The following is a 64,386-nucleotide window of genomic DNA, read 5'->3' as shown; positions in this document are numbered from 1 at the left end:
TGTGGCCTGTGATGTATTCCCGTTAAATATCTATTCCTCATTCCTACTGTGTACATGGTCGTGATGAATGATATGATGAGATGAGTAGTAGTAGTGGTAGAATGGTTTGCTAGCGCTTCAGCTATCAAGCTATTTCGCGCCGGAGTTCAAAATGTGACATTGCCATAAGGCGGAAGGTCTCAATTATTCAAAATCTCAAATTATTCATCACCCACAAGGGGCGGAAGGTCTCAATTGTCCAGCCCGCTGAAGCTGGCTCGAAAGAAGCAGCGTTAGCATCTCAAAGAGACGAAGTGACAAGGAGGGACATGGTGAAAAGCAACAGAAACTAGGACACTCGAACAAGAGGTCGCTTACACGGGACGTCGGCCGCCTGCACGAGAGAGACAGAGAAGGGAAATGTAAGGTATCCTGCCTACATAATAACTTAACCCCACAACTGAGACCTGCAGTCAGACACCGCGAGCTCAGCGGTGGGGCGCTCAGGAACAATCCCCCTAGGAACGCGAGATCCCATAGGACTTCGGACAAGCACAGACACGCGTCAGAAGTCCCCCCTGATGGGTATGATGATATGAGAGGAATGGGAATATATTCATGTGTGGAATGCGTAATTAATGAATGTGCTTATTAAGGAAAACTTGTGTGGAAATCAGTAATTGTAGGCCTTAAACTTGCAAGAGCCAAGCCAGTTCCGATGATAGTCAATACTTCTAGAGCAATGTAACATACTGGCATAGACCGTAGACGATGTAACGCCCCCAGCGTTTGGACGCTGGCCCAGCACCGCTCGGGCCCCTGCAGTTTCCTGGTATGGTTCATGGGAGAGCAGGGTGGCCCATTGGTTACAATTAAGAGTATCAAGATTTGAGCAGAGTTGCGAGTTTGCTCCCAGCTGCCAATGACAGCTCCGGTCGAAATTGGCAAGGTGGCCGGGTGATTGAGAAAAGAAAGATTGGAGTAGCGAGTTGTGGGTTCTAAACCCCAGCAATTAATTCTGCGATATCCAGAATCAGTGTCGCCAGAGACTCTGCATCATCGCGCTCAGCTGCGTTGGTCGCTTACGGACTTTCTTAACTATTACTAGGTCCAATAACTCCCCTCATAAATAAGATCCGGGTCTGAAATTTGGAATGCCATCTTGGCTAATTATTTTAAATTCGTAGACATTAAGATAAATTATGTAAAATTTTTATTTCCACTGTTATCAGGGAGGATGAAATTTTGCACCCCGGTGTTCGTAAATTGTGTGACTTCTCCAGCATTTTCTCGATATACGTCATATTAACTATTTTTTCTTCATTTATCGATACCCCAAACATTTCCGAATTATTATTATAGTGTTGGATATAAGCACTTGAAGCCGAAAGGTAGGTGAAACTTCCGTAGATTAAAGCACGACCAGAACTTTGCTTGTCATGCTCTCCTGCAGGCAATAAATATTCTCTTCAGGGTAAACATGCACTCTTCTTTCCCTGCCCACTGGTTTGGTTAATAAATTAATCATTGAATTAAATGAGCTGGAATTATATAGCATTTTAAATTGGGGTGGCCCTGTGGTTAAAGTTCAGAGTACCAAGATTGGAGCAGAGAGGCGCGGGTTCGATCCCAGCTCTGTGCGCCAGTTTCTGGTCAGAATCGGCAAGGAGGCCGGGCGGTTAAGCATAGCAGAATTGTAGCAGTGAGTTGCGAGTTCGAGACCGCAAAATGCTGTGAATGTTCTGCGATGTTAAGAATCGGCGACAGGCCTACGGCCTAATAACGCTGAAACCGCTATTATTATTATTATACGTACATGATCTGTGCAGTAATTAGAACATTCATGTAAATGTGTAAATTTTTATCAGAAGTTCATCAAATACGGTTAAGACATGCATTCAAATTGATATTCTATTTCTGCAGATATTTTTTGAAGTCTAAAAATTAGCGTGTAACAACACATTGCACATTGCTTAATAATCTGTAGTATTAATATCAAACTGAATATTAATATCAGCCCGCTGAATTATTATCATACTGAATTACTGATCTAAATTATTATTACTGTGATTGTAAAAATTATGATTTATATGATAATACAAGAGGCAAAAATAAATACTTAATTTTAAAGCAAATAACAGGAGCGAAAACCATAATGATGCGGAGTTCCGTGGTACGGATTACCATTGTAAAAAAAATTTGCAGCTATATTTGCGCAACTGCTACATTAGCATTACATGAGACTGCACGTTCAAATAAAGTTTGTATCCTAAATTGTTGAAGTCAAAACATGCCCAGTAGTTTCTGTGGGAACCGCAAGCACATAAATCTCTCTCTCGGCGCTGTCAAGTGCCCCTTCATAGCAGTGCCTTCTCTCCTTCCCGGACCGTGGGTGGCCAGCGGTCGGCCAGAGCTTGTTAGCTGCGGCCGCCCGCTGGCAATTCACCGGCCACCTAAAGCCGCCCCTTGCCTAAAACAATATCCTTGAGGTCTGGGGTGTGTTAGCCACAAATATGTGGCTGAAGTGTAGCACAGACACGCGTCAGAAGTCCCCCCTGATGGGTATGATGATATGAGAGGAATGGGAATATATTCATGTGTGGAATGCGTAATTAATGAATGTGCTTATTAAGGAAAACTTGTGTGGAAATCAGTAATTGTAGGCCTTAAACTTGCAAGAGCCAAGCCAGTTCCGATGATAGTCAATACTTCTAGAGCAATGTAACATACTGGCATAGACCGTAGACGATGTAACGCCCCCAGCGTTTGGACGCTGGCCCAGCACCGCTCGGGCCCCTGCAGTTTCCTGGTATGGTTCATGGGAGAGCAGGGTGGCCCATTGGTTACAATTCAGAGTATCAAGGTTTGAGCAGAGTTGCGAGTTTGCTCCCTGCTGCCAATGACAGCTCTGGTCGAAATTGGCAAGATGGCCGGGTGATTGAGAACAGAAAGATTAGAGTAGCGAGTTGCGGGTTCTAAACCCCAGCAATTAATTCAGCGATATCCAGAACCAGTGTCGCCAGATTCAGCCTTCTTAACGCTGTTACCACTATTAATACGCTTTCAAGGTTGAACAAACGCCCAGCGCCTACTGCCCCAAATATGGAGATCCCTTCAAGTACACGCAGAATCTATTCGCCTACCCTTCCACACCCACGACCATCAGAGTCTTCACTGAGAGACGATGCCGGGCTGGCCTCCTTGGTCACTCTCTGCCTTAGCCCAGCCCCTCTCCCCCCCCCCCATTAGATCTGGGTACGCTCTGACCTCAGATCAAGTTCTTCAGATCGGTCATTCACGCGGTTTAAAAACCTTTTAATAACGTAAAAAAACGGCACTCCAATCCATTGCGCGTAACGTGTGGCGTAAGAAACGACATGATTGTGTGGCCAAATGAAATAGAAAGGCTTACCGCTTTTATGTACATGTATTTTTATGACGTATTGTAATGTACTAATAGTTTTAAGGCTCTTAATGCAAATGACTTTACCCTTACTTGAAGAATTCTAAAAATTAATTATGAATTAGATTACTCTTGATACTTAACAGGTGTTTTTTAAGAGATTTCAATCGCTACGATTCACGAATTTATTGAACAAAATTTTGTTTGAAACGCTTATCTAAATTTTCAGCTACTAGCTCCGTTTTACTATAAATTTGGTAAATTTTAATCATATATGAAGCCGATATATAAGTTTGGACATTTAAATTGCCTGCGTTATAGGAACGAATTTTCAACAGTCACGTATAAATTAATTTCTATCTAGAGAGATGCATTTTCATGCAATCGGGCAGACACACTTAAAAGAAAATTGTAGGATACTACATATTAAGGTATTAAGGGGAGCGTCTGGATGGTGAAAAAACTTTTTTGTTTACAGACAGATCGTTTTGAAACTTGGTACACATATGCAAAACAGAATTCGAAGACTTTTTTGTTCGTGTGTATTTTTCAAAAAATGAAAGAAAACGTGAAATTCTTAGAAAACGTCCAAAAATGGGGTACCGTAGAAAACTATCTCCTCCTAGGATTTCGAAGCTACAACATCGAGACGCATTTCATTCGATGCGTAAGGACCATATCTATCGATTCGTCGTAGCTTTTTTTCGAATTTTTGTGGATGTGGGATTATTTTTCCAAAAATTTTCGCTTTTTTGCAATTTCCTCCCCCTTTTTTCAAAATATTTCCAAAACTATAACGAAATTCGAAAAAAACTACGATGAATCGGTGGATATTTTAATAACGAATCGAATGGTATATCTCCCATTGCTGTAGATTTAAAACTCTAGGAGGAGATAGGTTTTGCCGTGACAAAAAGTTAACTTCTCAGGACAGCGCGACAAAGTCCCGCGCGTATAAGAAAAGCCACTTAATGTAGCAAGGCTACGAAACTAAGCGTTACTGGAGCANAATTCTATTCTTCCGCAATTGTTTGACTTCGGAAACAACGGAATTTACCGGTGACGACTAAAAGCAGTTGCTAGTTAAGAGCAAAATGACGGCCTTTTGGAGAGTTGCTGGGCTCAAGTAAGTTTATGAAATATGTGACATAAGTTCAGTTGTTCTAGTAATTTTCAAATATATTTCGAAATAATTAACATTTACACTGAAGTTTTCAAATACCAACTGTCATGTGTTTACAATTACATTTTAAACTTGCCCTCGGCCCCTCATTAATAAACTGATGGTAGTGGAAGAAATTAGATGTAGCTAGGTACATTATTTATTTTTCAGTACATATGCAATCACACATAATTACATGTGCGTGGTCACTGCCCACTGGTAACATGGCATAATATTGGTAATAAATGCACAGCAAATTCCCGGCTATGAATTGGCTTTTCTGCCTTTTCATGGCCTGTTAGGTACTGTCACTCTGTCAGTGTTAGAATTTATGGTTCAAAAACTGAACTTGAGCAAAGAAATCAAGTTATGGCTTTAAAAATCTAATTGTGTCTGAGACTGTTTAAATTTTATCACTAGCCGTAGGCCCGTAGCCCACACTCAGGATCATAGTGGATAAGTGGAAGTCTATGAAGAGAGGTACTTATGTCGGTCCACCGCCGTGCGGCGGTCCGCGGTCTTAACCCTTCGCAAGGCCCCATGCCCTTGGCCCTTTGTCTCGTCTCGTCTCGTCTCGGATTGAAAAAAATACCAAACGCAGGAGTCTATTGCGGTCATGTCAAAGTGGTCAGACTGCATTAACACATGCTCAACTTACAATAAAGACAAATTTTATCTTTGCCATTTGACTGTTTTAGGGTAAAATTAGAGATTTGGGGTAACACGTGCATGGACTTTGTAAATAAATTGTGCCTTGTAAATGGCTTTTCATGGCCAAGATATGGAATTCATGGCTCGGTGAAATGGAATCACAGCTGGAAGAAATGGAATCATGGCTGGCAAATCCATAAAACCATGGCTCAAAAAATTCAGTTGCGGCTTGCCAAGTAGATATAGGGTAACGTGGTATATTCCGACATCGTGGGTAATTCCGTCACCTCTCTAGTTTTTCCTTTAAGTATACTTGTATTTGCTGATTTCAAGTGGTAAATAAATTAATAGATGATTAAGTTGAGAAATGGATTTAGACACATGAAAACTAATTCTGTCACAACTTGAATTGGACACACACAGATCGTTCCAAGCTTAAAGCTATGTACAAAAATTAAAATTTGCTTAATTAAAAGCTTAATAGTTGTTAATTAAAAGCATAATCAAGTAGTGTTCAATATTCATTAGTGTTCTAATTCAAAGCCGTGTTGTATTCCAATACAGCTCACACAGCGAACGGAATTTTAACACATGGATGACGGCATTACGTATCAGTAGAATTTGAAGCGCGGACGGAATACGCCTCACCACATGCCAAATATAGCCACACACAGTGACGGAATATAGGGATTTGGTAGGTTTGCATTCTAAAGGCTTTTAAATAAATATGGCAACATTTTGTGACGTTTTATTGTTGCTGACGCGTAGTGCGGTGTTTTGAGAGTCACATAAAGCAAACAGAACTTGAGTAACGCATACGGTTATTTTTTTATAGTTTTTCATTTCTCGATGCATCCTTAATGTGACGGAATATACCGTGTTTACCCTATTCCATGCCTGGTCTAGCCTCTGTATTGATGATTTGATGGGGCTAAAAGATATTTTGCAAGCATGGGAACTTTGTGAATCAAACTATAGAAATGGACAGAATCCACCAGACAAAAATGTACATATATAAGGCCAATTTTATCCTTTCTTAATCTTTTAGCAGGCAAGTTACCTACATTACCAAACATGATCACATGCAAATTAAATGTAGACACTAGACATTCAGCTCTAAAACCTGCCATGCCCAGGAATTGAAATAGCTATGAGCCTATGAGTATTTAAATGGAAGTTTTGACTTGGACAACAATTAATGTTCTTTCTACATTTTTAAATATAAAAATGCAGAAAGTATAATATTTAATATAATGTACCATAAACTGAGGTAACTTTGACCACTTTTTTTTCAAAATGTAATTTTTTTTACTAGATAAGTTAAACTTAAATTGAAACGTGCAAAATACAGGTCTATACTCTAGCTTTACTCATCATAAATTGCTGGCTTCTGCCTCTCATAGTTTTGATGTAATTTAAAAAAAAAGTGATGGTCTTTGTTACCCCAGCTCTGGGGGTTTCTTTGACCGGGTGGTAAAATCAATTTTATTTTTTGGTAAAATAACTCCAAATAACTCCATGCATTGTAGTAGAACTCTTCTAGTTACATATGCAAAAGAAAAATTTTAGGAAAGTGTCATAGTTTGCAAATGGGGGGCGCCGCCCCATAATGAGGGAAATGTGACTACCTAATGGCAGCCCTGATGGGGTAATATTGACTGGCTTGGAAATTAAGTTAAAATTACCATATATAAGACTCTGTAGAGTCTGAAACATAAAGAAAAAACATAAATAGGCTGTCAAACATAAAATATGTTATATATGGTAATTTTATATTAACTTCCAAGCCGGTCTATGTTACCCCGTCAGGGCTGACATTAGGTGGTCTAAGTTACCCCATTTGGGGGCGGCGCCCCCCATTTGCAAACTATGACACTTTCCTAAAATTTGTCTTTTGCATATGTAACTAGAAGAGTTCTACTACAATGCATCAAAACCTGGAGTTATTTTACCAAAAAATAAAAAAATTGGAGAGGGTACTCCGACAGGCTTTAAATAATAGCTCTTTTTTGTGGGTCACATTTTTAATTTTTTAACCTATTAGATATGCAAACTTTTTAAATCTTCCTATTGTGTTTCGTAGCCTCAGTATTAGTCCTTTAATGCCCATTGACAAAATTTTTCTATGTCAAATAGTTTTTGAGTTTTGGGGGTTTTTGTTAAAAAAACCAAAAGTGGTCAAAGTTACCCCAGGAGTCAAAGTTACCCCAGTTTACGGTATTTAATATTTTAATTAATTAATTCCATATAAATTATATTCAATAATTTAATAATTAAAATTATAATATATAATTTTAATTAATTAATTTAATATAAATTTAATTTTTTGAAGTAGCCTGAGAAAATTATACCAAATTACTATTTGATAATTTTCAATTTCACTTTTATTAATTGGAATTGGGTTTGAGTGCATACTGACCTCTGGTCAAAAACTTCAGGTTGGTCATTCATGTGGCATAAAAACTCTTTTACTAGCATCAAAAAATTGAAAGTTAGTGTCACACTTGACAGTGACAGTTAATAAAACATTTAATTTATAGCATTGCACAACAATCCTACAGTTTAAAACATTCTCTCATCCATGTCAACGTCCTAAAAGAACATGGAAATAATGTACTAAAACATTCAGCATGGTCACTTTTGCCTTACCACCTCCCCCTCCCTTCTCTCAACCCTCCACTCCTCAAGACCCCTCTTGTATCATCCTCCTCCTTTCCCTCAACCTCCACATGTTCTTCAAATATCTCTTCACACTCTCAAACATAGCTACAGTTGTTCCCCAGGGTGCAGAAGGTGGAAGCAGCGTCGCCAATATATGGATTTTTAAGCCCAAAGCGTTGCCAACCGTTTTCAAGATGCGTCGTCGGGTAATTTTTAATGAAAAGCCATTTACACTGAGTAATGAAAAATTATTTACAAGCCACAAACTTATTTACAAGGTTGCATGCACGTGATACGCCAACTAACTAATTTTACCCTAAAAACGACTAGTCCAATTGTACAGCGAGTGTCAACTGAACATGTGATGATGCAGCCTGACCGCTCTAATGTGACCGCAACTACATTTTGTTTACATTTTTTTGGTGGGAACTCATCGCAACCGATTTCCGGGCAAGCTTTACTGCATCCTGATCCATCCAACGTACCGGAAACCTTATTTTTCTCTAAATAGTTGGCTGAAGACTGACAAATATATTAAATGCAAGAATTTCAATCTAAATGTGTCGGCAAGATCTTCTGAAGGCTTGAATTTTGCTACTGAAGCATTGCCAAAGATCTTGCAATAATCATCCACTCTCTGCACAGTGGGTTGTTCCATCAGAGAGACCAAAAATCATTGTCATCCACTCTTTGCTTGTTCTCTCTTACCCCACTTTGTTAATTGCACCTCCCTTATTCAGAATCACCTCCATCATAGACTGATGCTCTCTCTCATACGCCTCACATTCCATCAACAAGTGCTCCACGTTTCCTTCTCATCCCCATTTTACATTAAACATTTGTCTTCCCTCCTCTCACTCCACCTGTATGTACAGTATTGTGCAAATTAGTTCGGACTGTGGTTGAAATAACACGATTATTTGCCACATTGAAGTTTTATTTAAAAAATCATAACAATGGTCGCCCCCAATGGGGGAACTCTGACCACCTAATGGCAGCCGTGACGGGGTAACATTGACCGGCTTGGAAATTAAGTTAAGATTACCATTAACCGTCAACCGGGGCTACTCGGGACACTTTTGAACATTTTTCATTCATAACTTCTTACCATGAAACATTTCATAAACAAATTTAGGCTCATTTTATAGCTCTTTGCAAGGGCTATCGAATGGCATCTTAAAAAAAAATCCATATGCTATTCGTAAGGTGCCAGAAGCAAAAAAAGAGTGTCCCAAGTAGCCCGGTCGTGTGGGGCTACTTGGGACACTGGGAATTAAACTTCATTTTAAAATATTTGAAGCATGCAGAGCGTACTCGTCAATTACTAACAGTACTCTGAAGTCCTCCTCTTTCATTGTAGATGATGTAGAGGTAGAATAAATCACATTTTCAGCGATTTTTACTTGTTTTTCATTTATTGATATTACCATAAACATTAATTACTGTCAATTGGGGTGACTTCAGCCCCATTTTTGATTTTGTTTTGCAAACAAAAACGGGGTCATAAATGCCAGGGTCGTAAACAAGGTCATAAATGCCAGAGTGACTTTGGCCATCGTTTATGATCCTGCTTTTGTTTGCAAAACAAAATAAAAAACGCAGCCCAAGTCACCCCAGTTGACGGTACCATATTATTGATTATTGATGCAATATTACTGTATTATTGATGTGATATTACCATATCCATGAACATGCCATTGAGCATTTACAACAACCTTGTCCACTGCAAGCTTCATATCAGCAGCCTTATAGCATTTTTTCTGTATCTGTAATTTTTTCACCATTTTTTCAGGAATTTTTCAAAGCTAGTAAATGTAGTATTTTTCAACTTCCTTTATACTACATAGATAGGAAAAATGTTGATGTTTACGCCACTAAATTTAGTTTTGCAATATTCCAATTAGTTTTGCTACTATAACAGTTTTACGCCATGTCGGATGACTGTCCTGAGTAGCCCCGCCAGTCCCAAGTAGCCCTGGTTGACGGTACCATAGGTACCTATATAACATATTTTATGTTTGATACACCTATTAATGTTTTTTCTTTGTTTCAGACTCTACAGAGTCTTATATATGGTAATTTTAACTTAATTTCCAAGCCCATCAATGTTACCCCATCACAGCTGCCATTAGGTGGTCACATTTTGCCCATTTGGGGGCAGCACCCCAATTTGCAAACTATGACACTTTCCTAAAATTTGTCATTTGCATATGTAACTAGAAGAGTTCTACTACAATGCACCAAAACCTGAAGTTATTTGGAGTTATTTTACCAAAACCCAGTCAAAGGAACCCCAAAGTGGGGGGTAACATAGACCATCACTTTTTTTGAAATTACATCAAAACTATGAGAGGCAGTAGCCAGCAATTTATGGTGATTGAAGCTAGAGTATAGACCTGTATTTTGCATGTTTCAATTGAAGTTTAACTTGTCTAGTAAAATAATGGCATTTTGAAAAAAAAGTGGTCAAAGTTGCCCCATTTTACGGTAATTAATAGGAGATATGACCTACTTTTGCTTATAAGCATTTGAAGACAATTTGGCATGGATTTCACCAAATTTGAACACATTTTAGTCACTTGCTCATCACAATACCAGGTCCTAATTACAGCACAAATTAGCTTGGCCATTGTCAAAGTCTTCTTTCAGTAGTCTTTGTTTGATTATAGCTCACAAGTTTTCAATGGGATTGATGTCTGGAGAATTTCCAGGCCAGTGTAAAATCTCCAGTCCACTTTCTTCAAAGAATATGCTCATATTACATGAAGTATGGCGTGGTGTGTGATCCTGCTGAAAAATGCAATCTCCATCAGGAAAGTCCCTTGTCATACTAGGAAGCGAATGACTCTACAAAATAGCCTTGTATGTATCACTATTTATCATTCCCTCTACGTTAATGAGCCGTCCAATGCCTTTAGCACTAAAACTACCCCAAAACATCTTAGGCGGATGTTTGATGGCATTTTTCAGCAGGATCACGTACCATGCCAAACTTCATGTAAAATGCATACATTCTTTGAAGAAAGTGGACTGGAGATTTTATACTGGCCTGGAAATTCTCCAGACATCAATCCCATTGAAAACTTACATACTATAATCAAACGAAGACTCCTGAAAGAAGACTGTTCAACAATGGCAAAGCTAATTAGCGCTGTGATTTGCACCTGAAATTATGACAAGCAAGTGACTAAAATGTGTTCAAATTTGGTCAAATCAATGCCAACTTGTGCTCAAATGCTTGTAAAAGCAAAAGGTCATATCTCCTATTAATTATGTCATATTTTGTATCATTGGCATATTTTTTTAATAAAACTTCAATGGGGCAAATGATTGTGATATTTCAACCATTGTCCAAACTAATTTGCACAATACTGTACATCCATTCACACCTAGCACCCCTGCCCTAAAACAAAACAGGAGGTCCCAATCTTTACTACCATCATTCATGCATTCATATTTTGGCATTGCTTTCATCTGATACAGTTTTAGAGTGTTCTTTCCCTCCATTCTTGCCTCCACACCTTAGCCCACAGTCTTTCACTCACCTATTTATTTTTCTTTTCTACTCTTTGTCCTCCCATTTTATCTCAACTGCACCCCGTACTGTCACCGCTCATTCATCCTATGGCCCAGCGGGCCCTTGACGCACCCATGCTTTGTGCATACCACACTTGTGTCCATTTAGCGTAACATTCGTAAACTTGGGTATGACATCCACTTGTGTCCATTTAGCGTGCAATGGGTACGACATCTACTTACCCATTTGCTCACCTTTATGTTCCACATTTACATTTTTCATGCCAACATTCATTGTCCATTTGCTCCAGTCTCACTTTATACCTCAAAACTGATCTCATTCTTCTCTCCTTAAAGATACTCCATCCCATGTCCCCCTCAGAACCGCCACTGCAGTCCACCCGGGGGCCCCTAGTGCTAATCTCGCCGCTCTATTCTGTACCTTTTCTAGCTTATCTAGCTCACCATCACTATATGCTATCACATGCAATCGATATGTAATACTTTTATCTGATGATGAATTCCAAAAATTTTGCTGTAGTCGTCGCTTTTCATAGAATTTTCATCTGCAAGTTACTCTGACATCATGCAAAATTTTTTAACACCCAGATGAGTAAATTTCTCTTACAATTCTCTATGCTTTCTAGTAGTATCTCCAGATATTAAAATTTCTGCATATTTCTATGCTTGCCTGTGAAAGGACAGGTATAAATGATTTAAAATTTTTTAATGGACTTCATGTAGAAGGAAGCATATTTTCAATAAAGTTGATATCACATCAATTATTTTCAAACATTTCCTGTCATAAACTACATTTTATACAAGATGATATAATGATTTAAAGTTTTGCTTAAACCATACATTTTTTGGATAATGTTTGGTTTAATGATCATGCTATTAGTAATTTAATTTATACCTAGCCAACTAATTCATTTTGTACCACAACCCATCATGGTAGCATCCCAGATGCCTGTTATTCAATATTTTTATCTGATATCTCCTTGTAGTCATTTTGTTAACTTATAGTCATAAAAGTGGGATTTAATTTCTTGACCATACTTAGCTACTATTGATGTGGCAGATCCTAAACTTCATATAATTTTGTGCTGCAGTTATGTGCAGTACAGCAGCATTGCTGCTCGGACTCTGAGGGCGGCTCTCAAGGAACCAGCTCGCACTGAGGCAGCCAAGAGGGCTGGCCAGCAAGTCAAAGTCAAGCACTGGAAGGATGGCAAAGTCATAAGTAAGTTGATCATAACTTGTATATAAGCTATTTTTTCCATTCACATTTTTGCAATAGTATGTGTTATTCACATCAATATTCACATTTTTGCAATCAATCCTAATGTCTTGGTGAAAGGTTGTTTGTATTCAGATATAGGTATGCTAAATATTGAGCAGTATTGATTTGTAGGTTACAGGGAAATTTTCTGTTGTATGATATATTGAATTAAGTTTAATAATATTTATTTATTCAAGCTTAATGTTAATGCCGTTATCTTTATGAATGTTGAAACTAGGTTATTATTTTGATTGAAACCTAACTGAATTGGGGTATTATCTAGGCCAGTCCTAAAATCAGCAAGGATTGATGTCAATGATTCCTGAAAGGTAAGAAGTAATGCCATTGGATGGTTCTGTTTTGCATGTAATACCAGCCAAATTTTGCTGGCTTTGTTCTACTACTGCTGTGTTCAGTGATTATTTCATGATCAATTGTCAATTAATGGTTTGCTCTCTGATTATTTTATGTCATGCCTCAGGATTTTTAGTTAACTATATAATTGGTTTTTGCTGCAATTTTTCGTGATGTTTCTCAAATTTATTTTTCTATAATGTGTTTGCTTAGTGATTATTTTATTACTGTATTAAAATGATCATGATGTCACTTGTTTTCTTGAATTGCAAGTTTACTAAAAATTTATAAGCAAAGAAAACTCCACAAAAATTCATATCTTTATTTGGAAATTTAGATTTTAATTTTGGCTCTGTGACTTTCAATTGAATTAATATGTGATTTTTATATGAATTCTAGATTCTGCAAACTGACAATAGAGCTGAACTGCGAAAAGTTTAAAATAAAAATATGCATTTTTGTGAAATTTTCTTTGCTTTTAAATTTTTATAATGATTGTTTGTCAACAAATGGTTTATTGTTAGTATTTTATGACATGCTTCAGTATTATTAGTGAACCAATTTGTTTGATGTGTGATTATGTAATGATATTCTTCATGATTATGAGTGAACTAAATGTTTGTTTACAGTAATTTAACTCTGATATCACGTTTTAGGATTACTGTTATTCTTTTATGATTTCAAAAATTTTTTTATGTTATTTCTCAGCTTGCTTATGACCTGAATTGTGTGCCAATCATTTGCTTCATATATCGATTAACACATTAATTTGTTTCCTCGAGGCTACATGCCAGTAGTGATGTGCATTGTAGATATCACTTTGAGTAACTCAGATGAGACCTGAATGTTATTTTTAGGTGCATTTCATACTTGTCTGTATAATCATAAACATTGCATCAACCAACTTGGCAGTTTACCCCTAATTAATTGCTTCTCATTGTTGCATATGCTGTTAGTAATTGTTTCATTTTTTACCACTGAAAGTTTATTCCCTGAAGCCGTGATGTGCATAGTGTGGTAGAGTTCTTATTTCTGTAAGTGCTGAATGTTGATAATTTATGCAATCTGCCAGCAACTGCATCTTAAGAACCCAGAAAAAATTTGTTTTGTGCATAGTTTTGTGAGTAGCTCGAACCTGTATCACTGAAATTTTTTCCGTATTTCCTCATAAATATCTTATTTAGCAAAGTTCTGAAATTACTACTAGTTTGGTTCCAATTAGTGTCTGAAATAAGTTAATTTATAATGGCTACAATTGCACCTCAAACCTCATTTATGACTGCACTAAGTATTTGTTTTATATAGATTATTTAAGCTTTAAAAAGTTTAAATTGGATTGATTTTAATACCCGTTTTTATTTAGTTTAATCTCTAGAGCCAAGTGATTCAAAGTGATTCAAAATACAATGAATACTATTGGGAAAGAATCCTCATGTTCTTGCATCTATGAACTATGCAGTTCAGAGCACACCTGGGTACTTAGTGAAAATAAATTTGGTGAATTTTGTGTTGCAATCTTTGGCTTGACATTACCAAATAAATCTGATCTGTTAAGTTTTCTGAGATCATGACACTGTCTCAGCTCAATCTGGCTCATGGTGACGATGTAAATTAAAGTGCCAGAACCCTGATTCCTTATAAGTTTTTATCTTCTCATATCTTTTCCCTTGCCATGATTCCAGAAGGATATTGTGGAACCTACTGTGGAATGTAGCTCTAAAATATTGTTTCTATTATTTTATGACAAGTAACATTTGTTATTTTTAATATCATTTTTATTATTCTTCAAAGCAGTTAATCGGGGCATATGGTTCAAACAAACTTTAAGGACACATTACATTTAATAGCAAGCAAAAAATAAATAGACACGAGAAAGGATGAGAACAGATAAAAAATGACGAATAGGCTCTGTAAAGATCGGTACCTAACTAATGCTCAATTATAATATTTCAAAGTTCACAGAGGTTCGGGATTGGCCGGATCAGAATATGGGTGCGAATCGAGTTTATTGTTTTCGAATACTGATCTGGTGATGACATGACAACGAGGAAATTTATCTGACAAGGTTGACACAGAAGATGAGCTTTTTCTTCAGTAGATTAATTTAAAAAATTTGGATGATTGCCGGCAAGGATGCTACATCTCTACGATATAGTTCCATCTGCATTTATCTTCTAAGTATTGGCTTATTTGTCATCACTTGATTGCCAGTGCACTGCTACTACAGGTGCTGCTATATTTGCGATCAAAGGGCATGTCACATTTTTGCGATATACTGGAAATGGGGTGCCTAATGCATTTTGAAATATAGTGCCTGATGACCGTGCATTACTGAAATTTTTTAAACCCTGATTGCAGATCCACTCCACTTAAACGATATTCTTGAATAAAATCATCGCCTTTTTTACGTTTTCGTTCCTGTGCTTTCTGTATGGACAATGAATCTATGTAGCTCCTCCTTTTACGTATGACTAATCTAGCGCTCGTATTTATTTTCAGAAGAATGAAGAGCGGAGCACACTGTCTCCCCGCCAGCATCTCCACGGGTATAGAAATTTGTAAATTGAACCCAACATTTTCCAATAAAGTATTACAAAACTAGCCATTTTTTTACTTCCTACAGATTTTCCTAACAATTTCCGAATGCATGAGGTTTCTAATTTGCATTTCCAAATAATATTTTTTAAAGATATTTGAAAATTATGATGGGTAGTTTTGCCTTGGGTGTTGAAACTTTATCGCACTTTCTCTGCTGTTAACATGTTTTAGTTCAGTGCTAGTATATTATTTATAGAACTGAAATTTGTAATCGCAGATTTTCATTTCAATTCAATCGTCCATGCTGGTAATTTTGTATGAAAATAAAATTCGTCTGCAAAAATCAATGTAGATTTATCAATGCCGTGTGATCCTGAATTTGCAACATGTGATCATATTCTCCTCAAGTCAATAGAGTTTCTCGGATCACTTTATTGAAAGAAACGAGACGAGATATGAAATATCGCAATTGACAAGTGCGCTAGTGACGCTCTCACCATCATGGGAAAGTTCACCGCAACAAGCGTTGCATGTCGATAAGAAGCTATCAGAAATTTGCTCCTATAAAAATTCGTAGTTGCCCACTCTTCTCGTTCTGGTTCAAGGTGAGGCTTTAGTTAATGATGGTTCGTAAAGGAATTTGGGAAATGTTTACTGTCCGAAACCGTTTAGTTCTGAAATATATAACGAGCTGCACGTTGAATATTATCTTGATATTCGAATCTTGGGAATGCCAATTCAGATGCAGCCATAGTCCATTCATGGTTTTATTTTTTTTTTATTCTCTACGTGCTAGTCCAAAGTGAATAAAAATTTATTTAGCTTCATGTTGTTCCACACTTGAGTATAATGATTTGTGGATTTAGTTATGCACCAGGAAGATTCACGTCTTGCTTAAATTTATGCATGCCCCCTAAGAGCAAGCCATTTATTCTGCTACTGCAGTGCGTTTCATCAATGGTTTTGCCGCCTTAAAGTAGTCAAAATTTCCATGGCTTTTTAAAATATAGATTTTTTCTCTCAAAGCGTATTCCTAAAAAATTAAAGATTAGATGCAACTTCGTTGCCATGCTATAAATATCTGATATTCCTCAAAGTAAAACAAATCTAGTTTTCCCTCTGAATGTCAGGTTGGATGGGAGTGAGCTCGCCATGGAAAACCATGTGAACATTCAATTTGCTGCAACTGCGCTCCTCTTGCTTATACTGATTGCTCGCTTTGGTGAGTCAATCGATTTTCCTTCGCCACTCTTTCTCCGTATCAATTTCAGGAGCAGAAACGAAAGTTTGCCCGTCTTTCCTTTGCTCTGTTGTCTGTCTGAAACAAATGTATATGCCGTTCTGAGATTAAAATGATTTTTTTTAATCATTGAGTTTCGGCCTTTTATTACATCCAAAGAATTGGTGTCTTTAAAATACGAATATTATCTTTGTTCTGTATATTCTTTGATTTTACAAGAATAAGCATCAATTATATTTTATTACATTATTACGGATCTACCGAAACCACCCATTCTGTATTTAGATGCTCAAGTTGTCAACAATGACGATTGATATTGACACTAAAATTAAGTTTTCTATGCAACTAAGTACCAGCTTTTGCGAATATTTCATTGTATTGGATGAAATTATTATCTTGTGTCCTGTTACGTAGGTGCTGGCCAATATCAAGACTACGCTTACAAGTATGCGCCGAGACTGCGCTTCGATTCTGTGGTGAGCCTCGGCGTCCGTCTCTTTGGGTTCCGAAATTACTGGAGTAAGATAGCATTTTATTATTTTTTAGTTATTTCACCGACAATTGAAACGAATTAGGAAACCATCTGCTGTAGTTTTACCGAGATGAGAGAAATTAGACACGGTCACACAGGTTTGAGTCTAGGTAAGCTCAGTTCTCGATTTTGTTTGCGTTTCGCGTCTAATTAAAACCGTTGATGGAGGTGGTTCCTTGGCTAGTGTCTCTCAACAAAATCTGGGTAGTAGTTACCTGGTGAATTTCTAGGATCGGTTTCATGATATTATACTTACAAATTACAATCATCCAAACAGCTACTGGTAGACCAATACGAAGCGTCGGTGGCCTTTCATAAAGTGATCGATTTAGTTTCCGTTAATTCAAAATTACTATTTTCACTATGAGCTGAGGTTAGAGTAGTTGAAATGAGCTCTGATTATAACACAATTATTTTTTTCGTGTGGCCTTTAATGTTTTACTCCCACCATTATTGAAATAAATCGGTTGTATTCCAATAAATAGTTATATATTTTTCCAAGCTTATGCAATTCTCTCATCATAAGACTCATGCGAGCAGGAGGGGTCAGGTGATCGCTGCTTCCCCCAGTCAGCGGAGTCGTATTATGAAGCCCGCAAATCCGGCAACACTGACCGACTATGCAACCTGGACTACGACACAGTTGCGGCCGGTAGCGTGCCTACTTACTGGCATGCTGAAGTGTGCGGGTATCATCTGCACATCGGTAAATAATTCTTGCTCCTTGTTGATCACGGTTGAACTATATAAGGTTAACCCACGAGGACATCCGTCTTTCAGATCAGCTTTCTTGTTACGTCACTCAGTTCAAAAAACGTAAACAATTCCTTCATTCCCACGACGGATTGGTTGACTGGTTGATCGCATTTTGGTGATTGGTCAGTGCCCGTGACGTCACTGAGATCAGTGATATCACAGGAGAACAACAAACTACATCCGCAAAAAACGTGCATCTCATGGGTCAACCTTATACTAGTGCAGTGGTTCCCAAAGTGGGCGATATCGGCTCCCTAGGGGCGGTGGAAATATTTCTGGGGAAGAAGAGGGCGGTAGTCTGAAGTCAATGTCAGAAGTTGGAACGTTTGTTTGACGATTTGTACACACAACACGTGCAGCACATGACTCCCAGCGATGGTTTTTTTCACCTAGATCAGTTTTTTTAACCTCCTGCGTTTACGTCTCGGACAAATTAACGGCCGGTCTCACGGCCAATTTTCAAATTCAATGATCAAATCAATCATGTCTCAAACTATTGAACTTAACTCGATGAAACTTGGTACTCGTATTCATTAGGAATTTACGATAATGTTTTGCTCGTGAAAATTGTTTGAATTTTGCCAGCGTTTGTTTTTGCCATAGTTATATGGCAATGCGGGCCGAAATTCAGTGATCTAGTAATTTCGTCTAAACTACTGAACAAATTCTAACGAAATTTTGATTTTACAGTCCTAACTACCGAACGGTAATATTTAGCTCCTGAAAATTATTTCGATTATGCCTACGTTCGCGATTTTTTTTTATTTCACCTTCTTTAGTGATTAAATTCGCAGTAATCAAGAAATTTTGTCCAAGCTACCGAACAGATTTGAACGAAACTTAGTATTTAAATACCTTAACCTCAGCAACGGTGATGCTTACAATTTTTTCTTTTTGCTTCGTTTGCGAGTTATACGGCTATACGTATAAGGCTCTTGGTTAAACCGACCGGCAGAAAAGCCGGTCGTTCCACCTATATCTGTATAAATCGCGAACGAAAGCTAAATAGAAAAATTGTCACGAGCTAAACATCACCGTTGAGAGATTGGGTATTTATATTCAAAGTTTCGTAGAAATCTGTTCAGTAGTTCAGAAGAAATTTCTTGATCGCCGCGAATTAAAGTCACAAATTACCCGGCGATGCCGGCCGAATACAAGGAGGTGTGAAATCAAGAATGACGGTGAAATGAAAAAAAAAACTCGCAAATTAGGGTAAAATCATAAAATATTTTATAAGCTAAAAGATCACCGTTTGGGAGTTAGGAATGTATATTCAAATTTTCGTTCAACTCTGTTTAATAGTTTGGAAAAAATTCTTTGATCACTGCGAATTTCGGCCTGTTTCGCAATTTTACGCGTAACTCACGAATGAAAGTGAAATTTAAAAAAAATTTACAAGCTAAACATAACCGTTAGGTTTTGATGAATACGTGTTCCACGTTTCATAGAGCTGCGTTCATTAGTTTGGTAGATATTACTTAATAATTGAATTTGGAGATTGGTTGCGAGACCGGCCACGAGTCTGGTCGTAAATTCGCCCGAGACGTCCTAGGTTTCTAGTACTGAAACAGTTAAAACAGCGGAAAAACATATTGGTTCACTAAATGGGTTCGAATTGTGAAATAAACATTTGTGCTTAAAATTAACCTTTATCTTTTAAAATTGCAGCGTACTAAATTTCAAGAAAGAGGCGTATGTCTGTGGGGGGCGCTAGAAATTCATTAGNTTCCTTATATTGTCGGTGCTGAAAAAATTTGTCGTTTACATGGCTGGTTCTCGGGAAAATTTATCATGTTGGTAATTGACGATACTCGAATAAAATTATACTGTTAACGATGCCGGTACTCCGGACAAATTGATTTCATGATCATTGCTGGTATTCAGACTGATTTATCCTGTTAACATTGCCCGTAGCTCGACAAAATTCAGTGCTAATATGCTATTGATTATTTTGATCTTGCTCGCACTTGAACATTGAGATGTCTGATTTTTAAGAAAAGTGATTTAACCATTTATTTGGTAAAGTTCAATTTCAACAAATATTTCAGCCTACTGGAACTTCTACGGCTACAACCATGACTGCGATTGCTGCAGCGGCGAGCGAGACGCCTGGTTCGAGAGCCTCGTTGTCAAGGTGTGATGAATATTTATTGCATCAATACCTAAATCTGTTTATTGCATTATTTTCTGCCTAAATCTGTTTGTTCCCGTATTCTGTCACTTAAAGCTTATAAACTACACCAATCTTGACCATTCAGGTGTTCTTTAGTGCTCTTAGAACGGATCCGATAATTTTCTGCAACTAGCGTGTGTAAGACTATTTTCGTCCTCATAAACTCATATTCCATTTTATTTAGAGCAAAGCTCAACCCTCACAAATGAAAGTTTCAGAAGAGGATAAAAACGACAATTGCATTGCTCATCCAATAGATGTAAGCACGCTAATAAATACCATGATATACATAAATTCGGATCTTTACTCGAGTAGAGCCTTTCATAATTATGGGAACGGGGAGGGAGGAATTGCGTTCTACTTCCATCGGACGAGCCGTGCTGTACTTAAAACTATTATTTATTAACTGGATGACATCCTTTCATTTTGAATAGTTGAATAGTTTTTCCCCGGGTAGATTCGTATTTTTATCTTACTTCTTATATCGTCGTAACGACTTTAAGCGCTTTTTTTAAATATCTTCATTTATATAAAAAATGAAGATATTTACGCGTCGAGTTGCTTAGATCCGAGACTACAGCTTGGACGAGCGCCTGCACGAGGTTCGCTTCAGCCAGAAGAAAGGCTGGTACACGCGCGTGCCTGGCCACTACGAGCTGGTGAGCGACACGCACCCTGTCGCCTATGTCGGCAAGACCCAGCATGGTTACTACCATGACGATGGTGGTACTGGGACCTGCTGCTACTATGAAGACTATCGCAACCCGTGTGAGTAGCTCATGTTGTTGTTTCTTGCGCCATACGTCACGCTCGCGTGGGCGAAGGCTCTGGTGGTGGTCGGAAAGGTGGCACCGGAAGAGGGGGAAGATGGGCGAAAGCAGGGAGAGTGGCTAGGAACGCCGACGCCTTCACGGGGGTGTCCCACAATGATGAGACGCTGAGGGACGATGGGAAGGAGGGGCAGACGAAGAGGTGCTGGACGGATTCGAGGGGATCCCCGCACTCCGGGCAAGCGGCGCTAAGGGAGCGTCCGACCCTGTGGTGTAGGACGCAAGGGAGCTGCAGTATTCCGAGCGGAGCTGGGATAGCGCTGAGCTGTAAGGGCGAGGGAGCGAGGGAGCGAGGCCTCTTATGCTGCAATCGGTGGTGGTGGGGTTGTGAGGACAGCGTTGTTAACGGCAGTCGCGCAACACGGGAGGCTATCTCCCTGCGGAGGGAGCGTTTTGCTACTCCATAGGCACCGTCGGGCATGATGCCGTCTGCCAGGAAAGGCGCCACAAGGTGGCTGAATCTCGTCTTGATTGAAGCTTTCATGGGGGCGAGCTCCGGATGGGAGCAGAGACGATGTGGAAAGAAGTATGGGTAGGCTGGAGAACGCTGGCGAGAAATTGAGCACAGGCCAGATCCAGGTGGGCGGACAGGGGGAGGACGCCTGTGCTGTGGTGGAGATGGGCGATTGGGGCCATCTTGAGACAGCCTGGGGCTAATCTCAGGGCTGAGTTTTGGATGATTTGGAGACTTGCAATTGCGGTGCGTGAGGCGACTGGGTACTAGATGGGGACAGCATAATTGAAGATTGGGCGAGTAATTGTCCGGTAAGTGGCAATGATGTCTTCCTTGGAGAAGCCCCAGTTGGTGCCGGCCAGGGGCCGTATTATCAAAACTTCGTATGTAAGCAAAATCGACTTACGAGTGGCGTAAGTGCTGACTTGATGACGTAACTCTAGAGGTGGTATTATCAAAACATTTGCGCGGGAAGATAAGTAACGTATATAACTGTACGCCTGCTCGGAGATGTCGTAAGTGAAGTTCCCCTCAAGTTTAGAGTGTCTGCTGAAGCGATAGGAAACTATTAATTTATTAGTAAGCAGCAACACCTTGACTTGTGATAGAATTTTGTCAATAATCCGACAGCGCGGATTATACACGCATAGAATGATGGTTCTACTTGTGATATCTCCACTACTTGATCGTGCAACATTTGCACGATCAAAATATGTGATCGTGCTAAACAGTGCTATTGGAAAAAATTCAATTGAGTTAATGCCAGAAACTTGAAGGGGGATCGTGTTCTCAGATAGAGGCAGGGAGCCATCCTGCCTCTAAGTTAACAGCACAGCCAGCGGTCCAGATTATGATGTAGGTCTGAGGTCGCGATCATGCTAAGGAGAAGAGGGTGGTCGACACTATCGAAAGCTTTCGATAGGTCGACCGCAGCTGCCACTGTACGTGCTGGGAGACTGCGTGAATTGAAACCCGTCGCAATCTGGTGCGCGCGCGGGAGGAGGGCGGTGACTGTCGAGTGCCCAGGTTTAAAGCCATGTTGCGAAGAAACCGTGACGAGAGAATCAGAGATATATGGGAGTAGTAGGCGTTCCAGGATCTTGATCGCTGGACAGAGGATGGAGATAGGGCGGTATGAGGAGCCCTGGTTACCAGGTTTGCCTGGTTTTAGTAACGGGATAATTATTGAGTTTTTCCATATAGATGGAATGGAGGCCGTGGAGACAGAGATATTAAAGATGTGGGTGAGAAACAGGAGGCCACGTGGGCCAAGATGTTTGAGGTGGAGAACCGTGAGGCCATCCGGATCTCGAGCGAAAGAATTGTTGGCGGCTCTGATGGCGAGTTTCACCATGTTGGGGGTGAAAGAGGGCGAAGTCCCTGCCCAGGGGTTGCTCAGCCCAAATTCGACGCATAAGGCGGCGGGTGGATGGGTTTTGGGAGAGCGGAGCGATGGAGGTGAATAGTTTGCAGAAGGCGGAGGAGATCTTGCGCTGCGACGAGGGGGGTCTAAACAAATTGGATTGGCTGGTTAGGTGGAGTGCGGCTAAGCTTCCCGGATAGTGAGCGGAGGAGGTTCCAGTGTTTTGACTGGTGAGTTCGCCTGTTGCACGAGGCGAGATGTGACACAGTACCTGGCGGACAGTAGCTCATGCGGTACCAGCTGCTACTATGAGGGCTACTGATACCCATGTGAGTAGCGTGCCATTTATCAAATAGCGGAACTAAAGCTTGTGATAAATAAATTAAACAAGATTTTAACTACCAAGGAAACGAGTTATAACTATATCTTGGATGAATGATATTTCAAATGTGAATCATTACTATTATATTCCCTTCCACACCTAAATGATCCTGGTTATTTAACTGTTGGGGGGGATGAGGTTAGAAAGCTCAGCTATATTGTTATCTACTGTCCAGCGGATGTTGACCAACACATGGACACGTGGAGCAACCTGGTCCGTTTTGACAACAGCAGCGCATGGATGACGGACCCAACGACCGACGTGTGGAACGGCATCAATTCCCCGCCCTTCAGGGACGACTGGGATCTCTGCGCCCTCAACGGCTGCACGGGCGGATATCTTTGGGTAATTACTCATAGTTGCCAACTGATGGTTATCTCAGAGTAACTGGGCTCAGTTGTACACCCAGTTACCTGTGGGTAATTACTCTCACTTGAAGAGTCGTTAGCTAGTCAGAGTAAAAGCTGGAGCGTATTTCTGCATGTTCAAATTTTTAAATATTTTTCTGAAAGTATCAATATTATATATTATAATTAGATGATTAAACAAAAAAATACAGACGAAAATTATTTTATCTGGGAAATGTAATGATGGTCAAAATTTTTGCAGGGATGTTCGACCTGCGGGTGTCACAAGAGTGACATCGGTGAAGATCCTTTCTAGGTGAAAGAAGCACTGCTTCAAGATACATTTATATAGGAGTGCTGGGAATTACAGGATTACTAATCTTACGCGTTTCATTGAACATCGTACTAAAAGAGCGATAATACACAGAATCGCTACTAAGTATACAAACGTATCATAATTTATGAACAAGTGCATACACAAATCTGGTATCAATAAAGATAAAACTTTCTACTTGACCTTTTAAAGTATGAAATTAAGCAGAATATTTTTCATTAAATTAAATTTCTCCTAATTTTTAAATGCAAGGTGAAATTAATATTTTCATCAATCCTCGGTTATCACGAGCTATCTATTGAAGTCTACTAGGTACTAGTAACGCAAGGTGCAAGCAACTTCAATTAACTTCGACTCTAACCGAAGTATATATATTCGATGCGTTCATCGGACTTTAAAAGTTCTATTTGGACTACTGCAATCACGCTGAAAGAATTGAATTCATAACTAGTATAGGTACAACATTACACCTCAAACTGTCAAGCAAGAAAAAGAAAGACTGCACCAGGTATAAATGGGTGTTTTTTTTCATCACTACTATTCGGCAGCATTAAAACATTCAATGTAGCTAGTCTAAAGCTAGACAAGCCTTAGATGATATTTTTACAAAATTCCTCATCTCCCAGAATTACGCATTTCAACACGTACAGTCGGATGCAACGATGTGTCCGCATTAACAGAACTGTTGATGCCAGCATATCTGGCCTCGCCTGGGACAGTCTGTGAAGCATCTTTTCTACTACCATTATTTTCCTCATCGCCTATGGTTGCGAGTTTAGTAGCGTCAGTTTTGCCTGGGTCAGAAACGGACATATCCGTTCTTAATTGAGGACTATCAAAATCTCCATCAGAAGAAGTTTCAGCTTGAAAGAGCTGTGAATTATTCCCAGCCGGACTTTGAGTGTAAACTGAAGTGCTATTCTCAGCAGCGGAATTAAGAAGCGATGATATCATTTCAGGAATGCGCGTTGCGAAGGATGCCTCGGATTGGTCAGGAGCAATCACGTTTTGATAAGCGGAATTGTTGACGACAGATTGGGCAGAATTGAAACCAGGATTGTTAACGCTACCGGGGGCAGCAGCGGCAGTGTCAGCAGTGCTGGTGCCGGCGTTGCCAGCAGTGGTGGTGCTTTGCCAGTAGAAGTGCCGGCATTGCCAGTAGAGGTGCCGGCATTGCCAGTAGAGGTGCCGGCATTGCCAGTAGAGGTGCCGGCATTGCCAGTAGAGGTGCCGGCAGTGCCAGTAGAGGTGTCGGCATTGCCAGTAGAGGTGCCGGCATTGCCAGTAGAGGTGCCGGCATTGCCAGTAGAGGTGCCGGCATTACCAGTAGAGGTGCCAGCGTTGCCACGACCTGCAGCATTACCATCACCAGGACCACGTCTCAAGATGGTGCTGACCACCTGAGGGCGAGGTCTTGATCGCAGCATTGCTGGCAGTTCGTAGTGGTGGTAGAAGTACAGCATCGAGTGCTGCAAATAATTTTATAATTAGTTCATCCTACATAAATGCATTCTCAGAATGAAAACAGGCACGCGGCAGAAAGCATTGTACCTCATACAAAGAACGAACTTGGCTTTTGAAGGAAAAAATTATACTGGATAAAAATGAACAGAATTTCATCGCACGATGAAGGCTCCATCCACAACACTCCTGAAGAGACGAGAACTTCCCGCGTTTGATCGGGTGACAAATGTGAAGAATGTTTTGCTACCCAAAAAGAGAATACTGCAAATTTATAGCCATTCTTCTTATAGCCTTTAGACTTGAAAAATATATTCAGTATAATTATTTATGCCATAATTATATACATAAATGTTGACAATAATAACTCTACAAACACCATTTAAAATCATCAAGTTGACATGATCACTGATTATAATAATCTAACTTTTGAGCTGCTTTGAAAAAACGAGTGCGATTTATTTCCGTACCTGCAAGAAGAACCATGACGTCATGAGCGCCAGCCACGAATACTGAAATAGAACAAAAACTTTTTAGAATGATTATAATCAGTTCAGGCATTGATGTCACAGCTCAAGAATACTAACAATCTATACAACAACAGGCTATTTAATCAAATGCGTGTTCCATTTACCATCATATTAAAATCCTATTCTCATGATTATGTCCGATCATCATACTATTCTGTGAAATAGATGATCAAGTTATAGTGGCAATTGGTTGAAGAACTTACCTATCCATTGAACCTGTGGTGGTACGCATAGAAGGCAAAATGATAGTTACAAATGGTTGAAGCACCTACCTGTCCATTGAACCTTTAGTGGTACGCATAGAAGGCGAAATGACAGTGACAAATGTTTGAAACACTTACCTGTCCATTGAACCTGTAGTGGTACGCATAGTAAATGACAGTGACAAATGGTTGAAACACTTACCTGTCCATTGAACCTGTAGTGGTACGCATAGAAAGCGAAATGGTAAAGGTAGAAGAAGCGCAGCCAATGTTTGCGAGTGACGGGTTGGTTGCAGCAGAGAGTCTCGTACTGGTCACACACCCACACGATCACGATGATGTAGAATGACGTCGTGGTGTCCTTGAAGAACTCAGACATGATCGCTTCCATCCCTGGTGAAAAGTGGATTGCAAACAAAAAATTACGTTGGATATGGATGTCGCGCAAAAATGAGCGATTTCTTAGAGATTAATTTTTGGGTAATTCTATAAATGACGGATGATAAGAACAAGTCACCAAACTTACATCAACGATTAGCATGCCAACAGGAGCCGGTTTAACGGTGATCAACGGATCAATAAGGGTCAGTAAAACGTCGGCCTATGCACCATAAGGGCCAGTATAACGGCCGTCAACTCGAAGCAAGAGCCAGTATAACGGCCATCAACTCGCTGACAAGAGCCATTAGGTATAACGGCGATTAACGCACCAACAAGGGCCACTAAAAAAGATATCAGCGCACCAAAAAGGCCTCTAAGAACGCCGGCCAACGCACCAATAAGGGCCTGTATAACGGCGATCAACGCATCAACAATGGCCAGTATAATGGCCATCAACGCACCCACAAGGGCCAGTATAACGACTATTAACGCACCCACAAGGGCCAATTTAATGACTATCAACGCACCAAATGCCAAAATAACGACTATCAACGCACCCACAAGAGCCAATATAACGGTGAGCATAGGAGCTGCAGGAAATGTGGCCATGGCAGCAGTGTTGATCTCCGTCATTTGGAAGAGATGGGCGATGAAAAGGAAGATCTGGTGGTGGGAGTACCGCAGCAGCAGCGACTCAGACAGCGTGAACACGAGCATCACAAGCCCAGCACCCAAGTAGTTCGTACCACCCAGCCACGTTGACACGAAGCGGTAGTGCTCGCCTGTCACCACGTTCCTGTATACATCGAGCATATTAGTGCTGTGCACAGCGGGCATAGTAAGTACATTTTTCTCGTCCGACACGACGTTTCTGTGCACATCAAGTAAAATAAATACATTATTTCGCTCACTGCTCACGTCTCACTTTCAAAAATAGCTACGAGGCCGTCAACCAATTACAACTTTCAAGCTCGGCCCACCAATCACGGACGATAAATTTTTCGCTAAGTGTACCTAATTAAGTTTAGATCGTACTGTATTTACCTGAGGTACCCCTTTCCTCCATCGTTCTCTGCAAGATTTTTAACGGCAGCGAGTAGAAGTTCGTCATAACCAACGAGGTTGGAGAGAAGGAAGGTGGAGAACTTGTCGCCAAAGCAGGGGTTGGTCTCGGGGTCGAGCACCACTAGCGTGACAGGAGCACCTAACCGGCGTCTTGTGGACCCTGACAGACGCAGGAGTCCGTAGTCCAGCGCATATTCCATGATGAACGCGTCGTCCGGGATGTCTGCAATGACGAGAGATCTGCAGTACTTCGGCCGTAATATCAAATACAAATAAGAGTTAGTAATTTTGTCAGCCAATTACTGACGACTTTTCAAGCTAACTCACCAATCACGAACGAGAAATCGGCAGCTAAGTATCCATAAGCGAGTTTTGATAGTACAGCTCCTTAATTAACACTAGAGATCGCAGTCGCTTGGCTACAAGTTCAATAAGGTTCATAATTTAAATGCAGTCAACCCTCAGAGTGCAGTTATGGTAATACTGGTGATGCTACTGAAGGCATGGGTGGTAACGTATAACTGAACGTTACTCTACTACCTCATACATGGCTGCAAGTACTATAAGGTTCAGAATTTGACTGCAATCAACCAACACGGTGTAGTTGTGCGGCTGCAAGTACTATAAGGTTAAGAAATTGATTGCAATCAACCAACACGGTGTAGTTGCGTGGTTGCAAGTACTATAAGGTTAAGAAATTGACTGCAATCAACCAACACGGAGTAGTTGCGTGGTTGCAAGTACTATAAGGTTAAGAACGCAACTACGTTATATCCAGAGGTGGCGATCCGTCGTGGCCTGGGACTGCTATGTCCCAAACAAATACTAAGGATACCAAGAGAACAGTAGCGTGGCTTGCAGCACCGGAATGATAGGAGCACTGATGGTGCATTGCAAGTCAAGTCAAGTTGAGCACTCTGCTGCGAATGTAATTTGACCAGATACATATAAATATCAGGCTATCTTATAAAAGATTTAACGAAACAATTTCATGTCCGAAATAAGAGAAAGTATTATGACAAATTTTATAGTTAATCTTGCATTTAAAAAAATACTGCACAATGAATTTATCAATTTCCTTACTTACATTTTGTCACCAAGCTTGGAATCTAATACGAAATGGCTAGATTTACGAAAACTCACTAAAATCCATTCAAAAAATTATTCTTATTTCACAACTCTTTCTTGTTCTATCTTATGAATTATAATAATAGATGGTTATTCTCACAGATATAAACATTCATTGTGTGAGGTGGAAAAGCTATGCTGTATAAGTACATGGTTTTTCTCACAGATATAAACATCATCATTGTATGAGATGGAAAAAGATATGCTTTAAAAGCACATGGTTTTTCTCACAGACATAAACATCGTCATTGTGTGAGGTGGAAAAAGATATGCTTTAAAAGCACATGGTTTTTCTCACAGATATAAACATCGTCATTGTGTGAGGCGGAAAAAGTAAAAGCTATGCTGTAATAATACATAGTTTTTCTCACAGATATAAACATCGTCATTGGATGTCTTCGAGCCAGGAGTAGCGGGGCAGGTGGTGGTGGGGGGCAGGAAGGGATTACGGCGCTGGATGGCGGGGCACGAGGCGGGTTCTTCCTCAGTTTCAGGGGCGACGCCACTCGCATGCTGCACAACAAAAATCTGGCATTACTTTTGGCAAGCAGGATAACAAGATTTCATGGCATATTGGACAAGAAGAGATTATTTAGAACACAGTTCATATAAACTCCAAGGTGAAGTACAAAATATTATTCAATATCTACCGTACGTATGACAATAGTGGTATTCATGTTACTTTACTGGTCAACTCGTAGCTATATCAAAAAAGAAGGTTGCAAAGAAGTGTTTCTGATTCGCCACTATATTACATTGTTTAGTCCACAATACTATGAAATGTATATATGTGGTCGCATTCTACGAGTTACAACGTGCATGATTTCATGATAGCAAATACCATGCTGAATATACATGTTATATGGTTCATCATTATACGAAATTTGAAACTGGATAACATATTAGATAACATGAATACTTATTTCAAGCATCGCACGCAATTTGAGCATTTAAAAATGTACAAATAAGAAGTATGTTGTGGTAAAACCCAGATTTGGAAAGCTTAGGAACGAGTTAATCAATGAAGATTGTTGGACATCAAAACACAATACGCGCCAAAGAAAAAGCATCAACAGACCGGTCGCAGGGACAGTCATTGGATTCAGGGCATAAACGATGATGAAGTGCAAGAAAAAACATAAATAAATAAGCAGGAAACCCTCGGCATTACCGAGAAAGCTCTCGACAGCGGAACGTCGTAAAAAAGACTGAGGAGACCGATGGTGATGGGCGACACGTAAGGTCCACTCAGCTCCTTCACGGACACCGACATTTGCTCTGACCAGCTCAGCGTCTCTCGCTCCGGCGCCTCGTCTTCTCCAGTGCTATCGCTCTGCTCGGAGTAACAAAAATGACGGTATAATATGTTCCTTACGTTAGTGACACAAGTAACGGCATAACGGGTTCGTTATAATTCTAGCGTTTCAATAATGACGGAAGTAACGGTTCAACGTGTTCGTTCTAACTTTGCTTAGAGTGACGGAAGTTAACGGAGTAACGTATTCGTTCTAACTCGCTCTGCTTATAGTGACGGAAGTAACGGTCTAAACTCTAACGTGTTTGTTCTGTTTAGACCTTAGTGAGACGATGGATGTTAACAGCCTAACGTATTAGTTCTCATTCACTCTGTTTTATGACGGAAGTAACAGCCTCGCTTGTTTGTAGTCATTCGTTCTGTTTTATTTAATGGAAGTAGCGATTTAACCTGTTGGTTCTAATTCGATCTTTTTTACGTAGTAAAAGAAACGGCCTACGGTTCACGCTGATTTTCTCTGTTTTATGTAAGGAAAGTAACGGCTTGACTTCTTCGTTCCAACTCGCTCTTTTTACGCAACGAAAGTAACAGATTATCGTGTTCGTTCAAATTCGATCTGTTTTATGTAGCAATAGTAACTGCCTAAATTATACCGTACGTACTAATTCACTCTGTTTTGAGCAACAAAAGTAATGGCTGACTTTTCGTTGAAAAGAAACCTGTTTTGAACATCCTAACGCGTTCGCTCTAAGTTATAATTTGCTCTGTCTTTTATAACGAAAGTAATGCATAACATATTTTCCTTCCAAATAAAATCATCAACTGCATTTTATGAATGAACATGATCAAACCCACCCACCGTACCGCAATGATTGATATACTCTCGTGAATTAAGGAATTACTTCATAACAGAAGTGTAGGAAAATACTCAAATATCAATAACCCAACAGTAGACTACTACCTGATACATTTCCATGGATATCTGACATTTTTGAAAGGAGGTCTCTTGAACAGCGCCAAATCTCACAAATAGCATAGTATCCAAGAAGACATATCCACCATTGGGCTAACTGAGCCATTAATCTTGCTTTTCACTTTTAAGTAAATGTGATATTTAGTGTTCATTTATTTCGTATTAGCAAACTGCACGCTGCTGTCTCAACCTCCTTTTGCTCAGCTGATTTTTTTGTAGATATATTTTTGCGGTACGTAATATTCATGAATCAAATTGGAAGTGGACGCATGTCCACTGTTTCAGCCAACAATAAGAATCTTAGTTGTAGAAATAATTAATCACATAGCTGAACATCGAAGACAAAATCCGTAGCTTTAAAACAAAATAAATTTAAGTTAAAAGAAGCAACAAACTAACAAGATCTTACCTAGTTCAGTTACCATCAGTCATTTTAGGTCATTCACTAGTTAAGTTTCCAAGCAAGGATTTCCTATCTATTTAAATTAGACTATGATTATGCAGCACATTTTTGAAGCCGGATAAGGTAAATAATCATTTTTCAGCATTATTGTACATCTGGACAGATTATTAACAAAAGAATTTAGAACTAACCTACAAGATGCTCAGTCGCTCAGATTTCTCGGACAATTTTACGGCCGGACTCGCGGCCGGTCTCCAAGGAATATCTCCCAATTCAATGACCAAGGAATATTTCTCATACTAATGAACGCAGCTCGATGAAACTTGGTACAAGTATTCATCAGGACCGATCGGTGATGTTTAGCTCGTAAAAATTATCTCAATTTCACCTTCATTTGTGAGTCATACGGCGAAACGGGCCAGAAATTGCAGCGCCAAGAAATTTCTTCTAAACTACTGAACAGGTTTGAACTAAATTTTGAATATACATTCCTAACCAACCAGCGGAGATGTTTATCTCGCGACAATTTTTTCGGTTTTGCCTTCAATTGCGAGATATACGGCTATACGGAGAAAAGACTGGCATTTCTGAGGCCGGTTTTCAAATTTGCAGTGACCAAGAAATATTTCCCAAAGTAACGGAAGGAACTCAATGTAACTTTCTACACGCATTTATTAGGACCTAGTGGTAATCTTTCGCTCGTTAAAATTTTTTCAATTTCTCCTTCGTTTGCAAGTTATACGGCAATACGTCAATCCATTGGAGAACATATGAATAAATTACTGTGTTCCACTTCGGCTTCACGAGTTAAACATCACCGCTGGGTGTTTAGGAATGAATATTAAAGTTTCGTTCAAATATGTACAGTAGCTTAAAAGAAATGTCTTGGTCGCTGCAAATTTCGGCCCGTTTCTCCGTATGGCTCACGAATGAAGGTGAAATTGAGATAATTTTCACAAGCTAAACATCACCGGTAGGTCCTGATGAATACGTGTACCAAGTTTCATCAAGCTGCGTCCAACACACACGTGTGATTAAGTGTTTAAGCACTCGCAGAAAATCTACGAAATATTCATATTAACAAAATTTAGAACCAGAAAAAACTTGCATAGAGAACAATTAACATGCTGCACCAGAAAAATTAGATAACAGAAAATTTATATTTAAAAGAAAATGATTATTGGAGGCGAATCCATTTGATAGAATACAAAAAATTTAGTCTTGCTTTTATCAGAACTTCTGATTATATCTCGATGACCCTATGAAATCATAAGCTCTGTACTGATAAGTACTTGTGGGATAACTGCCGTACGTTACCCGCACAGTGAGGTAATTACGAGATCGGAAATGAATCAAACTGGATTAAGTGAATTTATTTGATACGGCAAGGAATACAGAAATGATAACAGTAATAATAGTTATAATACCCTTGGCAACGTGAGAATCTGTTCGAGAAGTATGTTATATAAGTAACCATGATGAGGAAAATAATAGTACAATATAACCAGTTACGCATATAAACAAAGAAACCTATCTTAGAGACCTAAATCTTAACTAACCTGCTGTTGTGGATCTGCTGGGCTATACTAAGGGACAAACTAGAACGCGAAGTAAACTTCCTAACGGTGTTGCCAAGTCAGAGGAAAAAGGATATATTTATTAAAAGTCGTAATTTCTAGGTTCGCTACATATACTAACCTCGGTGTACGTTTTGGAAGTTGACTGCACCATCCAGTCAGGCATCGCAGCATCATCAAGCAGCACAGCGCTGTTGAAGAAAATAAAACCTATAATTTTCGACATATTTCTGTTATTTTTTAATAACTTTAGCATTTACGTTGAATTCCATTTTTGAACATACGTATATATTAAGCTAACCATAAGAAGCTGAGACCAGTTTTATTGAACCTTGTTCCTACTTAGCTTCTATGTAATAAAAAACTCTGAACAATTGGGACAGTTATTGGCTGATGTAGCAGTTATTGGTTAATGTGGCAGTTATTGGTTAATGTCGCAGTTATTGGTTAATGCGGCAGTCATTGGTTAATTAACCAATTGAGAAACAGGTTAACCCATATACTTGAATTTTTTACTGTCAATGAGCATATGAGAACTGAACATATTATTAGAGTTAGGTGGAGATCCAGTATCATGTACCGCAGTTACAGCTTAATTACCTAGTTTAGAAACGACTAACGCACATAACTGAAGTCATTAGTAACTCCTCAGTTTTAAGGTTAACATATTTCTGACTTAGGCAGAGATGCAACTTAATTCTGACAGTTACCAGATAAATACTTACAAAATTAAACAACTCATAAAAAATCAACGAATAATTGCTACATCGCAAGAATTTGCAAGAATTCTCGAGTGCTTGATAGATCACGCTCTAAAGAATTTTGAAAATTTGTAGGCCATAGTAAAATGGACTAGATGTAAGACAAACAGCAGTTGTCAGGTAAGGTAATTTCTATACCGGTATGCATTGGACAGACTGGGCTTTCACTCTTCATGTATCACGAATGCATTTTAAGAATTGTTGAACAGATGAGAAAAAGTGATACTTACAAAACTTTTTAAAGTGCACCATAAACTTCACTGAACTGTTCAATACGGTATGATTATTCTGCAAAATGAAATGAATTTAAAATTGAAAATCATACAAAACCTTATTTTAGGTTATCCTTTCGAACAGAATTGATAATTGTCAAATAAAGATTGGTGTACTCACTCAGAAACTTTGTTGAGGTCTTCCATTGCAGTAAAAATTACTGAGCCGCCTTCCGTGGTGTACCTGCGATGAAGAAGTTCTTCTTTCTGGTAGCTGTGCTCAAGTGTGTAGGAAGGATCTGAATAAAATGATATGGGTCAATAATATTTAATATATATATACATGCAAAAATAGTGGAATCATAACAATTGAAAGTAATTTTGAAAAGGTAGGTTTGGCCATGTGCCTAACTTCTAATGCACAAAATAGCGTATCTTTGCCAGATTAAATGTCATGAAAAAAAATCTGCTGCATTCTGGATGTGGCAATACCGTAGCTGATTGTGCACATACGTATTTGGAAAGCTAACAAAGTATTTTTTAACAAAGGTAAAATTAATCTCGAGATATATTTTAACTTGCATGACTAAATTTCCACCTGCAGACCACAATTATTTGGAGTAGTAATGCATCATTTCAACATACAACTAAGATAATAACCTCCATATTCTTGTGTCGGTAAACATTACATCATTCGAATAAGAACGCAATACACCGGGTACTTGGGGTTTAAAAAATTACCAATAGATATATCTCTTGGGGTTTAAAAAATTACCAATAGATACCGGTACATCTCAGACTTGAACACACCAGGATTAGAAATGACCTCCACACGCAGTATGCCAGTCTTATCCCACAGAGTGTCCGGTGGGAGGCATGCAGGGGACTGGTTACATAGGTAAACATGGACCAGGATCAGGAGGAAGAGGCATCCCAAACTCTGAAACAAACAAATGAATACAATATATTTCATTAAATAAATCTGTATGTACAGAACACAAGCTTAGAGGAAATCAAAAGATTATCATGAAAGGTAAAAATCCTATCCATTTTGTATTTTTAAATCTGCAGTTGAATAAATTAAATAAAAACAACTTTTTTGTTGGAAATATGCAAACTTAAAACACAAATAACTTGCAAAACTCACATAAGCTCCAAATAATAATTTTATTTCATATTACACTTGAAATGAAAAAGTTTCTCACACAAATTTATTGAAAATTGTAACGAGAGGTATTAAAAATAATAGAACCATGAAATTACCTTGGCAAGAAGAACAAACTCTAATAGCCTCCGGATGAAAGGAGTGGTTGAACGAGCATAGGCAATTGATGCTCTTAGGAAGAGTAATTGGAACATTCTGCCTCGCAGCTGATTCAAGTTTGGAGGAACAGTCACACGAGCATTGGGAAAAGCATTGCCATTAGGTGCTGGAGTTGCAGGCTGCTGTGTTGCTGCATGTTGAGAGCCTTGATTCACATCATTTAATCTGCTGCCTGCTACAGAAGGTGGACTTTGGAAGGTGGCTTCTTCAGGAAAGTCAGTACTGGTGCCTTGCTCTGATGTGCGTGGACCATTCTGCCTAGATATTAGTGGCTGGACAAGGGTTGATGTACGAGGAGGATTACTTGAGCCATCTGTAACTGTCCCACATGAGGTGTCAATCCCAAATGTATTTTCTAATGGGCTTGTTTCAGGCATGTTGATAGAAGGATTACTCTCCAACAAGTTTGATCTTGTAGAACTGCCAGAGAGAGCTTGACCAGTAGAATTAGTAATAAAGGAGGATGCCACAGGGGTGTTCAATTTGAAATCATTAGTATCATTGGTCTTCAAATCTATGTTAACATTAATTTTCTTAGCTTCAGAACTACAGTAATTTGAACTGCTTGGAATGCAACTTGAGCTAGGATGACCAGAATGAGAACTTAGGGAATTACTAATTTTAGAACACAATCCTTCAGATGATAGGTTTGTAGTATTGGACAATGGAGGTAATGACACAATGGTACAAGATGAAAAATTCTGTTCCTCATCTCTTTCACAATTTGAAACTGAATAGTGACTTCCAACCATACCTAAAAAAGCTGGTCCACCATCAGCACCTCCATGAGCATCACTTCCATCATTAATATTGCCACTAGGACAGCTAGCGCACCTGCACACACCTCCATGAGTATTGTAAATCGTGCTTTCTTTCTGCTCTCCCTTTGAGCTCGATACTTGTGCAGCCCTCCTTGCAACTTTGTCTTCTTCAATGATTTTAAAAAGATCCTGAGTGCTATCTCCTGTTTTATTAGAGCTTGTTTGGCCAAGTTCACAGCCGGAGTTTGGTAAAGCTGTTGCAACTCGAGATTTACACACTCCTGAAGCTCTTGTGGAGAGTTGTTGCAATTGATGATGTGAGGCTTGTTGTCCAGATTCAGTAGAGGAGTCTTGGGTTCCAGTGGAACCTGGCTTGCTGATGCCAATGATGGCAAGAGAAGGAGCAGGTTTGGTAGAAGGCTGCACATTGTCATCCAAATTTCTATGATTTGGAAGCATAGCTTGGGAATTTATAGAATATGCAACATATGATGAGTATGAATAGAATGAAGATTGAAATTTTTTGTAATAAATCTTTCAACTAGGATCAGAATGCCTGAAATTTAGAAAACTTTGTATGATTAAAGACAAGTACGGTATAGTATCAATGTATATATAAATATATAGAGTGTAAGTTTCTTACATTTATTCATCATATCTTTATATATAGCATCAGAATATTACAAAACTAGCTATTGTAAAGCTGCAGCTGAAGACAGCAACCAATTGCTTATTATTTTCCAAGTCTACTGCAAATTGGGTAATAAGGGATGATTTTTTAATAACTTCTTACCATGAAACATTTCATAAATGTGTTTTTGGGCTCATTTTAAAGGTCTTTGGAAGTGCAAGGGCTATCACAAGACATCTCAGAAAATTTTTTACATGCTATTTGTAAGGTGCCAGAAGCAAGAAAAAGCATCCTGAATCAAACACATAGTATAGTAATTACTTAGTAATTACCCACGGAAATTGGGTAATCAAGGACACTTGAAATAAGACCAAATTTTAAATGTTTGTAGCATGCTGAGTGTACTCATCCATTACTAACAGTACTACAAAGTGACAGAGTCCTCCTCTTCATTAGTTGATGATGTAGATGTAGAATAAATTATGTTTTCTGTGATTTGCACTCATTTTTCCTTTATTGATGACATTATACTAATGCTTTCTAATGTGATCTAGTGCATTCTAATGTACTTTAGAGAGTTGAAGTTCAATGCTTTCTAGTGCATACTAATGCAATCTGATGCAATCTAGTGAGTCCTAATGCAAACTAGTGCATTTGGATATGATAAAGTGAGTTTTAATACCAGAAATTTATTTAATTTAAGCCTTAAACTTAAAACTTGTACATTCTTACCAGTTCCAGCGTTAACTCTTGCTTACCCATAGCTTCCATATTGTTTCTACTCTAATAACTTTGGTATTTTATTTGTTGTGCACAACTCTTGATAATTTATATGTACTTTCATTTTGGGGTGCTTGCATAAGTTACATTTTACAACTCTTTTGAATGCCTTAGATTGCCTACTAAACATGATGCTAGTTTTCTTTCCTGAAATAAATCCCAATTTAAAGTAAATTCTCTTTGCATAGATAAACTTCAACAAGTGCTATTTAAATAATACATCTCTCCAGTTTCTTTTGGAAGCTTCATTTAGATGGGGGGTCACACTGCAACTCTTAACTTTAAATCCTTTTACCATATTTGCCGAAGTGTTTGGATCCTACCATCAAACGGGGTAAAAAGGGACGGGTGGGGTAAATTGGGACACGCGTCCCACATTTCGTAGAAATGTTGTAGCAGCTAAACTAATCAAAATATTGCAACACTAAAAATAGTGGCGTAAACTTCAACATTTTTACTACCTATCTATTATGTATAAAGCTAGTAAAGAAATAAAACAGTTACTATCTCTAAAAAATTGCTGAAAAAAAGTGTGAAAAGTACGATTTTGGAAAAGTACCTCTGCTAACATCTGGAGCAAAAAAATATTTGCTGTATTAAAAAATTTTACTTACATAAAAGTTGCACCCAGGTGTCGGCTTGAAAATGTAATTGACGGAATTTGCCTATCTCATTAAAAAAAAAAATGGCAGCCATTTCCGCATGGCAGGGCTACTCAGGACACCCCCCCCAGCCTCCCAGGGGTAATTAGGGACACCCCTAAAAATGCATTTACAGTAGAACCTCAGTAAGCAAAGGTTCCAGTTAACAAAAAATTGATTAACAACAAAGAATTTTGATTACATTTACCTCGCTCAGAAAAAAAAATCACTTATTAATTTGTAATCAAAAGCCATTTACGCTGAGTAATGAAAAACTATTTACAAGCCACGAACTTATTTACAAGGTTGCATGCACGATTATTGCACGCGTTACCCCAAATAACTAATTTTACCCTAAAAACAGTCCGATTGTACAGCAAGTGTCAACTGAACATGTGGTGATGCAGTCTGACAGCTCTAATGTGACCACAACTACATTTTGTTTACATTTTTTTGGCGGGAACTCATGGCAACTGATTTCTGGACAAGCTTTACTGCATCCTGATCCATCCAATGTACCGGAAACCTTACTTTTTTCTAAATAGCTAGTTGGCCAAAGACTGACAAATATATTAAATGCAAGAATTTCAATCTAAATGCGTCAGCAAGATCTTCTGAAGGTGTAAATTTTGCTACTGAAGCATCACCAAAGATCTTGCAATAGGGTAAACGCGGTATTTTCCGACATCGTGGGTAATTCCGTCACCTCTCCAGCTTTTCCTTTATATTAAGCTTTGTTTTAGTTCCATGCATTTGTTGATGGTTGAAATGGTGACGTCATACATTTGCGCGTCAAAATACTAGGTTTTGGCCATCTAGTGGGAAAATATTGAGATCCAAAGAGAGACAATGCATGCCACCTGGTTTTGGAGATAATTTCTTCCAAAATAAAGTTCTAGATTTCTCATTCACCAAATTTCCGTATCAAGAAAAATCATATATTATTGAAGGATAATTTAAGGCATACTGTACTGAGTATTGCGTCTGTTCCTCCACAAACTGCACTTGTGCAGCGTAGAATTGATGGCCAGGATTGCGCGAACTGCAGAAGTCAAGATTAAAGAACCACACCACAAATCATTCACCATCCATAACGAGCTCACGCCCCACTAATAGCCTAAGCGCTAATTGCATAAAAAACACAGGCACCGGAAGAAATCTATCTTAATTATAAATTTTCATTTTTATTGCAACGATGAAGGTTAATTATAGAGGCGAACAACAAACATTAATAAAAATGAGAATAGCTTCAGAGGCACAATCACACTCGAAGTCGAAGATCGTTCAGCTTTACTGGTACTTGAAATCTACAGACAATGTTGCCATTCCATTCAGATGAAAACTGGGTCTAAATCAGAACTGTGTTGGACGGCTCCGCGGCCCGCGCCGAGTGCTGTGTGGTGTGGAATCGATGACCATGATTTGCGCAAACGCCTGCGCAAAGAAAATATAGTAATTAGATTGTTTTGCGCAAACTGCGCTGACCTAGGGCTTCAAAAAAACTATTTATGCGCGAGAAATTTCCCCATTTATATACATCTTCCTGAGTGTGGCTCCTATCCAATTGTTGACAAAAGTGTACAATCGGGCACAAGATTCCAATTGTATTAAAAATTTGTCAAATGGAAGCCACAAGATTTCAGTAACAAGTAGGAAAATTCCAATCCTGTACTGTGCATAGTGGACAACCAGAGATTTTTTGGAATCAGTTCATTTTTAATTTCCTCATCTATAGTCAAATGGGGTAAGACAGGATCACAGCCTTCATGGAGTAAGAAAGGACCAGCCCATTGTGTGCATTCTAATTGCACTGAATTTAATTTGACAAAAGAATATGTTAGAGCAATCATTGCCTGTCATTTCAGTGTTTGTGGCAACCCTCTTCTGCAAATAATGAATTTCTGGCTAATTTTTGAAGAAAACCTATGTAAAGAAGGGTCACAAAATAGTTAACCCAGTTTGGGAAATAAGCTCTGTCTAATGACAAAAAATTTTTTGGCCCGGTTTGTGGATGTAGGCAGGTAACCTCAAGTAATAAGCAACTTTTGAGACATATTTGGCATTCCTACCTGCTACCATCACTGCCTGACAAGTATTCTAAAATGGGGTAAAAAAAGGACTGTACATGGGGTAAGACGGGACCACTAAATGATCCTGTTTTACCCCACAAGTGGTCCTATCTTACCCCACAAATGGTCCTGTCTTCCCTCATAAATGGTCCTCTATTACCCTAGGTACAGTTTATCAAAAATAGTTTTTAAATGTAGGAGCACCTAACCGGCGTCTTGTGGACCCTGACAGACGCAGGAGTCCGTAGTCCAGCGCGTATTCCATGATGAACGCGTCGTCCGGGATGTCTGAAATGACGAGAGATCTGCAGTACTGGGGCCGTAATATCAAATATACAATTAAGAGTTGGCAACTTCGTCAGCCAATCACTGACCACTTTTCAAGCTAACTCACCAATCACGAACTAGAAATCGGTAGCTAAGTGTCCTAAGCGAGTTTTGATAGTACCGTACAGCTCCTTAACACTGGAGATCGCAGTCGCTCGGCAGCAAGTACATACAATAAGTTTCATAACTTGAAATTAACCCACAGAGTGGGTTAATTTAATTAATTAATAATTTAATCTAATTAATTTAATTTCATTAAATTTAATTAATTAATTAATTTAATTAAAATTTAATTTAATTAATAGCAAACGTATAATGGGTGATGCTACTGAAGGCATGGGTGTTACGTAACGTATAAAAACGTTACTCTACTATCTTACACATGGCTGCAAGTACCATAAGATTCAGAATTTGACTGCAAGTAATCAACACGGCGTAGTTGCGCGGCTGCAAGTACAATAAGGTTATGAACACTACTACATCATATCCAGCAGACAACAGTAGCCTGGCTAACAGCAGCGGGATGATAGGAGCCCTGATGGTGTATTGCAAGTCAAGTCAAGTTATGCATATAAATATCAGGCTATCCTATAAAAAAAGTTTTAACGAAACGATTTCATGTCTTAAATAAGAGAAAATATTGTGACAAATTTGATAGTTAGCTTGCATAAAAAAATACTATACAATGAATTCATCAATTTCCTTCCTTGCATTTTGTCACCAAGCTTGGAATCTAATACAAAAAGCTGGATTTACGAAAACTAAAAAAATCCATTCAAAATATTATTCTTCTTTTTTCAAAACTATTCTTGTTCCCTCTCAGGAATATAACACTATGCATGAATGAGAAAGAGCTAGTATATAGAATTACATGGTTTTTCTCACAGATACCTATATACATCGTCATTGTGTGAAGTGGAAAAAGCTACATGCTGTAAAAGTACATAGTTTTTCTCGCAGATATAAATATCGTCATTGGGTGAAATGGGAAATCAATGCTGTAAAAGAACATGGTTTTTCTCACAGATATAAACATCGTCACTGTGTGAGGTGGAAAAAGCTATGCTGTAATAATATCGTCATTGGGTGAAATGGGAAATCAATGCTGTAAAAGAACATGGTTTTTCTCACAGATATAAACATCTTCATTGTGTGAGGTGGAAAAAGCTATGCTGTAATAATACATAGTTTTTCTCACAGATATAAGCATCGTCATTGTGTGAGTGGAAAAGCTATGCTGTAATAATACATAGTTTTTCTCACAGATATAAACATCGTCATTGGATGTCTTCGAGCCAGGAGTAGCGGGGCAGGTGGTGGTGTGTAATTAGGGACACCCTTAAAAATGCATTTACAGTAGAACCTCAGTTAGCAAAGGTTCCAGTTAACAAAAAAATTGATTAACAACAAAGAATTTTGATTACATTTACCTCGCTCAGCAAAAAAAAATTCACTTATTAATTTGTATTCAAAAGCCATTTACGCTGAGTAATTAAAAACTATTTACAAGCCACAAACTTATTTACAAGGTTGCATGCACTATTATTGCACGTGTTACCCCAAATAACTAATTTTACCCTAAAAACAGTCCGATTGTACAGCAAGTGTCAACTGAACATGTGATGATGCAGTCTAACCGCTCTAATGTGACCACAACTACATTTTGTTTACATTTTTTTGGTGGGAACTCATGGCAACTGATTTCTGGACAAGCTTTACTGCATCCTGATCCATCCAATGTACCGGAAACCTTACTTTTTTCTAAATAGTTGGCCAAAGACTGACAAATATATTAAATGCAAGAATTTCAATCTAAATGTGTCGGCAAGATCTTCTGAAGGCATAAATTTTGCTACTGAAGCATCACCAAAGATCTTGCAATATTCATCCACAGTCCACTCTCTGCACAGTGGCTTAATGTGTCGGAATATACTGCGTTTACCCTACCTCCTATCCCATGGTCAGGAAGATGTGCCAGGTGCGCGAGAATTTATATTGTCATTTTAACGACCTGCGCTGTGCACCGTACTATGCCGGTAAAAAAATGCGCCGTGCGCCGTACTTTTTGAAAGCTAAAATAGTTTAAATATGGATGCGCGGCAACGCAAATTACGTAATCACACTGACCGTACACACGAACGTGTATTCGCATTGTGTTGTGGTTGGATATGAGTTAACTAGATTGCTAATGCGTCAACTCAGGACTCAGGTTCTAAGAGTCAGCACAGTAATGAATATTCACTCATAGATCACAATTCAATCGGACATGAATTACAGAACTAAAGAAGGCAACATGGCTTTAGATGTGCCATCAGTGCCTTCTAATGAATGACTGGACTGGTTGTGGCAAGTAGGGTATAAACCTGTACGTCAACAGTACGATCCTGCATGCCAATGTTGGGACTACATTACCGACATCCTCCAGGCCAGCGAAATCGGCACGATCAATACCTAATAACAATGCGCGTAAATGGACTATACAAATTAGGTCAATATGGCATAATTACAGAGCGTAATTATACTATGTGATACAAAATATGAATATATACGGTATATTTGCATGATAAGTCAATGGTCTGTCGTTTATTTTTGCTTCATTTGAGCAATTATGGTTTCCAAATCTGGGTGCGTTATGTTATGTCATGTGCACTTTGAATGTGCAAAAATTATAACTATCGTATGAAAATTGTTACGTACGTTATCATAGCACCAATGGCAATAGAGTATCAAGAAGAAATGTCCGGGACCCCGGGTTACGGTACTTCTGACTCTTCCGCTTGTCGGATACGGAACATACGGTAATTGTAAACTGTGGCTATTAAACATACGAAATGTAAAAATACGGTGTTCAGTGTTGCCATATGACTTTGGAGATAATTTCTTCCAAAATAAAGTTCTAGATTTCTCATTCACCAAATTTCCGTATCAAGAAAAATCATATNGTCCTCTATTACCCTAGGTACAGTTTATCAAAAATAGTTTTTAAATGAATATATTATTGTGCAGTACATAGAGTATTTTGGTCAAAAATTTTATCTATGGCTCAAACTTCATTATAACCACTTGTTAGCTTTTTTAATTAGAGAAATTTAATGCACTATTTCAAATTGCATCATTTGAAGGGACATAGAAAATAGGGTTGTCTCTTCCTATTAGTGAGCTGCAGAACTATGTTCAAGATTGGCTGGGGGGAAAATCATTGTGTGAAACATGAAAAATAATTATTATCACAACTCTGTGAGAGGGCATGTGCTACATTAGAAGAAGTGCACCACAAATGCAGTTAGCAAGAAAACACATCTGACACTCAAGTTATTATCCATTGATTTTATTACCAATTTGATAAATTTTCAGACAATGACAATAATGGAATATACATGAAGCATTTAGCAGGGCTCTACAATGAACCAAAGCCAACCCACTATTACTATGCTTAACAAAGTTTTCTCATGACAAAAGCTCCAATGTGACTGATATTAGAGTTGACTTCCCACAACACAAAACAGTAACTAGTGGTTGTTTAATCAAATAATGTGTTTCTAGATTGATAATATTGAATACCAGTATCAGATTTGTACTTTTATTAAAAACCTTGTAACATAAGAATTGCCAGTTGGTCCTGTCTTATCCCATGCCTGGTCCCATCTTACCCCAATGGGGTAAGATGGGACCAGCTCACTTTTTTTAATCTGTACAGAAAACTATGTTAGATGCAAAACGTCTGAGTTGTAGCTTAGAAGCCCATTGCATATATACACATTGTGATAGGTTTAGGGTTTTTAATTGTTCTTGGTATAGATGCTGCAGGCCACACTCAGGATGATGTATGCTTTTGGTGAATTTTCCCGCGCATTTTCACTTTTTTTTAAGCTATTGCTGTGCACAGTTGGCGCAATGTAATGAAAATTGATTCTCTTCGCGCACGTGTTTGCGCAATCCCGGCCATCAATTCTACGTCGCGCTGCCGCGCACGAGCAGTTTGTGGAGGAACAGACATAATACTCGCATTACTCAGTACAGTATGCCTTTAATTATCTTTCGATAATATATGATTTTTCTTGATACGGAAATTTGGTGAATGAGAAATCTAGAACTTTATTTTGGAAGAAATTATCTCCAAAGTCATATGGCAACACTGAACACCGTATTTTTACATTTCGTATGTTTAATAGCCACAGTTTACAATTACCGTATGTTCCGTATCCGACAAGCGGAAGAGTCAGAAGTACCGTAACCCGGGGTCCCGGACATTTCTTCTTGATACTCTATTGCCATTGGTGCTATGATAACGTACGTAACAATTTTCATACGATAGTTATAATTTTTGCACATTCAAAGTGCACATGACATAACATAACGCACCCAGATTTGGAAACCATAATTGCTCAAATGAAGCAAAAATAAACGACAGACCATTGACTTATCATGCAAATATACCGTATATATTCATATTTTGTATCACATAGTATAATTACGCTCTGTAATTATGCCATATTGACCTAATTTGTATAGTCCATTTACGCGCATTGTTATTAGGTATTGATCGTGCCGATTTCGCTGGCCTGGAGGATGTCGGTAATGTAGTCCCAACATTGGCATGCAGGATCGTACTGTTGACGTACAGGTTTATACCCTACTTGCCACAACAAGTCCAGTCATTCATTAGAAGGCACTGATGGCACATCTAAAGCCATGTTGCCTTCTTTAGTTCTGTAATTCATGTCCGATTGAATTGTGATCTATGAGTGAATATTCATTACTGTGCTGACTCTTAGAACCTGAGTCCTGAGTTGACGCATTAGCAATCTAGTTAACTCATATCCAACCACAACACAATGCGAATACACGTTCGTGTGTACGGTCAGTGTGATTACGTAATTTGCGTTGCCGCGCATCCATATTTAAACTATTTTAGCTTTCTAAAGTACGGCACACGGCGCATTTTTTTTACCAGCATAGTACGGCGCACCGCGCAGGTCGTAAAAATGACAAAATAAATTCCTGCGCACCTGGCACATCTTCCTGACCATGGGCTGCAGGCTTGTTAGTGATTTTGGTCCTGTTCATTTTTAATTTCCTTATTTACTCAAGATTTTAATAAATTTCTTATAATGATAATTATTCTGGTACCATATTCAAGATACTTTTTTGGTCTACTTATGGGACTCAAAAATGAACTCAAGGAAGAGTCTAAAAAACTCTCTGCTTTGCCACTATGCTCAATATCTTGTATGACTAGGCCTATTGAGTATTGACTATTGACTAACATCAATAAAATATTGCAATTCATTCATAATTCATCAAACCCAAATCCCTATCTGGCCTATCACCCAAAGTGAGTCAAACTGTTTACTGTTGTAGTACCTATCACATTTGCAATGCAAAAATTGTAAAGATGAAAAAAAAAACATTTCTCAATACACAATACGGTACTAAAGTTAATTAGCCTAAGTCTTACTTTTCGGTCTAGTCTTCAAGTCTTACACTTACAGTCTTCCTAGTCTCCTAGATCCTAGTTCCTTGCATAACAAAGAAATAGCAGAGTATTAGCAATATTGTAATTACTAATAATGGTACATACTCATTGGATTATTTAGTATAGGTACCGGTACGGTTATACTTGTAATATACGGTACCTAGGACCTAGCTAATATGCCGCACTAATACCAGCCTTACCAGTTAGTCAGTTAGGTAGGTACCAGGCATTTTTACGTGACACGGTTAAACGTTTTTTTTTAGAACGTAGAAATGTTATCTTCATTTTTGCATAAAGGCAGAAGAAACCTCATAATTTGCAAACTTATTTGGTATAAGCAACATTTTAATAATATATCCTTATTATCATAAAACTTCGTCACTGTTTTCACGGCCATCAGTTAGTTTAGTAGTGCGCAGGCAGCGCAACACCTTACATCTGCGATTTCATTTTCCTATAAGGCTATATACATCAGCTGGAGTGTATAGTAGGTAAAACGGTTGTCAACGTCAGAATGACATGGCTGCACTGATAAATTGACAGCCGCCTGAAAGTTAGAAAATGTATTAATATAATAATAATTGCGGTTTCAGCGTTTATTAGGCCGTTGGCCTGTCGCCGATTCTTAACATCGCAGAACATTCACAGCTTCTTGCGGTCTCGAACTCGCAACTCACTGCTACAATTCTGCGGTGCTTAACCGCCCGGCCTCCTTGCCGATTCTGACCAGAAACTGGTGCACAGAGCTGGGATCGAACCCGCGCTTCTCTGCTCCAATCCTGGTACTCTGAACTGTAACCACTGGGCCACTCTGCCTTTAAAAGCCCACTTTAAGTTAAACCAATTCATGAAAGTAAATCTTTTGGCTTGAAACCATAGATATGCTGAATTACATGCAAGATTTCTCATGAACTTCTATACTACATGACTAATTCATTATTCGGAAAAACTTCAAAGTTAGCATGGGCCATGCAGCATAGGAAATTGCTCACTCCTGCCGTCCGCAATAAGTCATATTTCTGCACCTATACTTGGTAGAGGAGTTAACTGTGCTGTTAATTAACTAGAGCAAACTTCTTTAAGCTTGCAACCTAATGTGTTTTACACCATCTATCGTACTCCAACACTGCGCTCAGATGTCTTACTTTTTATTCAAATAGCGAAACATAATTTCCACAATAAGGCAACGATGTGCCTCAAGCTTTGCAAATATTACGCCTTCATGGTAATTGCGACTCTCCTATTGGCGTTCTTCCAGAGAACCTAAAAGCTCTTCTAGAGTTAACGTTTACAAATTTAAAGGCTTTAGAAGTATTCAAAAAATCTCCTAACGACTAACAACAATTAAGCAAAGATATGCCTCATACCTTGAAATATACTAACAATAAACTGATGTGTGCCCCCAAAATGTTGAAGCTGTTGCCAATCTCTATCAGCACGACTTTTGTGGTTACAAAGTTCACCTCAGTTAACGCTCAATTAATCACCCAACGACTTATCCCACGATGTGGTACTAATCAGGTGATTGAGACTATTACTAAGCTCTTTGCATCAGCCCTTTATGATTGGGTTTCAAGCTCACTCGAATTCTTACACCGGTTACCCGACGGCCGACACCTGTGGAGACTGGAGAGCTATGTAACTTAACCAATTTGACATAAAGACTTAGTAGCAGGGAAATCCGTTGTGAAATTAACTTAAAACGTTGTATTATTGTAAACCTACTCTATTCAAGTTCGGCCTCTCTAATTTCAAACACGAGCCGAAGACCGATGCGGCAGCGGTTCGGCGTCCTATAGTCCTACCTACAGCCTCAGATAAAATGTCTGTTTTCCCTACCCGATTTGTTTTCTAAATTCATCACCAGATTTGCAGAAAACTTGAATAACATAACATAGTGATCTCGGCGCTGAAGCGTAGGCCTGATGTGGCCTGTCGCCGATTCTTTTCCTTTTCGTGCCTTGTTCACAGAAGATCTACAATCGTGTCATTTGACCGGATCTTCTAATGACTGACGATAGTTTGAAATAGCTACAATAGGAACTCGAAAGAGCGTCTGATCAGTCCAAGTCGTTTATTGGCTTTATTAACTTGACGTTCAATATGTTTAGAAAATTTCAACTCATTGTCGATATTAACTCCTAAATCTTTTTCCATTGTCGACTTGGTCATCATCACTCTGTCGTTTCAACCGAGTCTTCTCACACTGTAATCTTGCTGTTCATTATTCATGCCAAGGTGGATTACTTTACATTTGTCAGCGTTAAAATGCAGCTGCCACAATTATCAGCCCAGTTAACCAGGCTGTCAAGATCACCTTGCAACTGTACTTTTTACGACGCATTCTTCACTGTATTATAAATTTTTGTGTCGTCAGCATACATCGAGCAACTGCTAGACACAGCTTCTGGCAGATCGTTTATAAACGCAACGAATTCATGATATGCTACAGTTACTCACAGCATTCACTTTTGCCGCTATAGGCAGTGTGACGCTTCAGATGCTGAAAAGCGTACATATGTGCCTCCTAACGTAACGTGTCAAATAAAGAGAGCGCGGAGTGTTAAAAAGTGTTGAGTTAAATTACTTCTTCGTAAAATTTTCATTGCAACTATAGTTACGCAATTAAAATTCAGCCTATAGCTGAACAAAGACTATGGCCCATGCACGCAGTAGCTCACGTTTACCTGCTTTTGTTCGGCAAAAGAGGAGTAAATTTTTAGGGGCAGAAAGCATCATCATTGGTACTTTTTTTTTGCAAACTGGCAACACTTTTGAGACTGCTGTAAAATGCTACCATAAGTCAGGCCGCCAGCAGAAAAATATTTTTGATGTCAACAACCCACGTCTGATGTATAAATCTCAGCAGTATAATGCAAGCAATTGTCATGCACTCAAATCAATCAAGGACCAGTTTCAACATAAAACTTTGTTTAGATAAAGACGGTAGTCATCGTCGGAGGATGACATAAGCTGAGTTTTAATTATAGGAACGTCGTTTAAACGTCAAACGGTCAATCCTCGCACACTGGTGGACGAAACTACTCGAGACTAGGAACTGGCTTCGAATGTGGCCCCATAGCCCCTGTCAATGAGTTCTTAAACAATACCGTATAGGATCGCCATGGCAAGTAACCAAGTAATAGATATATATTAAATTCGATAGTAGCAACCGCCTATAAGCTATACTTTCATCTCCATAGTAAGAAAGCATCTTTCTAAGTTCATGCTGCGTATTTATACATAGCCGCTATAGGCAACGTTAAAGATGAAACCCTGCTTTGCAGTGACGTCGCTTCCATAGCATCACGTCAACGAAAACACCCGGTCTGGTGGCAGATGTAGAAATCCATAGCAGCAGTTGCCATTGCTCTGCTGTTGCCATAGTAACGCGCCGCATCACCACATAAATCTTGCCACCTTTTAGTAGCTGACTAAGGATCCATTGACTGTGTTAGTAGGTGCCGCCATTGCTCTACTGTTGTTGCCATAGTAACGCGCCGCGTATAGCCACATAAATCTTGCCACACTGACAGTAGGCCGATAATTGTATCCACCGAGTGACGGCGTTAAGAACAGCCGCCATTGCTCTACGGTTGTTGCCATATAATAGTTGCGCGCCAAAAAACAACATAAACTTTAGAACCTCTGACAAGTAACTGGTCTAGATAACCATTGACTACGTAAACGGGATATACTATACAGTATTGGTGCTCCAATAGCCGCACTCTCACCCCGAGGCACAAATTTACTTTATTGCACCAAAGAAAGTTTAGAACTAAAATAAATCTTTCTATAATGAAGAGTGCCTCTAAAATATTGTTGAATTACTTCAATAGACTATTTTTCCATGTTTAAATAATTAAACAAATCAGCAAATATATCTAAAATTTACGCATAATAGAAGCCAGTATTCATGGCTGAATTGATCAAACAAATCACCCAACTGCAATCAAGTACGAAATCAGCATATTCCCCATATTTTCACATTCATTAAGAAGGAATGTTATTTTATATCAATTCGTTTCCGTTAATTTCATGACAGCGCTCAGAAGATGATAAATTAATATGAGCAGCACGCTATTGCCTCTAAGTACAGTACTGAAATTTATCTACCACAAGTTGCCCCATGTAAACATATCTCAACCGCCACAGCAGTTAAAGCACTCAACAGTGGCAACCCTATAACGAAAATGAGCAAATTTTAGCCAAGGCATTAATCGTCATGGTTGAATTAATCAATATTAATTCAACCATGTTAATCGCCATTGCTGCTCGCTCGTCTCCATGGTAACATCACCAGGAAGCCCAATAAATCTTAGCCGAGACGTCAACCACCATTGCTGCTCGCTCGTCTCCATGACAACAACACCAGACAGCCTAATAAATCTTAGCCGAGGCAGTAACCGCCATTGCTGCTCTCTCGTCTCCATGGCAACATCACCAGACAACCTAATAAATCTTAGCCGAGGCAGTAACCGCCATTGCTGCTCGCTCGTCTCCATGGCAACATCACCATACAGCCTAATAAATATTAGCCGAGACGTCAACCGCCATTGCTGCTCGCTCGTCTCCATGGCAACAACACCAGACAGGCTAATAAATCTTAGCCGAGACATCAACCGCCATTGCTGCTCTTTCGTCTCCATGGCAACATGACCGGACAGCCTAATAAATCTTAGCTGAGACATCAACCGCCATTGCTGCTCTCTCGTCTCCATGGCAACATGACCAGACAGCCTAATAATTCTTAGCCGAGACATGAACCGCCATTGCTGCTCGCTCGTCTTCATGGCAACATCACCAGACAGCCTAATAAATATTAGCCGAGACGTCAACCGCCATTGCTGCTCGCTCGTCTCCATGGCAACAATACCAGACAGGCTAATAAATCTTAGCCGAGACATCAACCGCCATTGCTGCTCTCTCGTCTCCATGACAACAACACCAGACAGCCTAATAAATCTTAGCCGAGGCAGTAACCGCCATTGATGCTCACTCGTCTCCATGGCAACATCACCAGACAGCCTAATAAATCTTAGCCCAGGCAGTAGCCGCCATTGCTGCTCGCTCGTCTCCATGGCAACATCACCAGACAGCCTAATAAATCTTAGCCCAGGCAGCAGCCGCCATTGCTGCTCGCTCGTCTCCATGGAAACAACACCAGACAGCCTAATAAATCTTAGCCTCGGCAGTAGCCGCCATTGCTGCTCCCTTCGTCTCCATGGCAACACCCTATGACTGACACATAAGTTCCAATTTTCACATTAGCCGCCATTGCTGTCAGCCTGTCGCCAAGACAACGCCGTAAGGCCGCCTATTTTTCCTGGCGAAGAGATGAGCACAACCGTTGCTGTAGGATTATTTTTGACAACACTCAATACGTACTAAATTCATTCTATGAATCGTACTTTGCTGTATATTGAATAATTACAAATAAAACTCATAGTGCTGGATTTGGAATATTACAGATTTTCGATACTCTTTCTGTGGTTTCTATAGACCAGCAAATCTATAATTTGCGCAATTTAAGGGAGGGACATGGTTTTGGAGAAATGACATTCCTTAAAAGAGTACGTATAAACTGTAAAACGTCATTTGGACAAAAAATGCACGAGAATATGGGAACTACCGTAGTTAAGACGGCAGCCGTGGAAAAGCAATTTAACTCTTAAGCCATAATGGAAGCCAACGCCCAGACTCGCAATGGAATAAAAATTTCCAGTCTGGCAGCTAGAATTATTGATCTGCTTTAACCTGTTCTACTTCACAAAAAAGCACATCGTGCACATTTTCTCGGAATATAAAGCCGTCATGCAGCACTTCACAAAATATCAAACGTTACCTCGTATCCCTACCTTCCTGCAGCCAATAGCACGCTCTACCTGCTGACTTGACCCCGCATCTTCATTTTCCCTCTTAGTGGCCGGCAAAGCCCTAACAATGAGCTGCGCACAGCGTCCTTGACCTAATAAGCATACCCAAATTGTGGCGCGAAATTTCACACAGACAGTGCAGCTCAACTCAAATGCCATTACAGTGAAAACAATGATCAACATATACAATCATGCGATTTCTTCAAGAATATCACCCCGGTGTATTCCAAGCCAGAACAAAGGACTGCAATTTGAAATCCCTTCAGCATTAAACCAAATTGAAAGGATCTCTATGCCAACAAAGATATGAACTGGATTCAAGATTTATATGCAATAATGGTGGAAAAACTGTACGCAACTAGAGGCATCATCAAACGCTTGACTCTGAACTAAAGTCGCAATGACTTTTTCCTTGAGCGTCCACAACGACTCAATGACGAAACAAGTGTAAATTAGTTAAAAGATTGAGTTTCCTTTCCGTGCGTAATTGACTTTAACGCACACGAAAACTATTGTCAGAGTGTCTTCTATCTTGTCACTGCTCGTACGCCGGTTAAAGAACTTCCTTCAAGGAAGATACGAACGTCCTTAGACAGTACGTTGGTGCAACCGATGACTGCCAGAGTCTAGAAACGATCCCGATGCTATCACCGAAAACCTGGTAAATCAGCGCCGATCGCAAAAGGGGTTAAATAATTGTGAATGGGTTTACATGAATCAATGATTCCGTAGAATTTGTAAAATTACTACATTATCTACCAAATAAATGAACAATGAATGAATCAAAAACAATATTTTGTCTGTATCGTGAATGACCACAATTGCCAATTTCTAGACGGCATAAAAAAAGTATTTTCAAAGACATTAACCAGACTGAATAGGTAGATTATCAATTAAAAATCAATTATCTTTTCCATCATATTTAACTTAGCATATGATAATGGGACTAACTAAAAGCATACATCAACAGCTAATAGTTTTATGCAAATTTGAGTTATAACTATTTAAATTTTTTGTTAAAAAGAATAGCGCCTTAGAGAAACCTAGAACGTCTGCCTTAATATAATCATTATTAGCTATCATTCATTTCATTATTGATCACAAAATTCAAGTTTCCCAGATGAGATTAATAAAAAAAGAATGTTAACCGCCCTTTCGTGCATTTAGACAGAGCAAAGTTTGTTCTAAAATAAGAATTCGTGTTACTGAAACCTTCACGCAAACTTTCATTGGACTCGAAAAACACCGACAAATGAGTTAGTTCTGATATTTTACCGGCATCTGAGACTTTGCTGAACAGACGAACGTCAAGATTGCGGCCGAAATTTCTGGTGAACGTACAGTCTTCGCGCTTCGTAGACATTAACTTTAAATTTGTTTAGATCACTAGTCTCAGGCCTAGCGGTAGAAACCCAACTATGACCTGCTGGTGACAGTGTGCTGAAAATAGAAATTAGCAAGAGTGATAATTTGATACAAGGGCTGTGACAAAAATTCAGAGCTGCTCAGGCTGGGCGGTGTAAGTTCTCTGCCTACCGGAAACCTTATAACATATTAAAAATAAGGGTAAATTTTTAGAACACCTTGAATGCCGTACGACAGAGAAAATAGGCAAACACAGGCTATGATAAACAAATACAATGAAAAGAACTGTAGCAGACATGTTATGGTGCAGGGAGCAAACGTGTTGAGAACAATGCTCCATCACTATAACATCTTCCTCCATCACTTGTAGTATGATGTGCATGTGTGTGGTGGCAGTAGTACTGCTAGTATTACTAGTATAACTGGTATTGCTAGTATTATAGTGTACGCACAGCTCACTGGCACTTGCTAACTAAGGATCTTGCAACATGTGTGATAAATAATTGCTCATAAGCAACGCGGAAAGATTGAAAACTTAGATGCTATCGCTAATTAACGCTAGGTTTTGCTATTTTAAACGTGTTGCTATTAAAGTACAGAAATAAAATTTACCTTTTATCCGTATGAACAAGAGTTTTAATGAACAACCAAGTGCAATAAAATACCATCGGTTGAAATTTTATCCAGATCAGTGTATTTTTACAAGGCTGTTGCCGGCGTTTGGCCGTGAAGTTCAAACATTCTGACAAGGTAGAAGGTTGCGGCGAACGTCCGGTGACACACAAAAGTAATCCATCAGGGTTTTTTTTTCCTCACACAACCCTTCCCCTGCTACGTGTGACACAGCAGGACATCACACGCACGCCGCCTGCAGTGACGTGATGAGCAGAGGCCGCGCGTGCAGAACCTGCGACGAAGCGTCGCTGATCTCCACCTCCACGTAGTCGCCGGGACAAGGAGAGCGACCTGCACACACAGGGACGATGAGGGGACAAGCTGGTGCGTCAGGGACGGTGAGGGGACAAGCTGCTGCGTCAGGGACGATGAGGGGACAAACTGGTGCGTCAGGAACGATGAGGGGACAAACTGGTGCGTCAGGGACGATGAGGGGACAAGCTGGTGCGTCAGGGACGATGAGGGGACAAGCTGGTGCGTCAGGGACGATGAGGGGACAAGCTGGTGCGTCAGTGACGATGAGGGGACAAGCTGGTGCGTCAGGGACGATGAGGGGACAAGCTGGTACGTCAAGGACGATGAGGACGGGGACAGAGTGAGAAAATAATGTCAGGGAAGAGTGAAGTATAGTAAAGTTTAGTTAATTTTAAATTAAATACTACACCATCTGCAACATATATTTGATCCAAGAACACTACAACGCGCAATAAAGAATCAGAATGGAGATTTTTAAGTGGCAAAGCCTCAACATAGAACGTTAAGACTAATGATGGTAGTTAAATTCATCTCAAGAAGTACGTTAATAATCAGTGCTGCAATACATTGGTCCCTGATGATAATAGACAAACCCGGATATATTAAGACTTTGAATTTATTAAAATTTAGACACACTAAAATACTAGACAACTAGACATACTACTAGTTCTAGTACGCCTACATGTTAATAGACAACCCCGAATATATAAACGTTGGATCTATAAAAATCTAGATATACTAAAATTTTATTATGTCTTAACGAATTGAATAACATTGTAGACACAGTTTAAACATTAGTACAGAGCCACGTCACACATTCAAGAATGATAGGTTAGTTAGTATACTTATTGGAGGTCTTACTTGGTGAGTCGCTCTGAAGGGCGTCTGGCACCGGCACGTCTGGAAATATCACCTGAAAAATGTGAGCTTGTTAACTTTATCTCGCTTAATAAAGATTCTGTCTTCGTCGCATAATATCTACAAGCATTACAAGTGAGATAGCCCGTTGAAAATGGATTTTTCGCATTAAAATGTCAAAATGATTAATACCGGGCGTTTCAAAGTACTTAAAATTTCACATTAGGTGAATTTTTAAGAATATATATTAGACGAATTTCTTACAACCTTCGTATCAATAATCTTTATATTACAAAAACAAATAATGAAAAACCAATTTGCCAGCCACATAAACTAACCTTTGTGTTGCTGTCGTTCCTGCCGGCCAGATGGAGCTTGGACCGCTTGCTGCAGCCCTCCACCAGCACCAGCTGCCGCTGCCCCACCTGTATAAGAACAACAATTACTTTGTGCACTTGATTGCTGAGAAAATCTTTGAAACATTAGTGAATATTCTCGTATATAGTATGCATGTGCTCTTAATGCCAAACGTATTAATCTCTGTAGATGTCACTTGAAGTAAGATACATACGGTACAGCTAGAAATAGGAGTGAAGTTAGGTATGCAACGTCATCACAATTCACAGGAAGGCAGGTCTGTCACATTCATCACACGGAACAAACATTGCGCCGTCGAAGCTATGATAAAAGGCGGCCAACACTCGCTCATCGTTGCGGTGGTAACTAGGCAGGCCTGTCGCATTAGAACTGGGTAGTAAATTAGTTAATTTAATTATATAGAAAATATATACAGAAACTTGTCAACAAAAATTCTTTTTATATATAGCCGTGCATTGAAAATTATAGGAGAAATGCCAACACTATATTGATCGCAATTTAACCAAAAATTCCCATGCAGATTAAAGGTACCTAGTCCACAGAAAAAAGCTCAAATTCAATGTCATCAAGACCTTAAGATTCCCCCAGGTAACATACCCAGAGTGTTTAGGGACACACACCCAAGGCCATGCTGAAAGCACCACCTTTTGACGGCGACTATGCGCCGTCCACTAGCGACACCGAGACTTTAACTGAACTTCCCGGGGCTCGAACCCACGCCTAGCTCCTCCATCTCGGTGCCGCTCTACCGTCGTCACTGCGCATACAGCGGCCCTATAACCACTGCGCTATACAGTGACGCACATCATCCATAAATCCGTCATCATAAACATCCATAAATTTAAGCATTCTACAATAAAGATCCCTACCAGTAACTCTCGAATTAATCGTGAATCAATTATTCTAAGGCAGCTAGTAGGGCATACATTTCAAATTAATTATATGAGGCAATTTGGCATATATTTCAAATTTTTAGTGGAGGAAAGTAATAACATTTGAAGATAATTATAGAAAACATTTACAAAAATGTATATATATATATTATATATTTTCATTATATTTATATATTATGTATATATTTTTGATAAAAAAAAGAATGGTAGAACATTTTTTCAAAATAACCAGTGCATAGAGAAATTGTGACAGATGGCTTATACTTGAGCAAGGACGTACACAGACATTAGAACATAAACATTGTTGAAATTAGCGATGTAACTGAAATAGAGGTACTTTAAACTATTATCTGAACTTTGCTTATAGATAGGATATTTTTTACTCAAACTAAACTCACTGATGAGTTTCAACTGATTCATCGATGAGTGTCAGTTCTCATTAGGTTCCTTCGGAGATTAAATTTGCTGTATATTATCCTTTAAGGAAGACTTGTTACACTTGTATAATATGATAACCTACTATTGGCAATTTGTGACACTGATTGCCTTTGCCATTGGCAAAGGCAATCAGTGTCACTAAGTCAACCAACGACACCTGTCAAAAGTTCCACGCCGCTCAGACATGACGCTGTAATAGATTTAAAATGCGGCCAATTGCTCGCTTAGCGTTGCCCAGGGAACAGCTCGCGCTTTTCACATTCATCACGCGGAACAAACATGGCGCCGTAGCTGCTATATAACGCGGCCATTGCTCGTTCAGCGTTGCCAAGGCAACACTCCGCGCCTGTCACATTCATCACGTCGCCCAGGCATGGCGCTGTCGCGGCCATTGTACGTAAAGCGTTGCCGTGGCAACGTCTTGCGTCGGTCACATTCATCACATCGCGGCCATTGCTCGCTCGACAGTGCCGTGGCCATTGCTCGCTCGACATTGCCGCGGCCATCGCTCGTTCAACGTTGCCGTGGCAACAACCCGCGCCTGTCACATACATCACTTCGCCCAGGCATGGCGCTGTCACGGCCATTGCTAGCTCAGCGTTGCCAAGGCAACACCCCGCGCCTGTCACCTTCATCACACGGAACAAACATGGCGCCGTAGCGGCTATATAACGCGGCCATTGCTCGCTCAGCGTTGCCATCGGATCCCTTGTGAATCAAGTCACGAAAAGTTCAAGAATCGGCAACAGGCCATGGGCCTATTTCTTCAGCGCCGACACTTCTATTCTATTCTATTCTAACACCCGCGCCTGTACCATTCATCACGTCGCCAATGCAGGCATGGCGCTGTCAGGACTATAAATGTCAGCCATAGCTCCTCCAGCGTTTTATGGAAGCAAAAACACACGCGCATCAATGTTCTCAATCATGAATAACTGATTGGCATTTCAGCGGGACTAAGGTAGATATGCAGCAGACGCAATTTCGTTCCAACTTATGTCCACTATAAAGCATCAATGTGGCTAACAGTTAAATTTTCCTCAACATTGACAGGCGACCATGGCAGCTACTAAACAATCTACGCAGATCACATTGCTCCACATCCATCACTCATTGCTTGAGGTTTCCGCCGGAATCATTTCAGTTTCACAAAGTAGTCATGAGAACAAACATTCCATGAATCACTTCCGTATGCAGGAGAATAGGTTTTTTAATTATTACTGTTTCTGGGTTTTTTTAACAACTGAATAGGCAAGCTACCTACTCGTCTAACACCACGATCTCTAGACGTTTATTTTACAACCATTACTTACCACATGTTTCCTTAACGGCTGATCATGCCTCTTAGATTCATCATCCAACGATCGTTACCAATGCGTCCATTTCACCAACAATACCACAGTTGTAATGAAAGCAGATTAGACTTGACAATAAATAAATATAATGTTCTAGCTGTACTTACTACCTCTACAACTCTAACAAAATATATATGCGTACATGTCCGACTGTGCCTCGGGGAGCATATAATTAAACCGTTCGCTCTTTATATCCGCCTTGGCACAGGGTATGAAGGGCAGCTTGCAAGCTGGGTATGACTAGCTCGGCTGACTCTTGTCACATTCTCAATCGACTATAATGTCAGAAAGGAGATTCTGACAAGAACCTTTCTTCAATCATGGCGGCCAACCATGCAGACCCGGAATAACTTAGTGCCGAGTGTAGCGACTATTCGGCCGAAGCATGGGCGGCCTCCGAAATTGGTAAAGGAAATGCTTCTGCCTGATGCCGTGATAGTAAGTAGATAAAAACATGGTGTCATAACTATCCAGACCTTTGTTTGCCAGATACCTATATATCACGATCCAAGCCACTTTGATCAGTATTTAAACAATATAAAAATATAATTCAGTACTCACTGCAGTGAGTGACAGAGAGCGCATTTTCTTGTCGACGAAAATGTGGTCACGGACGGACGGACGGACGGACGAACGGACAGACAGACAGACAGACGGACAGACAGACAGACAGACAGACAGACAGACAGACAGACAGACAGACGGACAGACAGACGGACGGACGGACATGAGGAGCACAATAGCGCATTTTTTCCATAAGTGAGAAAATGCGCTAAAAAGGCAATTTCTTCACATAACTAAATAAACATCAAGACAATGTGACCAGATAAAATGCATGCACGCTGTGCTCTGTGTAATTTTTTCATTTGCATTATTGAATATGCAACAAAATAATATCTTTAAAAGCCAGATATAGTCAAGAAATTTGACTGCTGTCAGCAGTACTACAAGTTAAGACTTAAATTTTATAACAGTTATATAGAAAAGCGATCACAACAAGGGACCTGTTTTTGGTTCCATTGAAGCGCGTGTCGTCTGAAGGCGTCAGTAAGCCTAGCCATTCTCATCGCCTTCTCCTCAGAAGGAACGTCGTCTTTCAGGTCGCGGTGTGCTGGAGTCTTTTCACGTAAACTGAAGGCAGAATGACGCTTTTGAACACTCAGGAACAATTAAGAGATCAATTATAATTATTATTACTTCAAATGCACCACACCACATGCACGTGATCGCTACTACTGGTACTAATTAAGTTCACTTAAGTGACTAACGTTGAGAGAACAAATAGATAACGATACCATGACAACGCAATGCATTAACTAAAAGACTAGCAATAACTCAAGCTCTAAAGGCAAATGGATAATGCACAATTGTTGGTAAATTAGGTTACATATCAATTGCTTTTCTTTTGAAGACTTACAGACCTATTACAAAGAAATCTAAACATTAGAACAATTTTATAGAGAGACTCAGGTCTAACCTGTAAGGAAAGACATAGCAGAAATGATATTTTACAGCCTCCATTAAGGATAGGGTTTCCTGGAACTCTTCTTCGGTTTCAGAGCAGAATCCAGCAATGAAGTCAGATGATAAAGCTACATTTGGGATCACACTCCTGATGTGCTGAACCTGTTGGAATCAATTTTAAATGGTCAAAACAAAAAAAATTATGAATATATTTGCTCTATAACCTACATAATAGTTCATTTCATTTATTATCTACCTACATCGGTCTTGAGCAGGTACGTATATACTTCAAAACAAACAAGTTGCCATTAATCTGGTAAAATTTTGTTGAAAAAGTGGTTTATAGCTGAAACTAGCTCTTCACTAGCTGAAACATGGGCACCCACTTCACAACTTGAAACTGCTATGATACTGGCAGCAATACAATCAAAATAAAAATCCTAATCACATTATGATTTTTGGGGCGGTCACTGTAGTTTTTAAAAACTAACCTAGACATGAGCATTTTAGTGTTTTTTATTAGTACCTTGCAACTCATAGATCATATCTACTCACCAACTCCAGATAAGCTTCTCTTGTGTAGCCTCTTCTCATTATTTCCAAGATTCGGGAGCTGCCAGCCTGAGCTGGTAAATGCAGCTGGCTGCAAATATTTTTTCTGTCTCGTATGAGTTCCAAGACTTTGTCAGGAAAATCCTTAGGATGGGGTGATGTGAACCTGATTCTAATGTTTGGATCAATTTTTGAGACTTCATCTAAGAGTGATGAAAATCTCAATCCACCCTTTTTTGGTTTATAAATTGTTTTAAATCCTTTGGATATTGCTGCTGAAGCTTGTTCTTGTGAAGAAAGATTGATTCCAGCATGCGTCGTCTGGCTCATATCACAGTAACTGTTGACATTCTGACCAAGCAATGTAATCTCTTTCACTCCCTGATCTGAGAGAGCCCTCACTTCATTCATTATTGATTCTATTGGTCGAGATCTTTCTCTGCCTCTAGTGAAAGGCACAATACAATAGGAACACATATTGTCACAACCACGCATGATAGAAACAAATGCTGAGATTTTGTTTTGGGCAAGACTCACAGGCATAATGTCAGCATAAGTTTCTTCCTGTGACAAAAGCACATTGACAGTTCTCTCACCACTCTGAGTTAAGGCAAGTAACCGAGGCAAGTCTCTATAACTGTCAGGTCCCATCACAAGATCAATTTCTTTGTCTTGATCAAGGATATCCTTCTTGAGCCTTTCTGCCATGCATCCTAAAATACCAATTTTAACAGGAATTGGATTGAGGCTCTTAGCACGCCTCTTTTTCAGCAGCTGATAATTTCTTAATTTATTCCATATCTTCTGTTCTGCTCCAGCACGAATAGCACATGTCATAACAAGAATGACATCAGCTTCATCAAGGATTTCAGTTTTCTCATAACCAACTGATTTCAACACTGACCATGTAACTTCAACATCACTAACATTCATCTGGCAGCCATGAACTTGGAAACACACTTTCCTTCCATGGCCTGAAATATCTTCAATATGAACATAAGGGTGTGATATCTTCTCAAGCAAATGCTTTGATGGTTGATAGTTTTGAGGAGCATTGTTCAGAAAATGTTCGAATCCTGGACCTTGAGGCAAACTTTTTGTGGTGGAACTTGAAGATGTTGATTGATGAACAATGCCTACCTTTTTATCATCATTCAAAAAATGAGAAATAGATATTCCATTCATTTTTATAAGAGTGGGAACAAATTTTAGGGCAATGGATTTGCGATGACAGCAATAAAATAAATTGGCACGTTGCATCATCATAGCAGCAGCAGAAGAAGGGCTACCAATTAAATGCTCAAGCTTTATATTCTTCCAGCTACGCTAGAGTTCAATGTTTGATTGGTGTTTGGCATTAGTTTTCTCTGTAACAAATAAAAAAAAGTTCATCAACTAATATCACAAACTTATTTAGTAACTGGCATTAAATCTACAGTCAATTTTGAAAAGGTCAACCAATTGAAACCAAAAACTTTTAATTTCTTAAGGCATTTATCCACTCAGACATATATATGATGATACCTGGCATTAGATGCTGTAATTTTAGGGGTTCAAAATTGCTCATTCAAAGGCTACAAAAGCAAAACCATCCACATGCTAGTGTGGATGAAACTCTGGACACGGACATCTATTTAGATACCATTAGTGTGGAACTGAGGATAATGGTGTGATGCATAAGAGAACAAGTTATAAGTGAATTGCATTGATTTGGAGTTTTAGAAGATGCTACTATCATGAATGACAATTATTGACACAGAGGAAAAGAAGTGTTTGATGAGTAGGGTGGATATGAAAGAGGAAAGGCAATGCAATAGTATTAGCTTCACTAAACAACTACATACATATCTATATATGTACATGTACTACCATATATTCCTAATCAAGAGGACAGATTGCTAATATCCTTTCAAGCAGGATTAGAATTTTCATACTTCTAAAGGGGCAAATATTCAATACATTTGGAGTTTCTCACCCCTAATTGTATACACCAGTTATTAATTAGATAACAAGTACTTGCTCAAACATATATTTGAACAGAAAATTCTTAATATTTAAGTAGATTGACAACAAATCCTCAATACTGGTAATGCTAATGAAATTTTGGACCTGAAACCCTGTTCTCTGTCACATATATAATTGCCAAACTGCATAGCTCAGGGTGCAGAAAAGTGGGTGAGTATCTGAAAATGTTTGGCGATGCATCATTGACCAAATTTATGCCTTCAGAAGATCTTGCCAACACATTCAGATGGATATTGTTGCATGTTAGATATTTGCAAATCTTTGGCAGTGCTAACTGCCGAACAGGAGGTATACCAGTGGCTGCATCTTTTTAGTGCATTTTCTCATTTATGGAAAAATGCACTATTGTGCTCACCGTGTCTGTCCGTCCGTCTGTCTGTCTGTCTGTCCATCCATGACTTCACGTTTTTGTCAATGAGAAAATGCGCGCTCTGTCACTCACTGCAGTGAGTACTGAGTTATATTTTTTAAAGTTTCTGGTTTCCTGTTCATTGCATGAGGCTGCAAAGCACAATCCACAATTTGGTAATTTTGGTTGCAATGCAATTGCCCAGCACCAAGTGGAGTGTAAAAGATACACTCTTCAAAGTTGGTTTTGCAAGAATTTAGGTGAAAATTATGTTTGCAATGCATCTTGAAGACTCCTGGCAATGCATCTTGAAGACTGCTGGCAACATGACAATGCATCTTGGGCTGTTGGTGACATTTATGGTCTACAAATGCAAAAATTGGTGACACATTTACCAAATTTGGCACTCTGGTACATAGCAGGCATAAAATATATCTACATTACAAGCCCCAACTAGCCCTTTGAGGCACCTCCCCTGCTATTTTTGGAAGGGCAAGGCTCCTGTTAGGTGAATAATACATTTCCCATCTAATCTTTAAAATAAGTGCCCATTGCCATTGGGCCAAGAGATTCCAAAAGTATTGAAAATACCGGTATTTCACTTTGAGACTGTGATATTTCTGTGATAAGTAGGAAAATTCTAATCCTGTTGTGTACTGTCAAACGAGGTAATAAGGGACAGGCAGGGTAAATCGGGACAGTCTTTCCACCTTTCATAGAAAAGGTGTAGCAGTAAGCAGCTAAACTTATCAGAATATTGCAAAACTAAAAATATTGGCATAAAGTTCAACATTTTTACCATCTGAAGCATATGATAATGCAAGTTAAGAAATCATACATTTACTACCTCTAAAAAATCCATAAAAAAGTGTCAAAATTTAGATTTCACTCCTAATACTGTGAACAATGTGGGAAAGTAAACTATGTTAGCTCTGAGTTACAATTACACGCATTGGTACCTGTAAACCAGTGGTTCCCAAAGTGGGCAATATCACCCCCCTGGGGGCAGTGGAAAGATTTGTGGGGGCCTCTGGAAAGATCTGTGTTTAACCATTCTCATTCATAATTTCAAAATTGCAGCATACCGTCAACCGGAGCTACTCGGGACGGTTTTGAGAGTTTTTTGTTAATAACTTCTTACCATGAAACATCTCATAAACAAGTTTAGGCTCATTTTATAGCTCTTTGCGAGGGCTATCGAATAGCATCTTCAAAAAAATTCCATATGCTATTTGTAAGGTACCAGAAGCAAAAAAAAGAGTGTCCCGAGTAGCCCCGTCGAACGGGGCTACTCAGGACACTTGGAATAAAACATCATTTTAAAATATTTGAAGCATGCAGAGTGTACTCATCCATTACTAACAGTACTCTGAAGTCCTCCTCTTTCATTGTAGATGATGTAGAGGTAGAATAAATGACATTTTCTGTGATTTTTACTCATTTTCCCTTTATTGATATGATATTACCACTGTCTCTTATACACATCTAGATGTGTATAAGAGACAGNCCTGTCGCATACATCACTTCGCCCAGGCATGGCGCTGTCACGGCCATTGCTAGCTCAGCGTTGCCTAGGCAACAACCTGCGCCTGTCGCATACATCACTTCGCCCAGGCATGGCGCTGTCACGGCCATTGCTAGCTCAGCGTTGCCTAGGCAACAACCTGCGCCTGTCGCATACATCACTTCGCCCAGGCATGGCGCTGTCACGGCCATTGCTAGCCCAGCGTTGCCTAGACAACAACCTGCGCCTGTCGCATACATCACTTCGCCAGGGCATGGCGCTGTCACGGCCATTGCTAGCCCAGCGTTGCCGTGGCAACAACCCGCGCCTGTCACATATATCACATTGCCCAGGCATGGCGCTGTCACGGCCATTGCTAGCTCAGCGTTGCCTAGGCAACACGCGCCTGTCACATACATCACATCGCCATTGCAGGCATGGCCCTGTCAGGACTATACAAGTCAGCCATAGCAGCTTCTGTGTT

The 64,386-nt window shown here is 39.3% G+C and overlaps 3 protein-coding genes and 1 long non-coding RNA gene across 6 annotated transcripts; 2 read left to right on the top strand and 2 right to left on the bottom strand.

Moving 5' to 3' along the window:
- Positions 1 to 12,937: 12,937 nt before the first annotated feature.
- Positions 12,938 to 15,609, top strand: LOC108669108. Its single transcript, XR_001930638.1, has 2 exons — positions 12,938 to 12,983; positions 15,508 to 15,609. It is a non-coding gene; the product is annotated as an uncharacterized LOC108669108 (long non-coding RNA).
- A 232-nt stretch (positions 15,610 to 15,841) lies between these two features.
- Positions 15,842 to 24,004, top strand: LOC108669106. Of its 3 annotated transcripts, none has more exons than XM_018156396.2 (8): positions 15,842 to 16,151; positions 16,677 to 16,768; positions 17,201 to 17,262; positions 17,859 to 18,024; positions 20,123 to 20,208; positions 20,814 to 21,015; positions 23,452 to 23,621; positions 23,886 to 24,004. In XM_018156396.2, the coding sequence occupies exons 2-8, from the start codon at positions 16,699 to 16,701 to the stop codon at positions 23,937 to 23,939; spliced, it is 810 nt and encodes a 269-aa protein (XP_018011885.1). In that variant the 5' UTR covers positions 15,842 to 16,151; positions 16,677 to 16,698; the 3' UTR covers positions 23,940 to 24,004. The 3 variants fall into 3 exon arrangements, with proteins under 3 accessions (XP_018011885.1, XP_018011886.1, XP_018011884.1); XM_018156397.2 differs by having other exon boundaries at positions 16,658 to 16,768; XM_018156395.2 differs by having other exon boundaries at positions 15,842 to 16,768.
- A 954-nt stretch (positions 24,005 to 24,958) lies between these two features.
- On the bottom strand, positions 24,959 to 36,557 carry LOC108669105. Its single transcript, XM_018156394.1, has 11 exons — positions 35,170 to 36,557; positions 34,717 to 34,846; positions 34,088 to 34,205; positions 33,055 to 33,124; positions 29,897 to 30,058; positions 29,097 to 29,238; positions 27,577 to 27,820; positions 27,090 to 27,328; positions 26,354 to 26,544; positions 25,889 to 25,930; positions 24,959 to 25,426 (listed from the first exon to the last, which is right to left on the bottom strand). The coding sequence occupies exons 1-11, from the start codon at positions 36,448 to 36,450 to the stop codon at positions 24,959 to 24,961; spliced, it is 3,087 nt and encodes a 1,028-aa protein (XP_018011883.1). The 5' UTR covers positions 36,451 to 36,557.
- A 17,158-nt stretch (positions 36,558 to 53,715) lies between these two features.
- Positions 53,716 to 61,391, bottom strand: LOC108669109 (mitochondrial tRNA methylthiotransferase CDK5RAP1). Its single transcript, XM_018156398.2, has 6 exons — positions 60,028 to 61,391; positions 59,486 to 59,634; positions 59,013 to 59,139; positions 55,283 to 55,369; positions 54,948 to 54,999; positions 53,716 to 54,122 (listed from the first exon to the last, which is right to left on the bottom strand). The coding sequence occupies exons 1-6, from the start codon at positions 61,288 to 61,290 to the stop codon at positions 54,010 to 54,012; spliced, it is 1,791 nt and encodes a 596-aa protein (XP_018011887.1). The 5' UTR covers positions 61,291 to 61,391; the 3' UTR covers positions 53,716 to 54,009.
- Between the last annotated feature and the right edge of the window lie 2,995 nt (positions 61,392 to 64,386).

The sequence above is a fragment of the Hyalella azteca genome, unplaced genomic scaffold (genome assembly GCF_000764305.2).
Source record: "Hyalella azteca isolate HAZT.00-mixed unplaced genomic scaffold, Hazt_2.0.2 contig8377, whole genome shotgun sequence".
In the NCBI taxonomy this organism is placed as follows: domain Eukaryota; kingdom Metazoa; phylum Arthropoda; class Malacostraca; order Amphipoda; family Hyalellidae; genus Hyalella; species Hyalella azteca.
This window is presented reverse-complemented; position numbering and strand designations above follow the sequence as displayed.

Excerpts from the sequence above, each read along its gene's own strand:
- LOC108669106 (XM_018156396.2), top strand. The coding sequence starts at position 16,699 with ATGGAAAACCATGTGAACATTCAATTTGCTGCAACTGCGCTCCTCTTG. Across the intron at positions 21,016-23,451 it reads TGAAGACTATCGCAACCCGT|CGGATGTTGACCAACACATG; the intron begins GTGAGTAGCTCA and ends TCTACTGTCCAG. Across the intron at positions 23,622-23,885 it reads GCACGGGCGGATATCTTTGG|GGATGTTCGACCTGCGGGTG; the intron begins GTAATTACTCAT and ends AAATTTTTGCAG.
- LOC108669105 (XM_018156394.1), bottom strand. The coding sequence starts at position 36,450 with ATGCTTCCAAATCATAGAAATTTGGATGACAATGTGCAGCCTTCTACC. Across the intron at positions 27,821-29,096 it reads CAATGACGATGTTTATATCT|ACATCCCGGACGACGCGTTC; the intron begins GTGAGAAAAACT and ends TCGTCATTGCAG. Across the intron at positions 26,545-27,089 it reads CGTTATATTGGCTCTTGTGG|GGATGGAAGCGATCATGTCT; the intron begins GTGCGTTGATAG and ends ACTTTTCACCAG.
- LOC108669109 (XM_018156398.2), bottom strand. The coding sequence starts at position 61,290 with ATGATGATGCAACGTGCCAATTTATTTTATTGCTGTCATCGCAAATCC. Across the intron at positions 59,140-59,485 it reads TGCTATGTCTTTCCTTACAG|TTTACGTGAAAAGACTCCAG; the intron begins GTTAGACCTGAG and ends TTCTGCCTTCAG. Across the intron at positions 55,370-59,012 it reads TTCAATGGAACCAAAAACAG|GTGGGGCAGCGGCAGCTGGT; the intron begins GTCCCTTGTTGT and ends GTTCTTATACAG.